The sequence below is a fragment of the Chiloscyllium plagiosum genome, unplaced genomic scaffold, assembly GCF_037043375.1.
Source record: "Chiloscyllium plagiosum isolate Xiang-an unplaced genomic scaffold, Cpla_swu_hap1 HiC_scaffold_51, whole genome shotgun sequence".
Classification (NCBI taxonomy): Eukaryota; Metazoa; Chordata; class Chondrichthyes; order Orectolobiformes; family Hemiscylliidae; genus Chiloscyllium; species Chiloscyllium plagiosum.
Window position 1 is genome coordinate 9,729,483 of NW_028270189.1, and position 72,089 is coordinate 9,801,571.

Consider the following 72,089-nt stretch of genomic DNA (forward strand, 5'->3'; position numbering starts at 1 on the left):
TGGGTTGTGTGTGGAATGAACTTCCGAAGGAAGGGGTGAACATGGGGACAATTACAATGTTTAAAAGACATTTGGAATAGTACAGGAATAGGAAAGGTTTGAAGGGATATGATCGAGGAACAGGCAGGTGGGATGAGATCCGTTTTAGAGTGCGGTTAGCGTTAACCAAACAGTGCGGTATGACTCTCTGACTATGATTATAATGTTGTGTCATTAATTAAGAAAGGCTGCAAGAGAAAACCAGGGAACAACAGACTGATGAGCGAGACATCAGGGTGGGTCAGTTGTTGGAGATCATTCTGAGAGGTAGACCTTACATGCATTTGGAAAGATAAGGCCTGATTACGGACAGCCAGCATGGCTTTGTGCATGGGATAACATGTCCCACAAACTTGACTGGAGTTTGCTCAAGATATGACCAAAAAGATAGACGAAGGCAGGGCAACAGACACTGTTTCTGGCTTCCGCAAACCCTTGTTCAGGGTGTAGCATGATACATTGGTTAGTAACAGTAGATAACAAAGGATCAGGGAGAGCTTGCCAACTGGATACAAAATGGGATGACAGTTGGAGACAGAGGGTGGTGGGAGAGGGTTGTTGTTCAGACTGGAGGCCTCTGACCAGCAGTGTGCTGTAAGGATTGGTGCTGGGACCACTGTTGTGCACCATTTACATAAACAATCTGAGTGAAAAGATAGCAGTCCCTGTTAGTATGTTTGTGGATACCAAGATTAGTGGAAAAATGGGCAGGGAATATAGTTATCGAAGGGGATGTTAATCAACTGGGCCAGTGGGCCAATGAATGAAAGATGGAGATTAATTTAGGTGTTGTATTTAGTTCAGACAAACCAGGGAGGACTAACACAGTTAATGGTTGGGCCCTGGACAGTGTTGTAGAAAAGAGAGACACCAAGGGGTGCAGTTACATTGTTCCTTGGACTGGCATCACAGGGCGACAGGGTGTTGAAAGCGGCAATTGGCACACTTGTCTTCATTGGTCAGAGCATTGAGTATATGAGTTGGAGAAATTGGTAACACTGTTGTCAATATTTCTCCTGGGCAGAGGAGGCCACAGGGTGACGTTATAAAGGTTTATGAAACCATGTAGGGCCGAGGTAAGGTGAATTGCCAAGGGTAGGTGAGTCCAAAGCTAGAGGCATAAATGTGAGGTGTGACAGCAAGGATTTAAAGAGGGAGCTGGGGGGCAATATTATCCACAGAGGATGGTGCATAGACGGAATGGACTGCCAGAGAAAATGGTAAAAACCAAGTACAATTACAACATGGAAAAGACACTCGGGCAGGTACATGGAGAGGAGAAGGTTTGAAGGGATATGGGCCAAACACAGGCAAACGCAACTCATTCCATTTAGGGAACCTTGGCCGAAGAGTCATGCTGCACAGAAACAGAACCCATTACTCCAGTTGTTGGAGGAGGAGACTATCGAGACTAGGCATGTTGTAGAGACTGAAGCAAGTTACAGCGATAAGGATGGTCACTGGAGGTTTCAAATATGTGAAATAATTGGTGAGAGGGGAGGGGATGACAGAGATAGGAACTGTTATAGGAATTAGAATGATTGAAGACACTGGTCCTCAATACAAGCCATTGATACAGTGTTGGAGAGGGAATAGGGAACAGAAAGATCCCAGGCAGCATTACCACCCTCTCGTGGGAGGCCTGCTTTCCCCTCAGTTGTTCTGATGCTCCCTAAGAAAGCACAGGCATGGACTGATAACTGACAACTCCCGACGCTGTCTCATTACAACAAAACTTGCAGCAGGCGTGGTGATTGAGCCTGGGGTGTGTCTGTACTGTGCTCCCCCTCCAGCACTTTCTCTGTGTCATGTCTTGTTAGCTGATGTTTCGATCCCCCCTTATTACTTTCTGCTCTGTGCACTGGAATGATCTTACCTGGGACCAGGATTTATTGAAGACTCCCGACCTCCCTGACTTTGTCTTTCTGGCTGACCAACCATCGTCCCAACCAGCAGTTGGCAAGTCTATTGAGTCAGGAACTCCATGAGTACCTGTAGAAGACACAGAAATAGGCAGAATGGGAAAGTAGACTAATGCTTTGAGGGTTACACATATAGAATGGCACTGAGCCCACAGAGATCTGGAAAATCCCAGTCTCCATTCCTGACCTGTGCTGCCTCATCTCTCTGGAGTGGAGAATTCTGTTGGCTCATGATCTGGAGTAGCTTCAAAAGTGAGACAATTAGACCCATACAGTGAGGGATACCACATGGAGAGGGACTGAGTCACACCACCAGAGTGCCGGGTCAAACGATTGTGCAGGAAGAAAGAGTTTTGATTCATGTTGCACTGGGATACACAAACTGTGAGCAGGCGAAGTGATGGCCTAGTGGCATTATTGTGTGAAAATTTATCCAGAAACTCAGCAAGTGTTCTCTGGACACAGGTTCAGATCCCACCATTGCAGATGATTGAATGTGAAGCAAATGCTTCAAAAAAGATGTAATTAAAAACCTGTAAGTGAGTATTAAACAATTGCTGATGTTAAGAAAAATCGTTCGGGTGCATTCCTGTCTTTAGTGAAGTAATCTAAGATAGGACTGGGATAGCACAGGTATTACAGAAACACAGCTGAGGGAGGGACAGGACAGGCAGCTCAATGTTCCAGGGGACAGATGCTGCAGGAAGGACAGAAGGGGAGCTGAGAGAGGAGGAGAGCTGCTGGTTCTGACTGGGTGAACCATCCCAGCAGGACTGAGAGAGGATATTCCTGAGGGACCGCCCAGTGACGCTGTGTCCGTGGGATTAATCAGTAACAATGGGTCTTCCCTTTCCTCTGATTGTCCTACAGACCCCGAGAGCCCGCCCTCCTGCACCTTGACCTTCTCAAGATGGCGGCCCTGAGCGCTTCCTCTTCCCTCAAACAAATGGCGGCCGTGACCCTGGGCCACTTCCCTGATCAGAGACCGCCGCCTCCTTACCCAGGCCTGGAGGGTCTTTATCGAGTTATTTTTAACCTGTATCCGGGATTTGTGAAATCTCTCCGCTTCTTTCTCCCAGCGAGGCTCCCACACACCGGCTCTGAGCGCCGCTCTCTGAAGCCGATCGCAGCCGCTGCCGGAGAAAGCAGCTCCATGTCGCTCTCTCTCTCTGTGCCCTGATCAATGTGACACTGCGCATGCTCCACATGGAAACTAAACTGCGCGTGCGTCTGAGATTATCAGTGAGTTTATAGAGAATATTCATATCTGCACAGGATCATGGGTGAAATATAAGTCATTAACAATTGCTCTGTCGAGTTACAGTCATTGAGATGATTACTATGCAAATAGATTATTCGGTCCAACTTAACCATATTAGCCAGGTAAGTAAATTACCAATCGTTCTGGGAGTTTGAAAATAAGTTTCTTACTCGAGTTGTATAAACCGACCTGTGAATTATTCACGCCGACCTGTGAATTATTCTCAGCTCGTCCCCTACACTATTGCAAAATCACCCATGTGTTTATCGAAGGATTGTTTAAATCTCCCTAATGTACGTTATCAGATTTACATCTCAACTATTTCTTAAAAATCTCACATTGATTCATGGGAGAGGTTTAATGCTCCACTATGTAGTGAGAATGATCAATCCTGCAAAATAGTTGGCTTTCTGACCAATCCTGAAGCGTTCACTCCCCGAGAATGCGTTGGCCCCGCTCCTCACTCACTCTGGTTGGCGGACCGGCCGCTGCTCAGTCCTCCGGTTCCGCCCCTTCCTCCCAATTGAGGAGTTGATTCAGTCGCGACTCAGCAGGCTAAGGGACAAGGGAAGTTAGAGTCGATGCCTTGTGATGTGGTGAAAATATCCCGAATCTTGGATCGAGATGCCTGAGTTCATTTCACAGCTTTATTAAGAAAAAACAAGGGAAGGCAGGAACAGAGTAAAAACAATAGAATATGCAAACAATGTGGTGGGGCTCTCAATGCTCTGGTCATTTTAGTCTTTACCATGTGTTTCAGGGCCCCAGGGCATCCCAGTACAGACTGTAGCCACTCCTCCTTGTGCACAGCCAGATACCACGATTGTGGGGCAAAGTGATGTGGTGGGGTACAGATTCTGGATTAGTGGTTCTAGAAGAGCACAGCAGTTCAGGCAGCATCCGAAGAGCAGTAAAATGGACGTTTCGAGCAAAAGCCCTTCATCAGAAATAAAGGCAGAGAGCCTGAAGCGTGGAGAGATAAGCTAGAGGAAGGTGGAGGTGGGGAGAAAGTAGCATAGAGTACAATAGGGTGAGTGGGGGAGGGGATGAAGGTGATAGGTCGGAGATGGAGTGGATAGGTGGAAAAGAAGATAGGCAGGTAGGACAAGTCAGGACAAATCAGGGGGACAGTGCTGAGCTGGAAGTTTGGAACTGGGATGAGGTGGGGGAAGGGGAAATGAGGAAACTGTTGAAGTCCACATTGATGCCCTGGGGTTGAAGTGTTGCGAGGCAGAAGATGAGGCATTCTTCCTCCAGGCGTCTGGTGGTGAGGGAGCAGCGGTGAAGGAGGCCCAGGACCTCCATGTCCTCAGCAGAGTGGGAGGGAGAGTTGAAATGTTGGGCCACAGGGCGGTGTGGTTGATTTGTGTGGGTGTCCCGGAGATGTTCCCTAAAGCACTCTGCTCGGAGGTGTTCAGTCTCCCCAATGTAGAGGAGACCGCATCGGGAGCAACGGATACAATAAATGATATTAGTGGATGTGCAGGTAAAATTTTGATGGATGTGGAAGGCTCCTTTCATGCCTTGGATAGAGGTGAGGGAGGAGGTGTGGGTGCAGGTTTTGCAATTCCAGCGGTGGCAGGGGAAGGTGCCAGGATGGGAGGGTGGGTTGTGGGGGGCGTGGACCTGACCAGGTAGTCACGGAGGGAACGGTCTTTGCGGAAGGCGGAGAGGGGTGGGGAGGGAAATATATCCCTGGTGGTGGGGTCTGTTTGGAGGTGGCGGAAATGTAGGCGGATGATTTGGTTTATGCGAAGGTTGGTAGGGTGGAAGGTGAGCACCAGGGGCATTCTGTCCTTGTTACGCTTGGAGGGGTGGGGTCTGATTGCGGAGGTGCGGGATGTGGACGAGATGCATTGGAGGGCATCTTTAACCACGTGGGAAGAGAAATTGCGGTCTCTAATGAAGGAGGCCACCTGGTGTGTTCTGTGGTGGAACTGGTCCTCCTGGGAGCAGATACGGCGGAGGCGGAGGAATTGGGAATACGGGATGGCATTTTTGCAAGAGATAGGGTGGGAAGAGGTGTAATCCAAGTAGCTGTGGGAGTCGGTGGGTTTGTAAAAAATGTCAGTGTCAAGTCGGTCGTCATTAATGGAGATGGAGAGGTCAAGAAAGGGGAGGGTGGTGTCAGAGATGGTCCAGGTAAATTTAAGGTCAGGGTGGAATGTTTTGGTGAAGTTGATGAATTGCTCAACCTCCTCGCGGGAGCACGAGGTGGTGCCAATGCAGTCATCAATGTAGCGGAGGAAGAGGTCGGGAGTGGTGCCGGTGTAATTACGGAAGATCGACTGTCTTACATAGCCAACAAAGAGACAGGCATAGCTGGGGCCCATACCTGTGCCCATGACTACCCCTTTGGTCTGGAGGATGTGCGAGGATTCAAAGGAGAAATTGTTAAGGGTGAGGACCAGTTCGGCCAAATGAATGAGAGTGTCGGTGGAAGGGTACTGTTGGGGACGTCGGGAGAGGAAAAAACGGAGGGCATGGAGGCCCTGGTCATGGCGGATGGAGGTGTAGAGGGATTGGATATCCATGGTGAAGATGAGGCATTGGGGGCCGGAGAAATGGAAGTCTTGGAGGAGGTGGAGGGCATGGGTGGTGTCTCGAACGTATTTGGGGAGCTCCTGGACTGGGGGGATAGGACAGTGTCGTGGTAGGTAGAGATGAGTTCAGTGGGGCAGGGGCATGCTGAGACAATGGGTCGGCCAGAGTGCTTAGGCTTGTGGATCTTGGGAAGGGGGTAGAACAGGGCAGTGTGGGGTTCCCGGACTGTGAGGTTGGAAGCTGTGGGTGGGAGATCTTCTGAGGTGATGAGGTTCTGCATGGTCTGTGAGATGATGGTTTGGTGATGGGGGGTGGGGTCATGGTCAAGGGAGCAGTAGGAAGAGGTGTCTTTCAGTTGGCGTTTGGCTTCAGCGGGGTAGAGGTCAGTGCGCCAGATTACCACTGCACCCCCTTTATCTGCTGGTGAAATGGTGAGGTTGGGATTAGAGCAGAGGGATTGGAGGGCTGCGTGTTGTGACGGTGAGAGGTGGGAGAGGGGTCGACAGGTTGAGGCGGTTAATGTCCCGTCGGCAGTTGGAAATGAAGAGGTCGAGGGCAGGTAATAGGCCAGCACGGGGTGTCCAGGTGGATGCAGTGTGTTGGAGGTGATTCATCCAACGTATTAGAGTTATAGCATTTCCAGTCAGTTTTGGGGAAGTTAAAGTCCCCCATAATGACCATCCTATTACTTTCACTCCTATCCAGAATAATTTTGCTAATCCTCTCTTCCACCTCCCTGGAACTCTGCGGAGGCCTCCTTCATCAGGTGATTGATCAGCGTCACTCCGAAAGCTCGTGCGCTTCCAATTAAACCTGTTGGACTATAACCTGGTGTTGTGTGATTTTTAACTTTGTACACCCCAGTCCAACACCGGCATCTCCGAATCATGAAAAAAATAAACTAGCACATTTTATAAAGACAGATAGCAAAATTTTATATTGAATGAGAAAAGAGTGGCTAAAGTAAATGTTGGTCCTTTGGAAAATGAGAAGGAACATTTAATTATGTGATATCACAGTGGAGGACCCTAATACCTTGCCAATAATTAGCAAAGAGACAAAGATAGGTGAGGATTTGGAAACGATCATTATTACGGAACAGCTCGTGTTGGACTGTTGGAGGTATTTGAGATAACGACAGAAAAGTCTTCTGACCCTTATAGAATGCATCCCATGTTACTAAAGGAGATGCCAGCAGAAATAGCAAATGCACTGGCAGTAATTTTCCAAAATTCACTGGACTCTGTGGCAGTCCCAGCAGATTGGAAAGCAGCAAAAGTGATGCTGCTTTTTAAAAAGGAGGTGGACAAAAGGTGGGGAATTATACACCAGTTAGCTTATTCTCTGTAGTGGGAAAGATGCTTGGGTCTATTATCAAGGAAGAAATAGCAGGGAATCTTAATAGAAATTGTCCTATTGGACAGACAGAGCATGGGTTCATGTAGGGCAGGTCATGCTTCACAAATCTTTTGGAATTCTATGAAGACATTTCGAGCAAGGTGGACAACGGGGACCCAGTGGATGCGGTGTACCTGGATTTCCAAAAGGCCTTCAACAAGGTGATGTGCAAGAGGCTGTTGCATAATATAAATGTGCATGGCGTTAGGAGTAGAGTATTAGCATGGATAAAAGATTGGTTGACTAATAGGAAGCAAAGTGTGGGGATAAATGAGTACTACTCTGGCTGGCAATCAGTGACTAATAGTGTGCCTCAGGGATCAGTGTTTGGACTGCGATTATTTAGAATTGATACAGATGATTTGGAGTTGGCGACCACATGTAGGGTGTCAAAGTTTGCAGATGACACTAAGATGAGTTGCAGAAAACAGTGTGCGGAGGACTGTGAAACTTTGCAGAGGAACATAAACACATTGAGTGAGTGGGCAATGGTCTGGCATTTGGAATAGAATGTTCATAAATGTAAAGTCCTACTGTTTGGTTGGAGTAACATTAAAAAAGAGATTATTACTTGAATTTTAAAAAGTTGCAGGGGCTCCTGAGTAACCTTCTGCATGAAGGTTGGTCACCAGGTAAAACAATCAATTCAGAAAGCAAATGGAATTTTGGCCTTCATTGCTGAAGGATTGTGTTTAAAAGCAGAGGCTATATTCCAGCTGTATTAGGTGCTGGTGAGGCCACACCTGGAGTACTGCATGCAGTTTCTGTCTCCTCACTTGCTCAAGGATGTACCGGCACTAGAGGGAGTGCAGAGGAGGTTAACGAGGTTGATTCTGGAGTTGAGGGGTTGGCTTAACAGAGACTGATTGGATTGGGATTATATTCATTGGAAATCAGAAGAATGGGAAACATATAAAATAATGAATGAAATGGATAAAACAGAAGTAGAGAGAATGTTTCCACTGGCAGATGAAGCCAGGACAAAAAGGCATCACCTTAAGATTAGAGGCAGCAAATTTAGGACTGAATTGAGAAGGAACTTCTTGATCTCTATGGAATTCATTGCCCAGGGAAGTAGTTGATGCTAGTTCAGTAAACGTTTTTAAAGCTAAGGTATTTAAAAGAATTAATTAATTAATTAATTAAGAGATTATGGTGAGAACGTTGGTAAATGGTTATGCGTCCACGAAATGATCAGCCATGATCTTAATGAATGGCAGAGCAAGCTCAAAGGGCAGGACGGCCTTCTCCTGTTCCTAGTTCTTTTGTTGTTATATTTTGCATTCCTCCCGCACTCTTGACTTTCAGGTGCTGGTGTTGGATTAGGATGAACAAAATTAAAATTCACAGAACACCAGGTTATAGTCCAACAGGTTTATTTGGAAACACTCGCTTTGCAGCTTCTTCATCAGGTGGTTGTGTGATTTTTAACTTTGTGTCTCACTCTTGTAACTGATAAACAGCAACAATAGCCATGAAGCAGTGCGCATGCTCCAGGCAACAATGGGCCCCTGGTGGTTGATGTCAGCGGAAGACTAATGGAAAGGCAGGGGCACGGCTGGAGGACCTGGCGGGGCATTTGGTCCTCCGACCAATCAGAGTAAATGAGGGACGGGACTAGACTATACCACGTGATCAACCTCACGGTGGGCGCGGGTGTGCGGGACGTGTGGATGGAGAGCTGTTGGTCAGGAAAGAAATAAACAGCAGGAAGTGGGAGGGAAATGCTGTTGGTATGGGCTGAGAGGTTTTACAAACATTTGGTGCACGTCGGAAAATACAAATTTGAAACTTCCAGTCCCGTTTTTGCAGTAAACTGGAAAATAACCTCATCGTGTGATCGCCGCCATCTTTATTCGGGGCAAAGATTCATTGGACACGTGTGTGGCCGCCAGCTTTGTCGGGGGCAAAGTTGAGCGTTGTGTATGTGCAGCCCTCCCTGGTAGAGAGTCATAGGCAGAATTTACACAGAGCACATTCAAACCCAGAGAAATTGATGTTTTTTTTCTGGATTTGTTTCTTCATCCATTTAAATGATTTGGATGTGAATACAGCCGGTACGGTTCGTAAGTTTGCAGATGACACCAAAATTGGAGGTATTGTGGACAGTCATAAAGGTTGTCTCAGAATACAATGGGATATTGATCAGATGGGCCAATGGGCTGCGGAGTGGCAGATAGGGTTTAATTTAGATAAATGTGAGGTGCTGCATTTTAGAAAAGCAAATCAGAGCAGAACTCACACTGAATTGTAAGGTCTTGGAGTGTATTGCTGAACAAAGAGACCTTGGAATGCATGTTCACAGTTCCTTGAAAGTAGAGTCACAGGTAGATAGGATAGTGAAGAAATTGTTTTGGATTCTTCCCTTTGTTGGTCAGAGCATTGAATAAAGGAGCTGTACAGGACATTGGTTAGGCCACTTTTGGGATATTGTGTGCAATTCTGGTCTCCCTCTTATCAGCAAGAGGCACTGAAACGTGAAAGGTTTGAGAATTGATTTTTTAAGGATGTTGCCACGGTTGGAATATTTGAGTTGCAGGGAGAGGCATAATAGGCTGGGGCCATTTTCCCTGGAGTGTCATAGGCTGAGGTGTGATGTTGAAGAGGTTTATAAAATCGTGAGGGGCATGGATAGCGTAAATAGACAAGGTGTTTACCCTGGGTGGTGGAGCCCAGAAATAGAGAATATAGGTTTAGGGTGAGAGGGGAAAATTCAAAAGGAGCCTAAAGGGCAACCAAAATTGTAACATTTAAAAGGCATTTAATAGGAAGGATTCAGAGGGATGTCGGTCAAGTGCTGACAAATGGGAATAGTTTAGGTTAGAATATCTGGTTTGCATAGATGGGTTGGACTGAAGAGTCTGTTTTTGTGCTAGACATCTCTGACTGTGGGATCATAAAAGTGAACACTGCTCTGATTCACCTCTGGGCTCCTTGATGTCCACTTGTTCATTATCTAGCTTCCTCAGTCTGACATGTGTATTTTTGCCATGTTTAGTATTTTACTCCTACGTTCACAGATCTTTTTGTAAATGGATTGTCCACTGCTGCCCAACTCCTGACCGTATGCTGCTCCATTATCAGGTTATTTTTTCCACAATATCTTTGACTGTCAAGAATTTTTGCCAATAGTGAGTGGATTTTTCTTCCATTTCTGAGAGTCAAATTCTGCACCGTTTTCATTCCCTATAATTCATATTGCACTCCCAGAAACATGATGTGTATTTCTCCTTCCACAGATACCAGTGATCATTGCCAAAGCCGTGTTGCTTGTGGAGAGGGTGATGTTTGACTTCCTTGTACAGCTGCAGTTTGAATAGTGAAGGCGCTCCCACAACGTGGTTGGGTAAGAGACATTACAGATTATTCACTCAGCGATAGTGAAAAGTAGAAAATATCTGTACAAATCAACATGTTTTTAATTTCACAAAAACATTGAGAACTTTTGACATAAGGCCACAGCTGGAGAATATTGTGTCCAGTGACCAAAACCATTGCCAAATAAGCAATTTTTCAGGAATGCCTTAAAGGAAGAAAGCAGATCTTAGAGGGTGGGAATTCCAGACCGTGTTGCCTTGGAATCTATAGAAACAGTCACACAGCTGAACTCAAAAATAAACACATCATTGGGAGTCTAAACTAAAATGAGTTATTGAGATATGAAAGGGTGTGTGTTGCAGGAATATAGGAATGATTACAGCCAGGAATTAAGTCAAGGATGTGAAAGTAAATTGTTGTTGCTTATAAATGGGAGCCTTTTGATGGATCAGCAAGTTCTGGTACAAGTGAGCACTTGGGCGGTAGAGTTTTAAATATTCTGGAGATTATAGGGAGGGTGATTGTGGGATGCTGGCCAGGAGTGGGTTTAGATAATGAAATCTAGAGTTAACAAAATGAATGAATGAGAGTTTCAGTAAATGAGCTGAGACTGTGGTGAGGTCAGGTAATATCACTGAAGTCGAAATAGTGGTCTTGGAGTGGGACTGGGCTATCACCCTCACCTCACCTGTGGAATTCAGCTGTTTGTCAGTTTGTGAATCAAGTCTGCAACAAGATCAGGAACTGAGTGGCCATGGCAAAACCCAAACTGGGTGTCACAGAAGGTTATTGCTGAGCAGCTGCGTGACAGTACTGTTGATGACACCTTCCATCACTTCACTGCTGAGCGAGTGTCGACTGATGGAGGGAAATTGGCTGGGTTGGCTCTGTCCTGCGTTTTTGTGTTGAACATCCCTGGGAAATGTTCCACAATGTCAGTAGGTGCCAGAGCTGGAGCAGTACTTGTCTTGGTGGGCAGCAATTTCTGGAGCACAGCCATCAGTATTATTGCCACAATGTTAGTATGGCTGACAGTCTTTACACTACTTCTCCATTTCTTGATCTGATTTGAAATACGTTCTCAACCAATTTGATTCACATCTGTGATGTCAGGGACCAATGTAGAAGGCTCATCCACTTGGCACTGCTGGCTGAAGATTGCTGTAAATGCTGTTGTCTTGTCTGTTGCATGGATTTGTGAGACCCCTCCATCAGTAAGGGTGGGGATATCTGTGATGCTTCCTGCAGTGAGTTGTTTAATTGCCCATCACCATTCTTGACTAGGTGTGGCAGAACTGCAGAGCTCAGATCTGATCCATTGGTTGTTGGATCACATAGTTCTATTTGGTGTTGCTTACACTGTTTGGCGTGCAGGTTGGGTAGCTTCACCAGGTTAGCACCACATTTTTAGGTATGCCTGGTATTGCTCCTGGCATGCCCTGTGGAACTCTCAATTGAACTAGGGTTGATCCCCTGGCTTGATGTTAATGGTTGAGTGGGGGTTATACCAGGCCATGAGATTTCAGATTGGGCTGGAGTACAGTTCTGCTGCTGTTTAGGCCCACAGTGAGGCGGAAGTTGCAGGGTCAAGAGGGCTGATTGTGTTGTTGTATTTTCCAGTGCATTGGTAGATGTAATGTGGTCCATCAAGTTTAATTCCTTTTTTGAGACTGTGCAGTGATTAATACAATGAGTGATTTGGTGGGAGTGTTGAGTGTTGTCAGGAATGCTGAGTGTTGTCAGGAATGCAACTTTTAAAATAAGGTTTTGTGATTTACGCATGAAAGAAATGAAACTATCATGGTATTCAAACAGATGAAAGACTCAACAGGTAATCAAGGTATTTTTCAATGGATAATTTCAGTTACATCACACTATAAATTTTTGCTATACATTCTGTGCCGTAGAACTGTGCCCTCCACAATCACCTGATGAAGGAGCGGCGCTCCGATAGCTAGTGTACTTCCAATTACACCTGGTGGACTATAACCTGATGTTGTCTGATTCTTAACTTAGAATATTACAGCACGACGAACAGGGCTGCATGTAAACAGGCTCAGTCCAGTTAATCAATACATTCGGAAGGATTTCCTCCAAGTTTGATGACACAATATTAGTCAAAACCGTCAACTTCAACCTGCAATGTTGTTATTAACAAAATCTTCAGGCTGACACAAAGCTACCCACCCCACTACAATGTGGTAACTGGGGCCGGCCCAGGAACTGGAACTGGGACATTTGTGGACTGTGATCTCAAAGGAAGCAAGCAAACACAATTCTGACAGATTCGTCCTCAAGGATGAGTAGCAAGTTTGAGACAAGGCAGGTGGGATGCCATCTTGCACTTAGCTTAATTGCATTTCTTATTTACAGTCGTGTTTTGCAAAGTATAAAGAACTGTGTTTTTTTTCATGGTTGGGGAGTTTTATCCTCCTTGATCACAGTTGCTGCCTCTCGCTCCTCAGGTCAAATCATAGGATGTATAATAAAACAATAAACTGCAGGTGCTGGAGATCTAAACCCCAGAAACAAAGTGCTGGAGAAACTTAGCAGTTCTGAGGGCATCGGTGAAGAGGAAAAAATGTTACATTTCAACTTCACTGACTCTTCATCTGAAAGGACAAAAGGTCATGAGACTTTGAACTTACAATGTTTTATTCCCCTCAGATATGCTGCTGGACCTGCGGTTCTCCAACATTGTGCTTTTTATGCTGAACTTTATTTACAAAACAGATTGGAAAATACTAATCTGCAAAAGTGAAAAGTTCATTGTAAACTTGAGCATAGTGTCTACACTTGAGTTACAGAAGCACAGCTCAGTTTAAAAACAAGATTTAACTCAAAATAACATTCCATCTCAAAATTAGCCAAGTTACACCAGTAATAAAGCTCATCAACCCAATGAGGCACTTCAGCACAACATCCTGCAGTGTTGCACACAGCCACCTTTACCAAAGAATGATCATATGTCACAACATTGAAGGCCAAGAGCATGTCTCTTTAAAGGAGCTGAAGTCAAACTCTCAATTTTTGGAAAGATTTTTATTAAACCTGATTGAACATTTAAATCTCAGAGCATAATCTTTGCTTTTTTTAAGCAAAGTTTGTGGGAAAGATCCCACATCTTACTAAAGGTTCAGTTCAGTCTGATACATAGAGCCAAAGGTCAAACAAACATCACACTTTCCATTCACTTCTACAAATTGTTTGTAAAATCATGTCACGTTAAAGAACGGGACAATAAATGTCATTGTATGCAATAAGAGTGAAGCCTGTGACAGCAGATTTAGCTTTGGAAGGCAGTGTGTGTGCTTTCTAAATTCTGGGAGCACTTTGGGAGACTGCTCCCAGATGGTGATAGTGAGCATATCTGGAATGCACCGTTTAGATTTGAGAATCCTTGGGAGACAATCTGTGGTTTCAGTCGTACTTGGCTTGTGTTGGTGTACAGTAAGCAATTTAAAAAGTTACTTATGCATTGTTGGTGACTACCCGAATGGTATTTAAATCTGCCAGGTTTCCTTTAATAGTGTGAATGCATCTATTGTAAATATTTGGAATATTTCAGAACTGCCCAGTGCTTGGCAAATTTAAGGGGGACAAAAAATCACATTTGAGTAATTTGAAATTAAGAATCCAAGAGGACTTAACCACTGAAGTATTCAATTCAAACAGTTAAATGGAATGCTCACATTTAAAATACCTCTTATCCATAGGAATGGATGGACTGACAGAATTGGGATCAAATTCCTGGCTGGGGAGTGTGAAATGTGCTTTGATAACATCACCTGCGTTTACCAACAATAATTTGGCAAGCTCGGAAATTTAAAAAACAATACGAGCTTCATTGCTGCCCCAGTCGGGTCCCAAGCTCTGTGAAAAAAATAACAATGTTCAGGTTTATTGCATACACTCTGAAACACATGTTCCTTCTACAGATCCTGCAAGTTTCCCCAATGAGCATAGTCCATCCAAACGATGTTGCTAACTTTGTCCAACTCATTTCTTTCTGAGGCTCTATAACCTGAAGAGTGACCAGAAGCAATTACTCCACATATGTGGGAACATTACTGACGAGGATTTTTTCCTTCAGCATTGACTTCCATGTATTCAGTGTCCAGAAAAGATAAAAAGCTTGTTACTTTTTATAGAGCAATGATTCAATGGAAGTAAAACGCTAACCCTTTCTTGCTTAATAATCAAGCTGCCTAAATTGTAAAAATGAACACTTCTTAATAGTTCACTAGATCATAACGAAATATTTTGTGCAAAACAAATCACATGATACATAGTTATTCAGATAACAAAACAAGTTTGTTCATTGAAGAACCCAGAGGAAAAGGTCATGAAACAATGTGAGTTTGATATACCTCAATCATCATTTCAAGTGCATTCTCTGCATAAATTCTCCTTTTCTCCTTGAAGTATTTAACGTCTTGAATAATTGAGAGAATGAAGTCACAGTTGTACAACACACAATCAGACAATCAGACCCTTCAGTCCAACTTGCCCATGCTGATCAGATATCCAAAATTAATCTAGTCCTATTTGCCAGCATTTGTTCCATATCCATCTTAAACCCTTTCAACTGATTATCAGTTTATTTTTCTTTATCAGCACTTGAAATACTGACATTTTTTTCTCCCAACATTGGTTAAAGAAATCATTCATTCAAGTTAGTTTTGTAATCTTTCACAAAGAAACAAGTGAGAACAACATATAGCTGAGTGCAAAACAAAATACTGCAGCTGCGTGATATCTGGGAACACGCTAAAGGTGAGGCACTCATACTGCACAACCTTGTCAGCACGGTTTCAATTACTGACAATAATTTAGTAATGTCTTAGCCTTCACATAGTTAAGGTAAATGTGAGATATCTTAATTTCATGAATTGGTTCCTATTGCACTTTGATCAACAAAAAATATTCTTGGTTTAATCTACTCAAAGAAGAAAGTGACAACCAAAGAAGCTGGACATCAGAATCGAAAAGTGTCATGCTGGAAAAGCACAGCAAGTCAGACAGCATCATAGAAGCAGGAGAGTTAATGTTTCGGGCATAAGCCTTTCATCAGGAAACACAGGCTTCAGAAAAATAACTGGCATAGACTTATGCCAATACATACGTAGAAGGGTCAGAACATGTTACTATCAGATTAGAGACTAATTTCAGATTTGGTACCATTCAGTGCAACATTTCAGTTTGATATTTATATATGTACCTAAAAGAGAAGTTGTCGAAAATTACAAGCTCTAGAATGATTATAGGATTAAACCTGGAAATAAAGCTGGTGAACAAGAATGGCAAAGTAAAGTCCCATTAGTATCGCCTTGGGCAGTGTCAAGTAAGAAGTTGAGAGCAGAGTTGCCACTTTGGTGTAATCTTCAGTCTGGCCAAATTGCAGCAAAAAGCTGTTCAATTTTATCTGCAAATTATTGAATGCAAAATCCTCCTTGCACAATAATGAGGCAGCATTTTGGGATGTCATTTTTAAAATATATTATTTTCAAAGTTACTCACAATTAAGAGTGATCATTCGGTGCTGTCTGCATAACACAGTATGAAAAGGAATTAACAGAAAAAAACATTATAACCCAAATTCAGAGTCACAAATTCATTGATTATTGCATGGGTCCAGCATTTATAAGTAATCTATTTTTAAAAATAAATACAGATACATTTACTAACTATATTGGAATACAATCAAGTTTCTTACTGAACAGTGACAGGATTGGACAGAGTCCGCATGGATTTAAGAGAGGGGAATCATACTTAGCAAATCTACTGAAAGAACCTACAGAGTCGAATATTAAAGTAAGAAATTGCAGGACATTTAGAAAAGTTTATCATTAAACATAGTAGACTGGGGTTTGTGAAAGAGAAACTATATTTGACAAATTTGCGACAGTTCATTGAGGAGATAACAGGCAGGGCTGATAAAGGGTAATCCAATGATGTTCTGTGTTTGGATTTTAAAAATGCAAATGATAAGGTGCTACATAAAAGTTAATTGCACAATTTAGGAGCTCATGGTATTGGCGTAATGTATTAGCATGGATTGGGGATTGGTTAAGCACACTGGCTGTTGCTGAGTCCTCACTTGCAGTGCTGTATACAATGATAGCTCCCATATTCAATAAAGGATAAACCACATCGGAGACCATTCAAAAAAGTTTCACTTAGCTGCTTCGAGGACGAAAGGGTTGACCTATCAAGAATAGGTAAGCAGGGGTGATCTTAAGGAAACAGGATTCTGAGGAGGTTGAAAGGGTAGATGTTGACTAGATCTAGCACTAGGGAAGTCTCAAACCAGGGGACATTACATAAGGGAACATTCATTTTAGAAAAAGTAAAGATTTTTTTCTCTCAGTGAATGGCTAGAATTTTCTCACCCAAACAATTGTGAAAGTTAAATGTGGGAGGGGAATGGTTGGGTTACTCTTCAGAGGGTTGTTCTGGCTTGTTGGGCTGAAGGGACTGTTTCCACACATTAGGGAATCTATGATTCTATCTCAAATTATTTTAAAAGAGGGCAGATAGATTTTTGAAATATTGAGCAGTTGAAGGCTATGTGGATCAAGCATAAAAGAGGTGTTGAGGTCTCGGTTGGCCAAGCCATGATCTGATAGAATGAGGGAACAAGCTGAAGGCGATGAATGCATTACTCCTGCTCCGATTCCTTGAGGCTCCATTTCATGTTTTTTTATTCCAAAGAAGACCGTGATACAATGTGCTAAAGATCTCAGATGTTGTGAAAAAGTGGTGTTTATGTACTGATTCAGATGGCATTGATTCATCAATCACAGCTATTCAGTCATGAGTAGGAAGGCAATTCCCTCCATGAATAAAGGAAATCTACTGCAGAGCTCACACAAAGGGAATTCTTACCCTCAGCAAACTCTCCCATCACATTACCCAACATATCAGCAAAAGCAGGACACACTGCGCATGCTGTAGCCAACTCAGGGACTCCGGGTGATTGATGTCAGCACCGGGCCAATGAAAGGACGGTGGGCGGAGCTAAACTAAACCATGTGATCACCTTCGATCGCGGCGCAGAGTCGCCGTAATGAATGTTCGGGAAGTTATGGAGAGAAAGGATACGGTAAGGAAAGAAATAAACAGGGAAACGGGAGAAAAAATGTGTTGCTATGAGCGGAGAGGTTTTACAAACAAATTGTGCATGTCGGAAAACACAACTTTGAACGTCCCAGTCCCGTGTTTGCAGTAAATGAGGAATGGCCTCAGCGCGGCTGCAGGCCTGAGTGAGCGCCGCCATCTTTATTCGGGACAACGATTCACTGGGCACGTGCACCGCCGCCATCTTTGTAGGGGGCAAGGTCCGGCCGGGCGCATGTGCAGCCTTTCTCTGGTAGAGAGTCATTGTGATCATAGCAGCCCATACTGCTCTGATTCACCTCTGGGCTCCCTCATCACCACTTTGTCAATATCTAGCTTCCTCAGTCTCGGACCATGGGTGCATTTTTGGTCTGTTTACTACTGTATTATTACTTTTATTGACCCTTTGCAAATGAGTTTTTCATTGCGGCCCAGCCCCTGACCATGTGCTGCTCGATTATCAGATTACTTTTTTCTTGAATATTTTTGACAGTCAAGAATTCTTTTTTCCAACAAGCAAGTGTATTTTCCTTCCATTTCTGACTATCAAATTCTGCACGATTTTCATTCCCTGTAATCCATTTTGTAGTCCCTGAAACATCAACTGTGTTTCTCCTTTCACAGATACCAGTGATTAATGCCAAAGCTCTGTTGCTTGTGGAGAGGGTGATGTTTGACTTTCTTGTACAGCTGCAGTTTGTGTGGTGAAGACACTCTCACAATGTGGTTGGGTAAGAGACATTACAGAGTATTCATTACAGCAACAGTGATGATTTGAAAATAATGTCAAATCAACAACAGTTTGTATTTTTATTATCATGCTTATAATTTCACAAAAATACTATTGAGAACTTTAGACATAAGGCCAGAGATGGAGATATTAGGTCAGGTGACCAAAAGCAGGTTTTGAGGGATGTCTTAAAGGTGGAAAGCAGACCTGTGAGATTTTGGTTGCGAATTTCAGACAATGCTGCTTCAGCAACTGTAGAAACAGTCACACAGATGAAGTAATGAGTCTCAAAGAAAATGGGTTGTCGAGGTCTCAAAGTGTGTGTGGTGCAGGGAGCTAGGGATTATCACAGCCAGGAATTAAATCAAGTGTGAGAAATTTAAATTGAGGGATATTGGCCACATGCTGGCAGGTGAGACTAGATTGGGTTGGGATATCTGGTTGGCATGGACGGATTGGAACGAAGGGTCTGTTTCCATGCTGTACATCTCTATGACTCTGTGTTGTTGCTTATGAATAGGAGACTTTTGATGAATCAACAAGCAGATATTTAGATGTTCTTGAGATTACAGGGAGGTTGAATGTGGGAAGCTGGCCAGGGAGTGAATTTGGATAATGAAGTCTAGAGATAACACAATGTGGATGAAAGTATATGAGCTGAGACAAGGGTGAAATCAGCTAGAAATAGTGATCTTGGAGTGGGACTGAGCTATCACCCTCACCTCACCTCTGGGATTCAGCTGGTTGTCAGGTTGTGAATCAGGCGGTGACACAATCGGGAGCTGAGTGGCCCTGGTGGAACCTAAAGTGAGTGTCGCTCAGCTGGCTGTTGCTGAGCAGCTGCTGCTTGGTAGCCCTGGTGATGGCATCTTCCATCACTTTACAGCTGATCGAGTGTGGACTGATAGATGGAAATTGCCTGGGTTGGATTGCCCTGTGTTTTTGTGTTGAACATCCCTGGGCAATGTTCCACATTGTCGGTAGATGCCAGTGCTGGAGCGGTACGTGACTTGGTGGGTGGCAAGTTCTAGAGCACAAGCCATCAGTATGATTGCCAGAATATTGACAGGGCCCGTAGCCTTTGCACTACTTAACCATTTCTTGATGTTATTCAAACTGAATCGAACTGGCTTAAAACTCACATCTGTGATGTTAGAAACCACTGGAGAAGGCTGAGATGGATCATCCCACTTTGCACTTCTGGCTGAAGATTGCTGCAAATGCTGTCATCTTATCTGGTGCATGGATGTGTGAGGCCCCTCCATCAGTAAGGGTGGGGATATCTGTGATGCTTCCTCCAGTGAGTTGTTTAATTGTCCATCACCGTTCACAACTGGTTGTGGGAGAACTGCAGAGCTCCGATCTGTTCCATTGGATGTTGGATCACTTAGCTCTGTTGCTTGCTGCTGATGCTGTTTGATATGCAGGTAATTCTGTTTGATAGCTTCACCAGATTAGCACTTCATTTTTAGGACTGCCTGGTGCTGCTCATGGCATGCCCTCCTTTACTGTCCATTGTGATGGGTGAGTGCAGGATGTACAAACCCATGAGATTACAGATTGTGCTGGAGTACAGTTCTGCTGCTGTTGATGTCCCACAGTACCTCCATAGATACCCTGTTTGAGATCCTACATCTCTTTGAAGTCTGTCCCATTTAGAACGGTGATAGTGCCACTCAACACAGTGGAGGTTTTCTCAACTTTAAGGCAAGGCATTGTCTCCAAAAGGAACATGTGATGGTCGTTCTTACCGATACTGTCATGCCCAGACGTATCTGCAGCTGGTCAATTCATAACAATGAGATCAAGTATGTTTTTTTTTCCCTCTTGTTGGTTCCCTCACTACCCGCTGCAGACTCAGTTGAGCAGCTATGTCCTTGAGGACCTGGCCAGCTCAGTCAGTAATTCTGTTGCAGAGCTAGTCTCGATTGTGGACATTGAAATCCTGTACCCAGAGTACGTTTGACACCATTTTGTTGCCTCAGTGCCTCCTCCAAATGTTGTTCAACATGAAGGAGAAGTGATTAATCAGCCAAGGGAGGACGGGACGTGTAATCAGCAGGAGCCATGAGACTCCCAGGGCAAATCCTCCCTGTCTGTACACCACTGTGCCACCACCTCTGTCTGGTCTGGTGGGACAGGACATATCCAGAGATTTTAGGAGAAATTGAAGACTGCAGATGCTGGAGGTCAGAGTCGAGAGTGTGGTGCTGGAAAAGCACACCAGATCAGACTGATGAAGGGCTGAGGATCAAAACATCGATTCTCCTGCTCCTCTGATGCTGCCTGACTGTTGTGCTTTTCCAGCACCACACTCTCGATATCTAGGATGGTGAAAGTGGTGTCTGGTCATTGTCTGTAAGGGATGATTCCGTGAATATGACTATGTCAGGCTGTTTCTTGACTAGTCTGAGGTACAGCTCTCCACATTTTGGCATCAAAAATTAGATGTTAGTGAGGAGGACGTTGCACCATCGAGAGGGCTGATTCTGTGGTTGTAATTTCTAGTGCCTTGTTAGATGCCACATGGTCCATCCAGTTTCATTCCTGTGTTGAGACTTTGCAGTGGTTAGTACAGTGAGTAGCTGGCTGGGCTGCTGTCAGGTTGGCAGGATTTTTTTTACCATTGACAATGGTTTCATGGAAATCAGGAGATTCCTAATTCCAGTTATTTTTTCGTGAATTCAGATTCCACCATCTGCCAAGATGGGATTCGAACCAGGACTTCAGTCGTTTGTTTTAATATTCTGGATAAAAGCTAAACACATCAGGTTTGTTCACTCATTTTAAATATCACTAACCCTGGATTTGTGTCTTTGTAAAACACTGTCCATCATCCTGTCTCCTCTATCCTCACCTCCAATAACATGAGTGAGGAGCACATGGAGTTTCTCTGTCACCATGACTGAGATAATCCGATCTGCTGCTTCCCTCCCTCCCACTAGCCCACTGAGCCAAACTGCCTCACGTGGTGTTCCTGGTTTTTGTACTAAACCTACATCGTTCTCCAGTCTCTTGTTAAGCCTTATCAGAGCTCATCTTTACAATTTACCCAAAGCTTGCTAAACCACAGACTTTCCAACACTCTGTCTCCTCCTCCTCCTCACCGATTCACAGATATTGTTCCTTGTTCTGGCTGTCTGTCTTTTCTGGTTATGCCCTTCTCTCCCCTTCTTTGAAAAACTTCCTTTTGACCTCACGGTTTTTGGAAAATTCTGCTCCATTTCCACTCTCTCTTTCCTTTCTGAATTCCTTGCATTTGGTGTCCCTCCAGTATCTATCCTTGCTCTCTCCTGTATCTCACCTACATACTGCCAGGAGTTGACATTGTGAAAAAGCACCATGTTAGGTTTCACATGTACATTGACACTGCCCAGCTCTCCCTCCCCACCATCCCTCTCCATTGTTCCACTGTTACTCAGTTACCAAACTGCTTACCACGCTCCTACTACTTGATTAGCTGCAGTTTCCTCCAATGAAACATTGTAACGGTTAAACCCATTGCCTTCAGTTGTTATTCCAAACTCCTTTCTCTTACTGCTGAGCCTCTCCCTCTCCCTGGTAACTGTCTGAGGCAGAAATACGTTCTTCACAATATTGCTGTTATATTTGACCCCAAGGTGACCTTCTGATCAGACATCTGCACAATCCCAAACACCAGGAATTCCAATCTCTTAAACATTGTTTGTCTCCTCCTCACCCCAGCTCCATTGCTACTGAAACCCCTTACCCGCCTCTGTGTCGCCTTAAACTTGACGAATCTGAAGCAGAACCCTTGATTCCGCGACTGACCCAGAATCTGGTTCCAGACTCCCTTTTCAGTATTAACACTCGGAAACATCCACTCAGTATTTATCCTGTCAAACCCCTGAAGAATACCATCTGTCTCAATGAGATCACCTCTCTTTCTCCAAAATTCAGTGAGTAGAGTCCCAACCTGTTCAGCCTTTATTTAAAAGATAATCTCTCCAAACCAGGGATCATCCCAGTGAATCTTCCCTGCTGAAAAATGTGTTGCTGGAAAAGCACAGCAGGTCAGGCAGCATCCAAGGAGCAGGAGAATCAATGTTTCGGGCATACGCCCTTCTTCAGCTTATGCCCAAAACGTTGATTCTCCTTCTGCTTGGATGCTGCCTGACCTGCTGCGCTTTTCCAGCAACATATTTTTCAGCTCTGATCTCCAGCATCTGCAGTCCGCACTTTCTACTAGTGAATCTTCCCTGAAATGCCTCCAACAAAGTGACACATTTCCTTATCTAAAGGGACCAAAACTGCTCACATTACTCCAGATATGGTGGTCTCACCACCACTTCCTCACGTTACTCTCAGGTATATACTCCAAACTCTCATACTGAAAACCCTCTAAACAAAACATTCCATTCCCCTTCCTGATGACCTGTTGTAACTATGTACAGTAATCCTGCGCCAGGAGGAGGGGATGGTGTGGGTTTCTAACTTGAACTGAGAGTGACAGATTTTATAAACTTGTATTACAGGAGATTACAGGTGGACATTCAGATGGTAATCTCAGTAAATGTTCTGCCAAACTCTGAATTACTCAGTACATCAGGACCTGGATATTCGCATTGTGAGTATTGCGTTCCAGATCAATCCCATTTGCTGCTTAAAAATTCTCCTTTGAATCATCACATTCTCTCAAAAGGTCTCCCCAAACCATCATGTGTTATGTAATCCTTTTATAATGATGTGATGAGTGTAAGGTTTATTATTCGAATGTGTAATTTTTGTACAAGGATGCCTCAGAGAGGGAGCAGAATATTCTTAAAGGGGAGAGTAACCATTTTGAGGGGAGGCTGTTGTTTATTGGTATCAATGACATAGGAATAGAAGAGTTCATATTGTTGGATCATTCGAATCTCTTGTGGGATAGAATTGACCTTCATCAGAAGGATGGATTGTACCTGCACTGAAAGGGAAGAGTTGCTAGTGCTATTCAGGAGGCATTAAACCAGTGAAGGAATGGAGGTAAACTCAAAAGAGTGAGGACAGAGCCAAGTCTGAGGCTGGGACAGTTCAGGCGTCAAACAGTCAAGGCAGACAAGGGCAAGGCACAGAATGAGGTAGGACTGAGCAGTTACACTGCATTTATTTCAATGCAGGAGGCCCGATAGGTCAGGCAGAGGAGCTCCGGGTATGGTTTTGAACATGGCACTGGAATATTACAGCAATTACAGAGGTATGACTTAGGAATGGTTAGGACCAGCAGCTTCATGTTCCAAGGTATAGATGCTAAAGCAAGGATAGAAAGGGGGCAACAGAACAGGGGGGTGAGGTGGTTTTGATGAGGGATAACATTATGGCTGGGCTTCAGGAGGATAATCCTGGAAGTACATCCAGGCAAGTTGTACAGGTGGAACTGAGAAATGAATAGTCAGCCGGGAATTGAGAAGCAAATTTACTGACAGATCACTTATCTGTAAGAATAGTATGATTGTATACAAGACTTGACCTTTTTTAATTCATTCACAGGATGAGGGTGTCACTGGCTGGGCCTCAAGGGCAGTTAAGATTCAACCACGTTGCTGTGGGTCTGGAGTCACATGTAGGCCAGACCAGGTAAGGATGGCAGATTCCTTCCCTGAAGGATATTAGTGAATCTCATGGTTTTTTTTTGCAACAATCAACAATGGATTCATGGTCTTTAATAGATTCTTACTTCCAAATTTTTATTGAATTCACATTCCACTGTCTGCTGTGACGGGATCCAAACTCTAGGCCCCAGAACGTTATCTGGTTGTCTGGATTATCCATCTAGTGATAGTATCACTAGACCATTGGGCAGGGCGAGTGACTGAGGTATCAGTGGGGCAGCACATCAGCACCAAATATCCCATGGTCTCTGTGGAACATAGAAAGGGCTGGGGAGGGAAATATATGCCTGGTGGTGGGGTCTGACTGTAGGTAGCGGAAATTGCAGAGGTTAATGCGCTGTATCTGGAGATTCGTGGGGTGGCAGGTGAGGACCGGTGGATTATATTCTTATTGTGGTTGGAGGGGTGGGGGGAAGGTGGAGGTACGGGAAGTGGAGGATATGCATTGGAGGGAATTTTTGATCACGTGAGAGGGAAATGCAGTCCTTGAAATAGGAATCCTTTCTGGGATGTCCTGGAGTGGAATTGCTTCTCCTGGAAGCAGATATGGCAGAGGCGGAGGAATTGGGAGTACAGGTTCATGTTTTTACAGGAATATACTCAAGGGAAATCAGATGAGCAAAAAGAGAACATGAAATATCTCTAGGAAATGGTTTAAGTAGAATCCAAAGCGATTCTACAAATATATCAAGGATAAAAGAAAAAACAGACAAAGAATACAACTTCTTAAAAACCAAGAAGGCCATCTATGGAACAACAGGAGGTGGGAGAGATACTATGCTACTCTTTTCTGGAGAGTTTGGAGAACTTAATAGTTAACAACAGTGATAACTTGAAAAGTGTCCATGTTACAGAGGAGGTGGTACTGGATGTCTTAAATGGCATCAAGGTGGATAAATTACTGGGTCCTGATCAGGTGTATCCCAGAAATTTGTGGAAAGCTAGGAAAGCAGTGCCCCTCCCTGAGGTATTTATATCATCGTTTGTGACAGGTGAGGTGCTGGAAGACAGGTGTCGTTATTTTAAAAAGGTGGTAAGGAAAGGCCAGGGAACAAGAGAACAGGCAGCCTGAAGTCAGTGGTAGGCAAGTTGTTGGAAGGGATTCTGAGGGATAGGATTTACATGTATTTGGAAAGACCAGGAAAGATTAAGGATAGTCAACATGACTTTGTGTGAGTAATTCTCTCTTTCTAACTTGATTGAGTTTTTTTGAAAATGTGACAAAGATGATTGATGAAGACAGACTGTGGACGCTGTCTATATGGACACTGAACGATGTTCCACAAAGCAGACTGATTAGCAAGGTTAGATAACATGGAATGTTGGGAGAACTAGCCATTTGGATACAAAACTGGCTTGAAGGTAGGAGGCAGAGGGTGGTGATGGAGGGTTGCTTTGCGGACTGGAGGCCTGTGAGCAGCAGTGTGCTGCAGGAATGGATATTCGGTCCTCAAATAAATGACTTGGATGTGAATATAGGAGATATAGTCAGTGGGTTTACAGAAGACACCAAAATTGGAGGTGTCGTGGACAGCGAAGAAGGTTAGTTCAGAATACAACAGGATCTTGATCAGATGGGCCATTGGAGCAAAGAATGGCAGACGGAGTTCAATTTAGACAAATGCGAGGTGCTGCAATTTGGAAAGGCAAATCAGGGCAGGATTTATACACTTAATGGTAAAGTCCTTCGCAGTATTGCTGAACAAACAGACCATGGAGTTCAGATTCATTGTTCGTTGAAAGTAGAGTCGCAGATAGGCAGACTAGTGAAGGTGGTGTATAGTATGCTTATATTTATTGGTCGATGCATTGAATACAGAAGCTGGGACATCATATTGTGGCTGGACAGGACATTGATTAAGCCATTTCAGGAATTCTGTTTTAAGTTCAAAATCCCCTGTTCTGGGAAGGATGTTCTGAATCTTGAAAGAGTTCAGACAAGATTGACAAAGACTTTGCCAGGGCTACAAGGAGAGGCCGGGGTAATTTCCCTGGAGAGTCAAAGACTGAGAGGTGACTTCATGTAGATTTGTAAAATCATGAGGGGCATGGATAAGGTGAACAGCCAGGGTCTTTCCCCCCCCCCCCCCCCCCCCCAGGTTAGGTGGTTCCAAAACAAGATCACATGGGCTTAAGTCAAGAGAGCAAAGATTTAAAAGGGATCTGAGGAGCAAAGTTTTCAAGCTGGGTGTGGTGTGTGTATTGGATGAGCTGCCAGATGAAGTAGTGGAGGCTGATACAATTACAACATTTGAAAGGCATCTGATTGGGTAATGAATAGGAAGGGTTTCGAGGGATAGGGATCAATAGCTGGGAATAGGATTCCATTAGTTTAGGATTCCTAGTTGGCATGGACAAATTGGACCAAAGGTCTGTTTCTGTGCTGTACTTCTCTATGACACGAATAAATGAAAATAAGATGTGTTCCTCTTTTGTAGAGAGCTAGCAGAAGCACAGATAATTGTATTTGGAGCTGAGAAGGTTAAGCAGTGAGTTTGACCAGCTGCAAATTTGTGTCTAGGATATCTAATTTGCAGAGAGAAGGGAATTGTTAACAATGTCACAATTTTTGTAACTATTTTCAGGTAATTGGCAAATAATATGTGAACATTATTTAATTCAGTAAGGTCTGAGCATCTGGAACAGTCTGATTGGCAGCTGGACACAGACTCAGCAGTTATTCATAAACAGATTTGGAATTTTACTTTTTAGGGCAAGATTTGGGGGGCTCTGGGCAAATGGGAAGGGAATTGGGACAGATGTGCAGCATCTCCAGAGGGAGAGAGTACAGTCCCAACGGGCTGAATAGCCCCCAGCCCCTGTGCTCCGTGATACTGCACCATTCACTGAATGATGAACCTCATCTCATGGCAGATAGAGGGAGGATCCCACTACTCACCTCACAATGGGTCTCGTGTGATTGATGTCAGCGCAGGCCAATAGGGGGCATAGGGCCGTACTGGAGGACCAGGTCGTACCAGTTTGTCTTCCAACCAATCGGAGTGAATGAGGGCATCCTCAAGGCTGGAACTCAAGAAAGGCACATATCGCAGAGATTTGAGAAACTGGAGGACATGAGATAGGGAGCATTCTGTGGCTGGTGAGGAATTATATAAATAAGGAAGAGTTGTGAGGCTGGATGAGGTGACAGTGATCGGGAGAGTTGAGGATGGAGGAATTTAGAGTTAGTAAGGGTTAGAGTCATCATGTTATACAGCAAGGAAACAGGCCCATGGTCCAACCAGTCCATGCCAACCATAATTCCAAACTGAACGAATTGTATCTGCCTCCGCTTGGTCCACATCCATCCAAATATTTCCTATTTATGTACTTATCTGAATGAATTTTAAATATTGTAATTGTATTCACAGCTACCACTTCCTCTGAAAATTCATTCCACACGTATATATTTTTTTAAAACCCTCATGTCTTTTCTCAAACCTTTCTCATTTCTTCTCAAAATGGATGCACCCGAGTTTTGAATCCCCCTCTCCCACCTTATCTACACTCTTTTTTCTGATTTTATAAACCTCTAATAAGGTCACCCCTCAACCTCATGCACTGCAGTGGAAAACATTCCCAGCCTCTCCTGAGAACACAATCCCTCCATTCATGGCAACATGCAGGTAAATCTCTTCTGAGCCTGCTCCAATTTAATAATATCCTTCCTATAACAGCACAACCAGAACTGGACAGAGTATTCCAGAAGAGGCCTCCCCAACGTTCTGTACATCCTCAACATAATGTCCCAACTCCTGTACTCAAAGGTCTGAACAATGAAGGTAAGTGTGCTAAGCACCTTCTTAACCACCCTGTCTACATGTGACACAAACTTCCAAGACGTGAAGCCCTCGGTCTCTTCGTTCCCATATCACTACTCAAGGCCCTACTTTTATTGAGTGTAAGTCCTACCCTCGTTTGTTTTGTCAGGATGTAATATTTTGCATTTATTCCAATCCAAAAGTCCTTCAAGTATAAAGGCAGTAGGAGTATAATTAAGAGGGAAATCAGGAGGCAAAAAGGGGACGTGAGATAGCTTTGGCGAATAGGGCTAAGGATAATCCAAAGGGCTTTTATAAATACATTAAGAACAAAAGGCTAACTAGGAGAAAATAGAGATCAGCAAGGCAGTCTTTGTGTGGGGCTTCAGGCGATGGGCGAGATAGGGAAACAAGTACTTTGCATCAGTGTTTACTGTGAAGAAGTACATGGGCAATATAGAATGTGGGGAAATAAATGGTGACATCTTGAAAAATGTCCATATTACAGAGGAGGAGGTGCTGGATGAGTTGCTAAGGAGCTGGTGCAGGGGAAAATGATTCACATTTTTGGATCATTGTGATCTCCTCTGGAGTAGAGTTGACCTGCATAAGAAGGATGGATTGTACCTGATTTGGAAGGTGTCTAATATCTGGGCAGGGAGATTTGTTAATGCTACTCAGGAGGCATTAAACCAGTGAGGGAGTGGGTGTGATTGCAAATAGATAGTGAGAAAAGAGGTATGTCTGAGGCTGGTACAGTTCTGAGGTCAAATAGTCAAGGCAGGCAAGGGCAAAGCAGAGAATGAGGTCAGACTGAGCAGTTACACTGCATTTATTTCAATGCAAGAGGCCTGACAGGGAAGGCAGATGGGCTTAGGGTATGGTTTTGAACATGGCACTGGGATATTATGGGTATTACAGAAACGTGGCTCAGGGATGGATAGGACTGGCAGCTTAATGTTTCAGAGTATAGATGCTATAGGAAGAATAGAAACGGGGCCAAGAGAGGAGGGGGAGTAGTGTTTTTTATTAGGGATAGCATTATGTTTGTGCTTAGGGAATATATTCATGGGAGTATGCCCAGTGAAGTTATTTGGGTGGAACTGGGAAATAAGAAAGGGATGATCACCTTATTGGGGTTGTCTGCGTGGATTTCATCCGGGTTCTCTGGTTTCCTCCCACAGTGCAACGATGTGCAGAGTAGATTGGATTATCCAGGCTGAATTTCCCGTAGTGTTCGGGGATGTGTAGGTTGGGTGGCCCTGGAAAATGCAACGTTACAGGGGGAGGTTAGGAGGCTCTGAGCGTCAGTATCGATGTGATGGGCTGAATGGTCTCATTCAACACTGTTGGGATTCTGGGATTCTCTGATAATTCTACTAGTTTTAAAATAGTTACAGAAAATAATAGACCAGATTGTCCAATTTAGAAACTTTACTTTTCAAAGGTCAATTTTGATGGCACAAGGCAAAAACTTTCATCTGACCCCTCAAACCTGCTCTGCCATTCAATAAGATCAGGGTTGATCTTTTCATGGCCTCAGCTCCACATTCCTGCTCTCTCACCATAACCCTTAATTCCTTTCCTGTTCACAAATCTACCTTTTGCCTTAAAGGCAAATCAAATTGATAGCTCAGCTGCTTCACTCAGCAGGGAATTCCACAGATTCACAACCCTTTAGCTGAAGAAGTTACTCCTGAACTCAGTCCTAAATCTGCTCCACCTTATTTTGATGCTATGTTCTCTAGTTTCACCCATCCCTGGTGAAAATAAACTCCCTGCTTCTATCTTACTTACACCCTTCATAATTTTGTTTTTTTCCCCATCCAACCTCCCATTCTTCTAAATTACAATGAGTACAGAACCAGTTTTCTCAATCTCTCCACATACACCAACCCTCTCAACTCCAGGCCCAAACTAGTGACCCTCCTCTGCACCCCCTCCAGTGCCAGTACATCTTTGCTGAAGTAAGGAGACCAAACCTATACACAGGACTCCAGGTGTGGCCTCCCCAGCACCCTGTACAGCTGCAGCATAACCAAATAGTTCAAGTAAATGCATTAAACATGAGCTGCCTTTCATGAATCCATGCTGTGTCTGCTCAATGGGATAGTTTCTACCCAGATAACTCACTACTACTTCCTTGAGAGGTTCAAGCATTTTCTCCACTACAGAAGTTAAACTAATGGGTGTTTTTTTTTTTAAATAGTGGCATCACATTTGCAGCTTTCCAATCTGTCAGATACGTCCCAGAGTCCAGCAAATTTTAGCGAATTATCATGAACACATTTGCTATTTTCCCAGCCATCTCTTTTTGCCCCTGGGATGCATTCCATCACGGCCAGGCACCCCTTTTACCTTTAGGCTGTTACCTTTCCCAACACTTCCTCTTTACTGAGAATGATTGATTCTCTGTCCATATCTGCCATTGCCTCCATAGGCCTGTAAAAATGAGACAATGAGAGTACACAGACAGTATGTTCCTGTTAAGGGCAACGCTGGGAGGCGTAGAGAATGCTGCCTGTCGAGAGAAATTGACGCTCTGGTCAAGAAAATGGAGGAGGGATATGGCAGGTACAGAAAGCTGGGTTTGAGTGGATCCCTGGAGGAGTATAGAGACAGTAGGAGAATACTTGAGGGAAACCAGGTGGGCAAAAAGGGGACAAGCGATGGCTTTGGGAAATAGGTTTAAGGAGAATCCAAATAGATTCTAGAAATACACTAAGGACAAAGAGTGACCAGGCAGAGAATAGGGACCCTCAAGGAACAACAAGACTGACTATGGAACCGCAGGAGTTTGGAAAGATTCTATATGAATATTACACATTGGTTTTTACTGAAAAACGATATGGAAGCTAGAGAATTTGCACAGATAAATAGTGATAACTTGGCAAGTGTCCATGTTACAGAGGAGGATACCCTGAATGTCTTAAAATGGATAAAGGTGGATAAATCCCTGGGACCTGATCAGATGTATCCCAGAAATTTGTGGGAAGCTAGGGAAGTGATTGTTGGGCCCCTCCCTGAGATATGTGTGTCATCAATAACCACAGGTGAGGTGCTGGAAGATGTGTGCCATTATTTGAGAAAGGTGGTAAGGAAAAGCCAGGGAACTATAGACCGGTGAGCCTGAAGTCAGTGGCAGGCAAGTTGTTGGAAGGGATTCTAAGGGACAGGATTTGTATGTAATTGGAAAGGCAAATAATTGGGGAGAATCAGCATGGCTTTGTGCATGGACATCGTTAACATGGACAATAGCCCCTTTTTCCCAGGTTCTGTGGTTTCAGAACAAGAGGACACAGGCTTAAGATGAGAGGGAAAAGATTTAAAAGGGATCATTTTTCTCAATGAACAGAGTTATCAGAATCTGGAACATTCCACCTGAAAAGGTGCTAGGATTTGAGTCCATAAGGAGTTTACAGGTTAACATTATGAATTGGGTGATTGGGACTAAATCTGACAGTTCCTACAAAGAAATGAAGTGCAATTTGGATCAATCTGTGTCCCTCTCAGGCCAAAAAGGACCCTGAGCTCCCGGTTGCCTGCCACTTTAACACACGAGCGTGTTCCCTGGCCAACATCTGGCTCATGCTTAGGTGCAGTGTTCCAGTGAAGCTTGATGCAAGCTGGCAGAACACTCCAGAACATACCAAATGGACCATATTTCAAGGACTGCAATTTCCCCTCTCATGTGGTCAACCCCAATGCCCTCCAGTGTATCTCCTCCACTTCCGACACCACTGCCCTTGAACTCCAACCCTTAACTCACACACATTGTTATCACATTGCCTGCCATTACACACTACCCACGATTAACCACTAACTGTCTCCGTTGACAGCTATTCCCCACCTACATCACTCCACGATTGGAGCTGCCAAGGACACAAACCTCTAGAATATCCTCCCTAACCCCCTCTGTCCTCCATTAAGATTGTTGGGCCTCTCCTGAGATATTTGTATCATTGATAGCGACAGGTGAGGTGCCATTATTTTTAAAAAGGTGGTAAGGAGAGGCCATGGAACAAGAGAAAAGTGAGCCTGAAGTCAGTGGCAGGCAAGTTGTTGGAAGGGATTCTAAAGGACAGGATATACGTGTATTTGGAAATGATGAGGGAGAGTTAAAGTGGCTTTGTTTGTGCAAAATCGTGTCTCACTAACTTGAGTGTGTTTTTTTCTTGAAGGTGTGACAAAGATGATTGATGATGGCAGCCTGTGAACGTTGTCTCCATGGGAATTGAACAAGGTTCCACAAAGCAGACTGGTTAGCAAGGTTAGATAACATGGAATGCTGGGAGAACGAGACATTTACATACAAAACTGGCTTGAAGGTAGGACACAGAGAGTGGTGATGTAGGGTTGTTTTGTGGACTGGAGGCCTGTGAGCAGCAGTGTGCTGCAGCAATGGATATTGGGGCCTTCAATAAATGACTTGGATGTGAATATATGAGATATAGTCAGAAGGCACTAAAATTAGTGGTGTAGTGGGCAGTGTAGAAAGTTAGTTCAGAATACAACAGATCTTGTTCAGATGGGCCATTGGAACGAAAAATGGCAGACTGAGTTCAATTTAGATAAATGTGAGCTATTGTATTTTGGAAAGGCAAATCAGGGCAGGACTTCTACACTTAATGGTAAAGTCCTTCGCAGTGTTGCTGAACAAAGAGACCATGGAGTTCAGATTCATTGTTCATTGAAAGTAGAGTCGCAGATAGGCAGACTAGTGAAGGTGGGGTTTGGTATGCTTATATTTATTGGTGGATGCATTGAATACAGAAGCTGGGACATCATATTGTGGCTGGACAGGACATTGATTAAGCCATTTCAGGAATTCTGTTTTAAGTTCAAAATCCCCTGTTCTGGGAAGGATGTTCTGAATCTTGAAAGAGTTCAGACCAAGATTGACAAAGACTTTGCCAGGGTTGGAGGATTTGGGCTACAGGGAGAGGCTGGGGGTAATTTCCCTGGAGAGTCAAAGACAGAGGTGACTTTATGGAGATTTATAAATCATGAGGGGCATGGATACGGTGAACAGCCAGGGTCTTTTCTCCCCCCCCCCCCCCACCAGGTGAGGTGGGTCCAAAACAAGAGCACATGGGCTTAAGTTGAGAGGGCAAAGATTTAAAAGGGATCTAAGGGGCAACGTTTTCAAGCTGAGTGTGGTGTGTGTGTGGAATGAGCTGCCAGATGAAGTAGTGGAGGCTGATACAATTACAACATTTGAAAGGCATCCATGAATGGGATGGGTTTTGAGGGATAGGGCCCAAGAGCTGGCAAATGGGACTCCAGTAGTTTAGGATTCCGAGTCGGCATGAACGAATTGGACCGAAGGTCTGTTTCTGTGCTGTCCATCTCTATGACACTAATAAATTAAGATGCGTTCCTCTTTTGTGGAGAGCGAGCAGAAGCACAGATAATTGTCCTTGGAGCTGAGACGGTTAAGCGGTGATTTGGACCAGGTGCAGATTTGTTTCCAAACAATTAATTTGCAGAGAGAGAGGAATTGTTAGCACGATCACAATTTTTCGTAACTACTTTCAGGTAACTGGCAAATAATGCAGAGTGAAAATGGGAACATTATTTCACTCAGTAAGTTCTGCGCACCTGGAATAGGCTGAACAGCAGCTGGACACAGATTCAGCAGGTGTTCTCAAACAGATTTATAATTTTACTTTTTAAGGAAAGACTTAGTGGGCTTTGAGCAAGTGAGAGGGGAGTTGGGACAGATTTGCAGCATCTCCAGAGGGAGAGAGTACAGCCCCAATGGGCTGAATAGCCCCCAGCCCCATGCTCTGTGATACTGCCCCATTCACTGTGAATGATGAAGCTCATCCCAGGGCAGAGAGAGAGAGGATCCCACCACTTACCTCACAATGGGGCCCGGCTGATTGATCTCAAACAAGTACACTGTTTCGGAAAGCGTCGAAGGTCACCCTCTCAGGGGCATATCGCACTGACAAGCAAGGTACTGGTACAGAGACTGGCTCCAATGTAATGTGAGGTATATGAGGTTCCTGGTGATCGATGGTGATAGGAGATTCTCTGGTATAGGGCACAGACTGCCGTTTCTGCAGCTGACAGTGAGACATCAGAATGGGTGGTACCTCCCTGGTGCCAGGGACAAGGATGTCTCTGAGAGGGAGCAGAGTATTCTCAAAAGGGAGTATGATCAGTGGGAGCTCATTGTACATTAGTACCAATGACATCGGAAGAGGAAAGGATGAGGTCCTGACGAGAGAATATAGCAAATTATCCTGGAGGATTAAAAAGTAGGTCTTCGTGGGTAGTAATATCTGGATTACTCTTTGTGCCGCATGCTAGTGAGAGTAGGAACAGCAGGATAGAGCAGATGAATGTGTGGCTAAGGATCTGGTGCAGGGAGAAGGATTGCTATGTTTGGCTCATTGGAATCTCTGCTGGGGTAGAATTGACGTGCATAAGAAGGATGGATTGTACTTGAATTGGAAGGTGTCTAATATCCAGGCAGGGAGATTTGCTAGTGCTACTCAGGAGGCATTAAACCAGTGAGGGAGTGGGGGGTAAACCTAAAGAGATAGTGAGAGAAGAGGTATGTCTGAGGCTGGTACAGTTGAGAAGTTAGACAGTCAAGGCAGGCAAGGGCAAGGCACAGAACGAGGAAGGACCGAGCAGTTTCACTGCATTTATTTCAGTGCAAGAGGCCCGACAGGGAAGGCAGATGAGCTGAGGATTTGGTTTTGAACATTGGACTGGGATATCATGAATATTACAGAAACGTGGCTCAGTGATGGATGGGTATAGATGCAATGGGAAGGATAGAAAGAGGGACGAGAGGAGGCAGAATGGCATTTTGGATTAGGGATACCTTTATGGTTGTGCTCAGGGAGGATATTATTGGGAGTATTTCCAGTGAAGTTATTTGGATGGACTGGGAAATAAGAAAGGGATGATCACCTTGTTGTGGTTGTCTGCTTGGGTTTCGTCTGGTTGCTCTGGTTTCCTCCCACAGTCCAAAGATGTGTAGGATGGGTGGGCTATCCAGGCTGAATTGCCCATAGTGTTCAGGGATGTGCTGGCCAGGTGGACTGCTCATTGGAATTGCAACGTTATAGGGGTAGGGTAGAAGGCTCTGTTGTTCAGTGTGGATGTGATGGGCTGAATGGCCCGCTTCCACGCTGTCTGGATTCTCTGATAATTCTACTAGCTTTAAAATAGTTACAGAAAATAATAGACCAGATCTAATAGGTAGCCTTCTAAATTGGACAATTTCGATGGCACAAGGTAAGAACTTGCAAAATTTGTTTGCGGGAAGTTATTTCCAGCGAAAGGGATGGCTGGAAAGGGGGAACATAAGAACATAAGGAAGAGGAGCAGGAGTAAGCAATCTGGCCCCTCAAGCCTGCTCTGCCATTCAGTAAGACCAGGGCTGATCTTTTCATGGCCTCAGCTCCACTTTCCTGCTCTTACTTGTAACCCTTAATTGCTTTCCTGTTCAGAAATCTACCTTTTGCCTTAAAGACATTCAAGATGAAAGCCTCAGCTGCTTTACTCAGCAGCAAATTCCACAGATTCACAACCCTTTAGCTGCAGAAGTTCCTCCTGAACTCAGTCCTAAATCTCTCCACATACACCAACCCTCTCAACTCCAGGCCCAAACTAGTGACCCTCATCTGCACTCCCTCCAGTGCCAGTACATCCTTGCAGAAGTAAGGAGACCAACCCTGTACACAGTACTCCAGGTGTGGCCTCACCAGCACCCTATGCATTTTTTTAGAATAAGTGGCATCACGTTTGCAGCTTGCCAATCTGTCGGAACTGTCCCAGAGTCAATCAAATTTTAGTGAATAATCACATGAGCATTTGCTATTTTCCCCCGCCATCTCTGGGATGCATTCTATCAGGGCCAGGAGACCCATCTACCTTTGGGCTCTTAGCTTTTTCAACAGTACCTCTTTACTGAGAATGATTGATTGTTTTGATGTCCACATCTGCCAATGCCTCCATAGCCCTGTGATAATGTGAGTACAGACACAGTATTTTCCTGTTAAGGCCAAGGCTGGTAGGTGTAGAGAATGCTGCATGACTAGAGAAATTGAGGCTCTGGTCAAGAAAATGAAGGAGGGATATGGCAGGTATTGAGAGCTGTGTTTGTGTGACTCCTAGAGGAGGAAAACTCTCGGGAAACCAGGAGAGCAAAAAGAGGACGTGAGATAGCTTGGGAAATTGGTTTCAGGAGAATCCAAAGAGATTCGACAAATACACTATGGACAAAAGAGTAACCAGGCAGAGAATAGCAACCCTCAAAAATCAGTTAGGCTGTCTATGGAACCGCAGGCGGTGGGAGAGATTCTGTCAGTATTTCACATCATTTTTCAGTAAAAACTGATATGGAAGCTAGAGAGTTTGGAGAAATAAATAGTGATAACTTGGCAATTGTTCATATTACAGTTGAGGAGGTACTGGATGTCTTAAAAAGCAGAAAGGTGGATAAATCCCAGGAATCTGAGCAGGTGTATCCCAGAACTTTGTGGGAAGCCAGGGAAGTGATTGCTGGGCCCCTCGCTGAGATATTTGTATCATCGATTGCCACAGACAGGGTGCTGGAAGATGGGTGCCATTATTTGAGAAAGTTAAAAATCACACACCAGGTTATAGTCAAACAGGTTTAATTGGAAGTGTGCTTCCAATTAAACCGGTTGGACTATAACCTGGTGTTGTGTGATTTCTAACTTTGTACACCCCAGTCCAACACTGGCATCTCCAAATCATTATTTGAGAAAGGTAGTAAGGAAAAGCCAGGGAACTATAGACCAGTGAGCCTGAAGTCAGTGGCAGGCAAGTTGTTGGAAGGGATTCTCAGGGACAGAATTTACATGTCATTGGAAAGGCAAGAAAAGATTAGGGATAGTCAGCATGGCTTTGTGCATGGAAGTCATTAACTTGGACTTGAGAAAGACACAAGGTTCCACATAACAGACTGGTTAGCAAGTTCAACACCATAGAATACAGGCGGAACTAGCTATTTGGATACAAAATTGACTGGAACATCAAAGAGTCATAGATGTACAACACAGAAGCAGAGACCCTTCGGTCCAACCAGTACATGCTGACCAGATATCCCAACGCAATGTAGTCCCACCTGCTTGCACCCGGCCCATATCCTTCCTATTCATATACCCATCAAGATGCCTTATAAATGTTGCATTCGTCCAACCTCCACCACTTCCTCTGGCAGCTCATTCCATACACATACCACCCTCTGTGAAAACGTTGCCCTACAAGTCTCTTTAAAGTCTTTCCCCTCTCACCCTAAACCTATGCCCTCTAGTGCTGGGATCCACCACCCCAGGGAAGAGACTTTGTCTATTTATCCTATCCATGCCCCTCATGATTTTATATACCTCTATAAGCTCACCTCTCAGCTTCGGACGCTCCAGGGAAAATAGCCCAAGTCTATTCAAAATCTATTCAACCCCCAGCTGAGATCAAATCCTCCAATCCTGGTAACGTTCTTGTAAATCTTTTCTGAACCCTTTCAAGTTTCACAACATCCTTCCAATAGGAAGGAGACCAGGTTTGTACGCAATATTCCAATAGTGACCTCACCAATGCCCTGTACAGCCACAACATGACCTCCCAACTCCTGTACTTAATGTTCTAACCATATGCCGCCTTCACTATCCTATCTACCTGCGGCTCCACTTTCAAGGAGCTATGAACCTGCACTCCAAGGTCTCTTTGTTCAGTAACACTCCTCAGGACCTTACCATTAAGTGTATAAGTCCTGCTAAGATTTGATTTCCCCAAATGCCACTCCTCAGCCCATTCACTCATCTGATCAAGATCCCGTTGTACTCTGAGGTAATTGTTTTCACTGTCCACTACACCTCCAACTTTGGTGTCATCTCACTAACTATGCCTGCTATGTTCACATCCAAGTCATTCATATAAATGACGAAAAGTAGTGGATCCAGCACCGACCCTTGTGGCACTCCACTGGTCACAGGCCTCCAGTCTGAAAATCAACCCTCCACCACCACCCTCTGTCTTCTGCCTTTGAGCGAGTTCTGGATCCCAATTGGCTAGTTCTCCCTGTATTCCATGAGCTCTAACCTTGCTGAGCAGTCAGTGTCTTGGTGAAGGGTGCTTTTAGGACTGGAAGCCTGTGGTGAGCAAAATGCTGTCAGGCTGGGTGCTGGGTCCACTGCTTTTTGTCATTTATATCAATGATTTCCATGTGAATATAGGAGCTATGGTTAGTAGGTTTACAATAGACACCAAAATTTGAGGTGCAGTGGACAGTAAAGTTACCTCAGAGTACAATGAGACTCCGATCAAATGGGCTGAGGAGTGGCAGATGAAGTTTAATTTTGATAAATGTGAGGTTCTGCATTTTGGAAAAGCAAATCAGAGCCGGACTTCTACACTTAATGGGAAGGTCCTGGGCAGTGTTGCTGAACTAAGAGATCTTGGAGTGCAGGTTCATCGTTCCTTGAAAGTGGAATCATAGATAGGCAGGGTAGTGAAGAAGGTGTTTAGTATTCTTGCCTTTATCGGTCAGTGCATTGAGTACAGGAGTTGTGACGTCATTTTGCGGCTGTACAGGACATAGAATTCCAGAAGTGACTGAATCAGCTTTCAGTCCTGGTCTCCCCACTATCGGAATGATATTGTGAAACTTGAAAGGATTCAGAAAATATGTTTCCAGGGTTGAGGGATTGAGCTATAGGGAGAGGCTGAATAGGCTGAGGCTGTTTTCACTGGAGAATCGGATGCTGAGGGGTGACCATAGAGGTTGATAAAATCGTGAGGGGCATGGATAGGGTAAACAGCCAGGGTCTTATTCCTGTTTAGGTGAGTCCAAAACTAAAAAGCACAGGTGTGAGGGAAAAGATTGAAAAGGGATATTAGGGGCAAAGTTTCAAGCTGAACGTGATACGTGTATGGAATAAGCTGCCAGAGAAAGTGTGGAGGCTGGTATAGTTACAACATTTAAAACACATCTCATTGGATATGTGATTGGGAAAGGTTTAGAAGGTTATGGGCCAAGTGCTGGCATATGGGACGAGATTAATTTAGGATATCTGGTTGGCCTGGACAAGTTGGACTGAAGGGTCTGTTTCTGTGCTGTACATCTCTATGGCACTAATAAATTAAAATTAAGATAGGTTTCTCTTTTATGGAGAGTTAGCAGAAGGTCAGACAATTCTCCTTGGAGCTGAGAAGGTTAAGCTGTGATTTCGACCAGGAGTTGATTTGTTTCCAGGGCATTTCATTTATAGAGAGACAGAGTGAGAAATTTTTAACGTCACAATTTTTAGTAACTACTTTCAGGTAACTGGCAAATAATGCAGATTAAAAATGTGAAGATTATTTTACTCACTAAATTCTGAGCATCTGGAACAGTTTGAAAGACAGCTGGATGCAGATTCAGTAGCTATTGTCAAAACAAATTTGAAATTTAACTTTTTTAAGGAGGGATTTGGAGGGCTATGTCCAAATGGAAGTTGAGTTGGGACTGACTGGCACTATCTCCAGAGGGAGAGAGTACAGCCCCAATGGGCGGAATAGCCTCCAGCTCCTGTGCTCTGTGATACTGCCCAATTCACTGTGAATGATGAAGCTCATCACAGGGCACAGCCGTAGAGATGTACAGCATGAAAATAAACCCTTTGGTTAAACCAGTCCATGCCAACCAGATATCCCAACCTAATCTAGACCCATTTGCCAACACTTGGCACATATCACTCTATCCTATTCATATACCCATCCAGATGCCAAATTTGTATAATTGTAGCAACATCCTCCACTTCCCGACAGAAGATTCCATACACGCACCAAACTCAGTGGGAAAAACAATTGCCCCTCTTATCCATTTTAAATTCTCCCCCTCTCATGTTAAACCTATGCCCTCTCATTCTGGACTCCCCCACCCCAGGGAAACGACCTTGTCTATTTATCCTACCCATGCCCCTCCTGATTTTATAAACCTCTATGAGATCACCCCTCAGCCTCTGATGCACCTGGGAGGATCCCACCACTCAGGTCACAATGGGGCCTGGCTGATTGACACAGCTTCAGACCAATAGGAGAGTTGGCGTGATCCTCCAGCCAATGGGAGTGAATGAGGGGTGGGTCCAGCAGGCCAACACATGACCATCAGCTTTGCAGGCGCAGTGTCACTGTGAGGGGGGACTGAATGTGAAGGAGTGGGAGAGACAGCAGATACTGGGAGAGAGATGGAGTTAGTGTGGACTGGGAGGGTTGATAAACACTGTTTCAGTCTGCTGGACCTGAATTAGATACTCCGGGGAAATTAGAACCAAAAGAACTGCGGAGGCTGTAAATCACACACAACAACTGAAAGTACTGGAAAAGCTCAGCAGATCTGGCAGCATCTGTGAAGAGAAATCGGTTCGCATTTTGGATTCGGTGATCCATCCTCAGGAACTAGTGCTACTCGGAAAAAATGTTGGTTTTTATGCAGAAGGTAGTGGTTAAGGAGTAAATGATAGGGGGGGATAGAGTCCAAAGAGAGAGATAGGAGCAGTTGGACAAAGGAGTGGATAACGATTTGGCTTGGGGGGGGGGAGGGGAGGGTGAATAGCTGTTTATGGGGACTGTTAGTGGCTAAACATTGGTAGTGTGTAATGGCAGGCTATGTAATAACAAGGCCTGGTATGTGGGGTAGGGGGCAAAGACACTAGGACGTGGGAGAGTTCAGACCTAAAATTATTGAATTTGATGTTGAAGCCAGAGGATTGCAGGGTCCCCGACTGGGAGATGAGGTGTTGTTCTTCCAGCTTGCGTTAAAGTGTGGCCTTTTTGCAGCCACAATGTAACTCATCAGTCACCATTTCCACCACTGCCACTCAGATGCTACCAGGTTCCTGTCTCCTCCACTAACAGCTTTCCACCGTCCCACCAGATCGTTATTCACTCCTTTGTCTTTACAAATGTTCCTGTCTCTCTTTGCACTCTGTCCCCACCTATTATTTACTCTTTACCCCTATCTCCTGTAGTCCAAAGATGTGCAGGTTCAGTGAATTGGCCCAGCTAAATTTCCCGTAGTGTTCGTGGATGTGCATTAGTCCGGGGAAATGGAGAGTAATAGGGAGGGGAATGGATCTGGGTGAAATGAACTTCGGAGGGTGGATGTGTAATTGTTGGGCCGAAGAGCCTGTTTCCACGCTATAGGGATTCTACTTTTCCCAGCTGTTTTCGGTTCTGATGAAGGGTCACAGAACCCGTGATGATCCTTGGTGTTTGCAGGAGGTGGAAAGGGGAGAGTGGCAGCAGAAACCGGATGAGATGTATCAGTGTAGACTGGGAGGGTTTAGTCATACTCTGTGCAGGTTGTTAATCTGAATTAGAAAATCTTGGTCCCACATTTGCAGCAAAGAGGAAAACAGCTGTGGGCCTCAGGCAGTGAGAGGTCCTGGGTTATGGCCGCCATCTTTATTTGGGGTAAGGTACAGCAAGGCGCATGCACATGTCCTCTTTTTTGGGGGGGTGGGGTGATTTCAAGAGGAGTGTTTACACATCAAACACATACCAAGAGAAGTGTTCGCCTTCACTATTCATCTTGCACTGATTGTGAGCTTTGTTTTGCGAATTCATTTTATAGGATATTAATTGAGAATAATTGAGACTGGGATCTCAAAAACAAGTTTCTACAGTCCACGGAATAATCACGATCTGAATATCATTGGCATTTAACTGTGGAACGAGAAAGGTTTGTTCAGTCTGAGAAAATATCACCAATAGTTTTGTCAAGCAAAAAGCAGAAAGATGTTCAAGTTCATGGTCAGATCACCCTTTGGGTATGTGTTCAATTCTTGGTCCTGCAGCTGTGGAAGGAGGTATTGGCCTGAGAGAGAGCACAGATTTATCCAAATGCCAGATTTAGTCCCAGTCACCCATTTCATGATGTTAACCTGTAAACCCTCTACTTCCAATTCCCTGCAAGCATCTCATTGAATTTCCTTGTGGACTCAAATTCCAGCACCATTTCAGGTGGAACATTCCAGATTCTGACAACTGTCTGTTCATCCAGAAACTGCTGAAGTCCATGTTGACTCTGGGGTTGCAAAGGGCTGAACTGAAAGATGAGATGCTGTTCCTGAGCTCCCATTGAGATGCATTAGAACAGTACAGGAGGCTGAGGGCAGTGTCGGTGTGAGCAGACATTGAAAATGACAAGGCTGCACTGAGAGTGCTGCTTGGCTCAATGAGAGTGTTTTGGAGTTGGGTGTAAACAGAGTGAGGTGAGACTGGGAGAAGGTGAAGCTGAAACTCAAGTTTAGTTCAGGCCATTCAGTAATTCGCGTGGTCCCAATGGGAACAGCCAATTTCTCAGTGATACCTGCGGAGTATTTAAGTTTTTAAAGTATGACATATCTGCTGAAGTAAAGTTTTTTTTAAATTATAATGTGCATGTTTGAAGTGAAGGAAGGTTGCGCACTCATTTAAATTTTCTTAATGGGAGTAACGAGATAAATGTAGAGAGATGTTGTGATATGGCACCTCAGACCCGTGGTGTGGTCCTCTTGTACAGTGTGGGAAATAAGGGACGCTTCCAGTGTGCCTGACGGCTATGTGTGCTGCAAGTGTGTTCATCTGCAGTTACTGGGCAACTGCTTTTCAGACCTGGAGCTGTGAGTGGACTCACTGTGGAGAATCTGAGAATGTTATGGACAGCATGTTTAGTGAGTTAGTCACACTGCAGGTGAGGGCTACACAGGCAGAAAGGGAATGGGTGACCATCAGATCAAGGAAAAGGCTCAGGAATGGGGTGCAGGGGTCCCCAGTGGTCATCCCCTTCTCATACAGATACTGTATCCCGCTTGGGATTCTGTAAGGGTGGGAATGGGTGGGGTGGCTTCTCGGGAAATCAGCACCAGCTAGGGTCATGCCACCACAGAGAGCTCCGCTGCAAAGAGCGGGAGGAAAGAGAGGAAACACGGCTATAGTGACAGGGGATTCAATGCTCAGGGTTAGGGCGGGCACTGCTGTGACCATAGACATGAATCCAGGATGGTATGTTACCTCCATAAAGCTAGGATCCGCAATATCATGGAGCGGCTGCAGGACTTTCTGGAGCTGGAAGTTAAACAGCCCATGGTGGTGGAACACACAGATACCAACGACATTGCTAAACAGAGGGATGGAAGAGCTGGAAGTTAAACAGCCCATGGTGGTGGAACACACAGATACCAACGACATTGCTAAACAGATCTAGCCTGAAAGCTAGATATAGGGAGAGCAGAGATGCATTAAAATGTAGATCCTGAAATGTAATAAGGTCAGACTTACTCCCAGTGCCATGTGCTAGTGAGAGCAGGAATAAGAGGGTAGATCAGCTGGATGTGTGGCTGGGGAAATGGTGTACCAGAGAAAGGTTCAGATTCTTCAGGCACTGGGACTGTTTCTGGGTGGGTCCTATACCAGCCTGACCGGTTACCCCTGGGCAGAGCTGAGACAAATCTGATGGGGGCTTTTGCAGTTCCATTGGTGAGGTTTTAACTAGTCTTGGCAGGGGGTTGGGAACTAAAGTGTCGGCTTAGATGGGTCAGATTCAGGTCAGGGAATGGGAGGTAGAATATTAGTGATGTAGTCAGCAGCTCAGAAAGCCAAAGAAAAGGAGGATTAAACAAGGATTGAGTCCCTCTTCAGCCATCAGTCCTGCCATCTCAGAAATGTGAGTCAACAAAATATGGAGCTGCATACATGTCTATGTGCTTCAGCAAAATGGTGGAAATCTGCAATAAGAACATAAATTGCTGGACATCCTCAGCAAGTCTGTCAGCATCTGAAATGATGACAGATGCAGGAAACATTGCAGCCTGGAAGAAGTGTTTAGATGATCACACCAAGATGTTACATGGAGTGCCAGAACGTGGGACTAGAATAAATAGGCGTTTGATGACCAGCATGGATACGATGGGGCAGGAAAATTGATGTTTCGGGTCAGGACTATTCATTCGGACTGACAAACTGTCCTGACCCAAAACATCAACTTTCCTGCCCCTCTGATGCTGCCTGACCTGCTGCACTTCCCCAGATCAACATTGTATAAACTCTGACTTCCAGCATCTGCAGCCCTTAATTATCTACACATCCCAGGACCCAGGCTGGTGCCCCTCCTTTACTCTCTCTCAGTAACCAGGAGAGTCTTCCTTGGGAAAGGGGAACAAAGGTACACGCAGTACTCCAGGTGTGGTCTCGCCAAGGCCCTTCCAGAAAGGGATCCCTGCTCCGGTACTCGAATCCTCTCACTAGGAAGATCACACATCATTTACATTCTCCACTGCTTCCCACTCCTGCCTGCTTCTGAAAAGAGGGAATCTCAGAGAAACACGGAATAAAATGGGGTCAGAGTCTCTGGTATAAAACTGTTGAACACAATGCCCCCATCTTCTCCATATTGGTCATCAAGCGCACGTTCCTGGTGTAATCATCTGAACACTTCTTCCAGGCTGCAATGTTTCCTGCATCTGTCACCATTTCAGATGCTGCCAGACCTGCTGAGGATCTCCAGCACTTTGTTTTCTCTGTTGTAGAGTACTGAAAGGGGGAATTTGTAGTTGAGAAATTCACATTGAATTTCATGTTCAGTTTTGATAGTTACTTGATCCGTGCCGATCTGGATATCATTGGCCTTTTCATCTGGAACGAAAGATGTGCATTCTGCCTGTGGACGAATATCTCAAATGTCAGCGTGACTGGAAAAAGTACTGAGACAGCGAAGTCCATGTTAGCGTGGGGACTGTGGAGAGAGATTTCATTTGGTTTTTGAAAGTCTAAAACATCATGGCACATTTCCCAGGAACAGTTAAGCCCCAGATTGGTTTTGTATGAGGACAATTTACCATGAAACCAGAAAGACAAAAGGATTCTTGCATCATGGAAAAAGCTGTGAAAATGGAATTGTTGTAACGGAGTGAATTATCGATCATGGATTGTAATCCATTGGTGTTGTCACGTCGGTTCCAGCGCCGTGGGGAAACACTGGAAGTGTGATGAGTGCAGTGTAGGTTTCAGTTATGAAACTGGAAAGGTGCAGAAGAAATTTACAAGGATGATGCAAGATCTCAGGGGTCTGAGTTACAGGGAGAGGTTAGACAAGCGAGGACTTTTTTGTTTATAGCAGAGGAAACCGAGGGGGAATATATTAAAGAAGTGTATAAGATCATGAGAGGCATGGGTAAGGTGAATGCACTCAGCCTTTTTCCCAGGGAATAAGGACTGGAGGGTATCAGTTTAAGGTTAGAGGAGAAAGACTAAAAGGGAACCCTGAGAGGCAACTGTTCTACACAGAGGGTGGTATGTATATGGAATGAACTGCCAGTGGAAGTGGTTGAGGCGGGTCTGTTAACAACATCTAAAGGGCATTTGGACAAATACATGGATAGGAACGTTTCAGAAGCAGATGAGCCAAGTTCATGGAAATAGGGTTAGCGTGGATGGACATTATGATTGGCATGGGCCAGTTTGGGCCAAAGTGCCTGTCTCTGCTGTAGGATTCTATGACTTAAGTGCATTTGCTATTTCTCCCCCTAACTCTGTTGGTATCTTGGGATGTATTCCATCAGAGCAAAGAGACTTGTCTACCTTTAGCTCCATTAGGTTGCCCAGCTCTAACTCTTTCATGATAACGGTTATTTATAGGTCCTCACCTTCCTCAGTCTCCTTATCAATTCCTGGCATGTTCTTCATATCCTCCACTGTGAATTCTGACTGCTGTGTCCTCATATTCCTGAACCCTGCTGAGTAGGAATAAATAGGCACAGAACTCTGAGAGGTCTTCTTTGAGTCTTTATTGATGAGACATGGTAGTTACCTGGATATTTTACGTGCAAAATGCCTCCAGGCAGCATCAGGTAACTCCCCGCCTGTCCGGTGTACGGCTCCCATTCTTCTACCTTTGTGGTTTGTGACTTTGAATAGAGACTATCTCTCAGGATTATCTCAATGGCAACAGCAGTTAAAAAGTCTAGTTCTGTTCAGCACTTTGTGGTTAAACCACGCACCCCTCCCCCCACGCCCCTTTGGCTCCCTCAAGTGCCTGACAGGCGCTTCAGTTTCAGTGGGGCTGTCTATCAGGATTCTGATGTGGAGGAGCCGGGGTTGAGGTGGGATCAACAAAGTTAAAAACCACACATCACCAGGTTATAGTCCAACAGGTTTATTTGGACATACAAGTTTTTGGGGTGTGCTGTGAGTTTTAACGTGATCAGGATTATCTCTATGGTAACAGTTAAGTGCTTCAACAATTACAGAGGCCATATGTTCTCCAAACAATAGGTTCCCCTCCAATAGTGTAAACTGCTATTCTGTCCCTGCAGATAGCTACTCATTACATTTTATCCCGAATCCCATCAAGCTTTCTGTTGATCTTTGAAGTTTTTCTAATCTCCTGGTTTCTCCTTGGTTTTTACCAATTTGTATGTTTTCTATTTCAATTTGACAGACTCCATTATTTCCTTACCCACCCACGGCAGATTACTCCTTTTCCTACAGTCCTTCCTTTTCACTGATATATGTTTTTGCTGAGCAGTTTGAAAAATTCTTTGATATTCCTCCACTGTCTGTCAACTGTCCCACCCTAAAGTCTTTGCTTCCAGTCTATATTAGCCAACTCCTGCCTCATCCTATTGTCGTCTCCTTTGTTTAAGCACAGGATCTTGGGATTGGATTTAATCTTCCCGTTTTCCATCTGTGTTCTAAATTCAACCAGACTTCTCAAGTCTTTTATCAGATTACGTGGGGAGGCGGTGTTTTGGGTTTCATTGTCAGAGACCTTGGCTTTGTAGTAAAGTACAGGATAGATATTCCCAACAGAGTATTCTGGACGGTGTGAATGTCCTACACAGTCGAAAACCATAAATCACTGTGTCCCCTCAGTGTAAAATTGCAAAATCATTAACTCCTACTCGCTTCCTCACTATCTAAGTTTGGAATGCTAATCCATCTGAGTATCCTGCATTTTCTGAAGGTGGTGATTTTTGGATTCAGCTTTCCAATTATTACCGTAAGAAGATAAGCACTGCGCACAGGAGAGTCAATGCAGCCCTTCGAACCATCTCCACCATTTAATACGCTGATGATTGAGCTCACCTTGCTCTCAGCTGGATTTTCCCGCCTGCTCTCTCTCACCCTTCAACTCATTGCAAATTAAACATCTGTATCTTTTCATTAAGGTTGCTCATTGCCCTGGCATCCACTGCATTTTGAATAGGGAATTCCACAAATTCAGAACACATTGAGATAGGTACATTCTTCCTCATGAGAATAGAATAGAGTCCCTATAGTGCAGAAACAGGGTATTCATCGATCGAGTCCACGCCAACCCTATGGTGAGCATCCCATTCGGACCCATCCATTCCCTGTAACCCTGCATTTCCTGTTGTTAATTGTCTAACTGGCACATCGTGGACCCTGTAGGCAATTTAGCATGGCCAATCCATCAAACTTGTGCATCTTTGGACTGTGGAAAGAAACCGGAACACCCAGCGGGAACCCACGCAGACATAGGGAGAATGTGTAAACTCCACACAGTCGCCTAAGGCTGGAATCAAACCCGGGTCTCTGACGCTGTGAGGCAGCAGTGCTAGCCACTGAGCCACCTCTCTTAAAATTTGCTGCCCCTTATTAACCTCCCCACCCCACAATTGGCTGAATGTATATTCCTTACATCAGAAATCGAGTTTTCTAAGCGGATGTCTCAGTAAAACGCAGTGACAACCCACATGTCCTGTGTGTCTGAATGGGGATCGGATACACAACACCCTCCACCCCACACTTTTCATTCACTTTCCAGAAACAGGTCTCCAGAGGCTTCATGGGGACTATAACTCCCACAATCCCTGAGGCAGGGATCACATGTGTGCAGGGAAACCTGGTACTGTACATGTACAGAATGTGAATGGGTTTTGGAGCATGTGTTTTGGGTAACCAGCAGAAAGCATTCACACTGTGATTGGGTGGAGAAGGGGCACATCTGCTTATAGTATTGATCAGTTGGGGGGGGGGGGTCAAAGTGCCATCACACTCACGTGGAACCAAGTTCCATTCCCAACTTGTTGCAATGCTGGGAATCGACCTCTGAGAAACAAAGAAGGATCTGACCCATTCTCCCAGCCTGAAGGTTCCTCTTCTGTCCAGGATCTGCCACCTCCCTGTCTGTTTCCTTTTGTTTCATTCTGCTGTTACATTATTCACTTGCAGCAACTGAAGGGAAAGGAAGTGAACCCAGAAAGGGTGCAGAGTCTAACCAGGGACGGAAAGTGGTAGCATGGATCTGTTTATCAGTTACTCCATGAGAATGGGGAGGGTGTACATTAGGGGACAGCAGAGTCAGAATGGTGGGAGAGAGTAAGTGGGCTGGACGGTTGCAGCTTTGGGGAAACAAAGGGGAAAAATATTCCAGAGAAATTAGAATTATCTGTTCTGAATTTCTAATCTGGACATATTCCTTTATACAGGGTGTGAGATGGTGAAGATTTGCAGACTGGTGATTAAGTTTAACAATATTTGAAGAGCCAAAGATAGAGAATCACTGGGCCAAAATCCTGCAACACTCTCCCTCCCAGCATTGTCGGTCTATCTGCACCAAATGGACTGCGAGTGGTTCAAGACAGCAGCTCACTACCGTGTTCTCAAGGGTAACTAGAGATGAGGAATAAATGCTGGCTGAGTCAGTGATGCCCATATCCTGGAAATGGTATCTATCTCTAGTTGCTGAAACCCGGTTGATGTTACTGCAGGATGATGAGGGATGCTGAGTACATCCTCCAGTAGGCAGCACCATCACATTACCCCTGCCTACACCTACATAGTAACACCGCAACGCCACTGGAACAAAAGGCAGTGAAGCCAAAGGAGGACTTCGATATAGTTCTTCGAGGTAAAGTCATGAAAGGGGATTGGAACACAGCAGGGACAGGAGACTGAGCTGGATGGTCAGCTGTTTCCCATTGAATGGTGGAGCAGGATTGAAAGGCTGAATGGCCTCCTCCTGCTGCTATCTCCCAGGTATGTATATCGTCATGGAGCCCGGGTCGGAAGGAGTAGGCAGGGCAGGGATTCTCCAGGAGATTGCACTTGCACAACAGTTTTCAGTGAGGGATGGTTTGATGGATTTTATGTAACATTTATCTTTAACACAAGGTTTGTACATTTTGGCTTTAAAATGTTGTAAAAGTTTTTTGCACAGCAAATAAAATTAAAGAAAATTAATTGAACTGTCTGAATATAACAGTTTTAAAGCTTTCAACCTCCTGTAAAACAAAATCCTGTCTATTCCCGGACACCATCACTTTCCAGTTACTCAAACCTCAGGGAAATATTGCCTCCCTGTCTGAGGTTTGATTTAACAGCTTTTCAGTTCTCGTTCAATGAGCTGTGAAGCGTTCTTTTTCCCCATTTCTCCGACCCAGAAATGTTATCACAGCAACCTTTCCACCATCAAAATCATCATTACGCCATTTTGCTTTTGGCTAACATATAATCACCAGCAGTGCAAAAGTGAGGACTGCAGATGCTGGAAACCAGAGCCTAGATCAGAGTGGTGCTGGAAAAGGGCTTTTGCCAAGACATTGATTTTCTGGCTCCTCGGATCATGCCTGACCTGCTTTGGTTTTCCAGCACCACTCTAATCTAGACATATAATCACCAGCAGTAAACCATTTGTGTTACCAATTGAATATTTATAAACAAAGCCCATTACTGGCCAAGCAAACCATTACAAGTGACAGAATGAGAAGGGACAAAATCGAGGTAGAGTTGTGGGGAGGGGGGCAATGGTGGAGATAAAGCACTGTATCCCCTGAGATGCCCACCTCTATCTGAAGGCATCGAGAGCACTGATGCATACCACATGTTCCTTCTCCAAGGACACCCTGCTGTGTAGCCTTTATCCTCAATCATAGAATAGAATCACGACAGTGTGGAAGGAGAGCATTGGCCCATCAAACCCCACCGACCAACTGAAGAACATCACGCCGAGAGCACTCTTACTGTAACACTGCATTTCCCATGGCTGATCTACCTAGTCTGCACAATCCTGGATCCTGTGGTCAATTTAGGACTGATCCACCTGACCTGCACATCTTTGGACTGTGGGAGGAAACCAGAGCAGCTGGAGGGGACCCACACTATCATGGGGAGAATGTGGGAACTCCACACAGGCTGTTGGCCAAGGCTGGACTCCAAGGCTGTGAAGCAGCCGTGCTGCAATCACAATTTAAATCAAAACAGATGATCCCTGCTCCTTGTCACATTGCTGTTTGTGGACACTTACTGCCCAGAGAGGCATCCTGAGGTTCAGAAAGTGGCAATGTAAGTTCAGTCAACTCCAGCCCAGTTAATGTGGTTAACAACAACAACATCAATACTCCAACAGTGTCATCATGTACAAGGTCCACTCCTGACTCTGATGGATAGTAACATCAGAATGAGAATCCTGCAGTCCACACGGTGTAGGTGTATGACCACTTCCCTGTGAGCACTCACTGGTCTCTCAATCATGTTGAAGATGCAGCAAATCCCTTGTCACACAGAGGGGTGAACAGCTCCTACCCAGAGTAAACCCGCTGGAGTCTCTGGGGCAGGAATAATCACTGAATCCCTTCTCTCACACTAAGCATCTGAACGGTCTCTCCTCAGTGTGGGCTCCTTGGAGTCTCAGCAGGAGCGATGAATCACTGAATCCCTTCTCCCACACTGAGCATCTGAATGAGCTCTCCCGCGGTTTGGGCTCACTGGGTTCTCAGTGGGGCAGGATGAATTACTGAATCCCCTCTCACACACTGACCATCTGAATGGCCTCTCCCCTGTGTGGGCTCACTGGAGACTCCGCAGGTGCTGCATTTGAGTGAATCTCCCCCCACATAGGGAACAAGTGAATGACATTTCCCCAGAGTGAGCTCACTGGTGTTTAAGCAGGTCAGAGGACTGAGTGAATGCTTTCCCACACACTGAGCAGGTGAATGGCCTCTCTCCAGTGGGAATGCACTAATGTCTCCGCTGGTGAGAGATTTGAATGAATCCTTTCTCTCACATGGAGCAGGTGAAGGGTCGAAATCCACTGTGCCATCTCTGGTGCCTCAGCAGATTGTAAGATGGAGTAAATCCCTTCCCATACGTGGGGCAGGTGAACGGCCTCTCCGCAGTGTGACTTTGTCGGTGTGTGTCCCACTGGGAGGGGTAAGTGAATTCCTAATTCTGATTGAGTACATCCTCCTATTTTGTCAGTTGTTATTGACAATCTCATTCCCCCGCACCAGAACCTGTTCCAGTGTGACAGAAACAGCAGAATGGACAGCTGCAGCTGGTCACTGGACACGAACAGTTCACTCTCCACCGATGCTGCCAGAACTACTGAATTTTTCCAGCAATTTCTGATTTTGTTTCTGATGTCCCAGCATTTGCAGATGTTTAGTTTTACAATACTCATCTTGTGTGTTGCAGAGGAGTTTATTGATGAAATTAGAGGGTTTTGAAAGTTGTACGTTAGGTCACACATCAGCTATGATCATCATTAATGGCAGAGTAGGGTTGAGGGGCTGATGGCCTCCTCCTGTTCCAATGCAAGTTACCCATCGGCAGCTTGTGGTAACATTTCCCCTCACTGTTCACTTCACCTCCATGTCGAACACACTGTTACTGACTGAACAAACCTCCTGTGTTTGAACTCAACCTGCCCATGTTCAGTGGCTCCCTGCCTTGCCACCCGGGTTAACTCATCATGGAATGCTGTCTTGTATTACTACAGGAATTCCCACAAGGACTAATCCTGGAGTCTGTATCTCCTGGGATCCACAATCACCGTTTATTTTCTTCTTTCTATTTCATTCTGGCTATTGAACTCTCGGTTTCAATCCATTCTCCTGTCATGCTCTTCAACATGTCCATGTGGGTGGGCTAGAGGCAGCTGGGATTTAATGAAGGGAAGTCGGGGTTAGGCGGAAGCACGAGGAGTGGTGACAGCAAAAACAGTTCTCATTGTAACGGCAGAGTTTCCACATGACCCAGTGAGTGGTGAGGCACCTGAGTTTGGAGGGGGAGACATTCAATCAGGGATTTAGTAAGACACTCAGACATTGACCTGTCCATCTGATTGTTAACTCAGACAGATAGAAAGAAAGATGCACATTTAGATAGCACCTTTGATGATCTGGGGCAATGAAACATGCTTCCAACCCAATGATTTCAACCACAAATCTCTGAAAACACAGACACAAAGCTTTCTACTTGTACCAGGCTGTCTCTGAGCCTCCTCTTGAGAAAAGCGTTTTCAGCTGTTCAGCCTTTCCTGGTAATTATAACCGCTATGTTCCTGTAAGATTTGTGACTGAACCTTTATTTTCCTGTTCCTTGTGAGTGATGAAAGTAGCAGAAACATGTCCTGACCTGTGAGGGGTTTCGGTTGGAGTATTTATATTTACACACCCATTCCCACCTTCACATACAGTGTGAAACTGATGTAAAACTGAAGGGAAGGAGTGAGCGAGCACCCACAGAATCATATGTATCTGAGTTAAATGAACCTGGCATGAGGAAAATGTGACAACAATCACAACTAGTTAGAATCACAGAATCCAGTGGGTGCAGAAAGAGTCTATTTGGCTCATCGAGTCCACAATGAGCTGCTCACCCACCATATCCCCATAAACCCACATTACCCATGGCTAGCCCAACCCACCTGTATTGCACACTGCGGCCATGTTAGCATAGCCAATCCAGTAACGTTACACATCTGTGAGAGGGTCACAAATTACATCCAAATGCTGGGAATTGTGGATGAAGGCTCACAAAAACTTGACTCTGACACAAATGCTTTGCTTTTCAAAATAAAGTTTGGGGGAAACTGCAACCGGAAAGATTTCTGATTATCTCAGGAGGAAGAGAATTCAAAACTCGCGCCATTGACCCAGGGGGCGCAGTGATAGTTACAGAGGTCTGGGAACCATCAGAAATGTCACAAGTTGTGAGCAAGGTGGGAGTGAGACAAGGACAAAAAGGCAGTCTGTCACACGGGGGAATGCAGGAGAGATTAAACAGCAGAAATGGTCGTCCCGCAAGGCCAAGGGAATGGAGTGAGGGCTGGGAAAGAAACAAGGAAACAAGGTGTGCAGCTGTCAAAGAAATACATTTATAAAACAGATTATAAAAGCATATTTGGCAGAGTTCACAGTCTGAAATTGTTGCTTTCAATGGTGAGTACAAAAAGCTGTAAAGCCTAGGGAGTTCTATTACAGTCAACACATATGGGATGGGCCAAGTGGCCTCGATCTGTGCTTTAACTTCCTGATAATTTTTTTCTGACATTTGTAGTTCAAGTCTGATGACGCTAATAACTTTTCAAATTGTACTGGAGTTTAATATTCTGGAGAAATGTTAAATAAATCACACTGATCACATTCTGCCAATCTTAGTCCATAACCCTGCATGTCCCAGCATTTCAGTGACATCCATGTCCTGCCGGTGGGACAGGACATACAGGGATGGTGACGGTGGTGTCTAGGACATTGTAAGCTAAAATTCTGAGCGTATGACTGTGTCAGGTTGTTCCTTGACTAGTCTGCATTCCAGCTCACCCAATAAGATGTTGGTAGGGTGAGACACTACAGTTGGAGCTCCTCTGCACGCCAGTTCCTTTCCTTTCTGCTTTTTTAAAATTTCTTTCTCTCTCACTCTCCCCTTTGCAGACTCTGACACAAGTGTCTCAACATTGAATCATGACAATTAAAAAAAACCATGTCTCTACAAGAAAACCAATGGAGGAAAATATATTATTCTTGCATCAACTGCATTTTTAAACAAAAACAATCCTTTTCAATAAACACTGTCTCATTTTTTCCCTCAATTCTATCAAGTGAGCTATTATATTTTGTCCCTCAGTTTACGGATCTTAATAAATATCCAATCAATTTCAGAGCAACAGGCTGACAAATTATTGAACCAATGTATCTGTTTAGGATTTAGCATTAGTTATTAAGTCATTACCATTACAATAATTTGCATAATAATTGGTCTGGGTAACAAGTATACTGAGGTTCACAATTTAATTTATTGACTGTTTGAAAAATGGTGCAATATATCTTTTTTTCCAGAATTCTAACAGTAATTATTAAGGCATTTGCATGATAATAATTATTATATGCTTTAGTTTAGTCTTGCTAACACAGCAGTGAAGTTTATATCTGAATTTAATCCAATATTCCCCAGTACCTATACAGTAATATAAAAATCAATTTTATTTCCAATCAATGCACCTACAAAAGAATCCATTATTTCTGCTGCAACTCGCACTGTTATAAATATGACTTTTGCTCATTTGAATGATCTGTGTAATCCCAGCCTTATAAATTTAGAAAAGCCTAATTACTTTTCCCTACAATAATTTCTGGTCATTTTTGCAGATAGCACAGTCAAATAGCAAGATGAAATTTATCATTATTCTTAAGTATGCTAATAGAGTTTTGAAAATCTATATGTTGCTAATATGTAATAATTGTTCATTTCAGTCCATAGAATATAGAACAGTACAGCACAGTACAGGCCCTTTGGCCACGATGTTGTTCCGATCCTTTATCCTACTCTAAGATCAAACGAACCAACATGCCCTTCAGTTACTATCATCCATGTGCCTATCCAAGAGTCGCTTAGATGTCCCTGATGGATCTGAATCTACTACCACCACTGGCAGTGCATTCCACGCACCCACCACTATCTATAAAGAAACTATCTCTGACATCTCCACACAACTTTCCCAATTCACCTTAAAATTATGCCACTTTGTGGGGAAAAGTCTTTCATCATCCACTCTATCTATGCCTCTCATCATCTTACACAAAGCTATCAAGTAAGCTCTCACCCTCTTTCACTGCAATGAGCAAAGCCCCAGCTCCCTCAATATTTCTTCAGAAGACATGCCTTCCAGTCCAGGCAACATCTTGATAAATCTCATCTGCACCTTCTCTAAGGCTTCCGCATCCTATATATAATGAGGTGATCAGAACCGAACACAATATTCTAAGTGTAGTCTCACCACTGATCCATAGAGCTGCAGCATAAACACGTGGCTCTTAGACTCAATATCCCTGCTAATGAAAGCCAACACACCATACACTGTCTTAATAACCCTATCACCTCGGATGTCAGCTATGAGGGATATATGGACGTGCACCCCACAATCCCTCTTTTCCACCACATTGTCAAGAATCTTGCATTTAATCTGAAAATATGCACTCAAATTTGAAATTCCAAAATGAATAACTTCACATTTTTCCCAGGTAGAATTCCATCTGCCACTTCTCAGCCCAGCTCTGCATTATGTCAATGTCCTCTAGCAGCCCACACTATCCACAACTCCACCAACTCTCGTGTCATTGGAAGCTTTCTAACCCACCCTTCCACTTCCTCATCCAAGTCATTTATAAAAGATCACAAAGAGCAGAGGCCCCAGAACTAATCCCTTCAGAACACCATTGGTCACCGTGCTCCAAGCTGAAAACTATCCATTTAATCTCACCCTGTCTTCTATGGGCCAGCCAATTTATTATTTAACCAGGCAGGTTTCCCTGTATCCCAGACCTCATTACTTTCTAAATGAGTCTACCATGTGGAACCTAATCAAACACCTTGCTAAAGTCCAGACATACCACATCCACTACTCTGTCCTCACCAATGTGTTTGTCACATCCTCAAATAATTCAATAAGGTTTGTGAGACATAACCTGCCGCTCACAAAGCCATGCTGACCATCTCTAATCAATCTATCCTTTTCCAAATAATCATAAATCCTGTCTCTCAGAATCCTCTCCAATAATTTGCCCACAACTGATGTAAAACTGACTCATCGATGATTCCCAGGAATATTTCAGTTGCCTTTCTTGAATAAGGGAATGACGTTTGCCACCCTCCAATCATCTGGTATGACTCCAGTGGACAGTGAGGATGCAAAGATCATCGCCAAAACACAGTAATCCCTTGACTCCCTTCCCATAACAACCTAAGTTATATCCTTTCTGGCCCAGGGGACTTATCTATCCCCATGATTTTTCAATATTCTCAGCACATTCTCCATCTTAATATCGACCTGTTCGACCATATCAGCCTGTTTCACATTGTTCTCACAAAGAACAAGGTCCCACTCACTCGTGAATACTTAAGCAAAGTACTCATTCAGGACCTCCCCTACCCCCTCTGACTCCTGGCACAAGTTTGCTTCACTCTAAGGGGTATAAATATGGAATTATATCTCAGCACTGAATTAAAGATATTGCAGTGTACAATCACTCGATTACTTTGAATATTGAACTGTATTTTAACTGAGAAAACACAGTTAAATTTATTTGATTATATTTCACTTCATGCTCACATTTATTGTATTTCGAACCACAATAAGTTTCCTTTTTACGTATATAAAACTTACTTAAAATTAATCGCATGTTTATGTAAAGAAAATCGAATTACCATCTGCTTGTTCCTTCCTTTTTCAATGCCTGTTCAGTTTGAATTTGTGAAAGTTGTACGTTGTTGAAAGGAAGGGAAATTGTCTTCAGCTGAATATTCACATTGAGTGACTGATGCATATTAGAAATCAAAGTACAATGATCACACAGTTTTGTCAATTTGTCTTTCAAAGAATTGTCATGAGATTCCTGTTTATTTAAGTTTACCATTCCTTTATTCCATTGTTATTGTAAAATATTGTTTAATTTCCAGTCCATTACACTCAGAAACTACCTGATTAATTCCCATTCAAATTACTGCAATAAACAGCTGATGAGTTTTGATTTGAGTTACCACATTAAACATAATATTGCAGTCCTGCCGTCCTGAGTGGGAACATTATGAAAGGAGCTTGTGGAGCTGTGGCAGGGTCTCTATTACTAGACCCGAGTGAAGGTTTCAAATCACAACTTCAACAGAAATATATCAAGAGCTGCTCTGAATGGTGATTAGAGAGTACACAAGCACAGATTGAATTGCTTTTCAATCCAACATTAGATCTGCTTTTATCTATTATAAGAATAATCACAAAATGTGATACTTATTTGAGTCAGGTTACCAAGAAATATGTGTACACGTATCCCCTACTTTTGGAAAGTTTGCTTTAGCCACTTTGCTTTTACAAAAGACTTACATCTGTCCCTGCTTTCTCTAACTGGAAGAAATCTGAAGAGGATTTTCACTTTTACGAAAAAAAAGGAAAAAGATTCAAGCTTCTTCGATTTACGCCTTTTCAGCTTATGTAAGGTTTCATAATAACGCTGTACTTTCAGATAGTGGGGATACCTGTATCTAATTCTATTGCTTATAAGTTCCTGGAGAATATTTGAAAATGTTGCAGAATTAAAGATTACGATGAGATTGATCCTTTATTTTGTTGCAAAGGGGCAAGTTCAAACAATTGATACACATTAAACATTATTCTGTCGTGCTATAAATTGGAAATAAAGTTGATATCTTCTTCAGGAAACTAACAAATGCTCCCACCTATTACTTGTCAGTCAGCTGGTTACCTACTATGTAACTAAATGTTGTGATTCATCTAAATATTCCTCTGTCCTTTGATCAAAGTGAATATGTAATTGTTGTTCAGTTTATGAATTGTCAGAAGCTTGTTTTTATTTTTCCATTCACCTGTTCATTTTGACCGTAAGATTGAAATGCTTTGAAAATATTCGAGTTTGTTAATTTAAAAATAAGGTTTGCACATCTCTCACATATCTCACTTCTTGTATTATGATTCAAGAATGTTTTCTGGTGGGATTCTAGTAAATACCAAACATTTGTTGGCTTCAAATAAGGTCTTTAACACCCAGTTATCAATCTGTTGTTAATGTTTCAGCTGTTACATTGACATTGATTAGCTACTCATTCAGAGAGATCAACTGACAATTATAAACTACTTGCAGGATTATTGAATTGAGAAAACGATACAGACGTGGAAACATTTTTTTTAGAAGGAATTGCTTTTTCATTCATATGTGTAGGCTGTTCAAGAATTCTATATCGCCTTCCATTGGTTTTCTTGCCCAGAATGTAAATTTATAATTCATGTGAATTTTATTGTGTTCTGTATTTTGAAATTTGTATCAGATTTAAGAAGAAAAAGAGGAGCAATTAACATGAAAACTTCAGTGAATAGAAAGCGCAGTAAAGTAAATTGACAGAGGTAAATTTTAGTATTGTCTCTGAATGTTCAGTCAAATATTTCTAATAGCAAGAGCGTTGTGCCTGTAAAGCACAGCAGGTCAGATAGCATTCAAGAGAAGCAGAATCAACGTTTTGGGCATAAGCCCTTCAGGAATCTTTTCGATACACCGGGTTTGGAGTAGTGAATCCTCTATAAGATATGTATTTGCTAAACTCTGTGTGCCTTATTCCAGGCACCACGCTTGCAAGCGTCTAATAAACAAACTGATTGCTTCAGATCTTGTCTTGGGCTGAAATTATTGAAGTGAGTGAGCATTGTTTCTCACAGTCTGTAATTTAAATTTACTGTGCTTTCTATTCTCTCAACTTCTCATATTAATTGCTCCTCGTTTTCTTCTTAACTTTGAGACAAATCTCAAAATTCCGGGCACAATTAAAGCGATATCAATTATAAATTCGTATCTGGACAAGAGAACCAATGAACAGCTACATAGACCTCTTGAACATGGGGGCTGGGCATTGAGAATAGAGGATCAGTGGTTAACACTCCTGTCTTACAGTGTTAAGCACTTGGGTTTGATTCCATCCTCGGCCATATGTTTGTGTGGAGTTTGCATGTTCTGGTTTTCTCCTACAATCCAAAGATATGCAGGTTAGGTAAATTGGCCATGCTAAACTGCACGTTCTGTTCAGGGATGTGTAGGTTATGTGCATTAGTCAGGGGTAAATGTCCAGTAATCTGAGAGCAGAATGGTGCCGAGTGGATTATTCTTTGGAACGTCAGTGTAGACTTGTTGGGCCAAATGGCCTGTTTCCACACAGTAGAGATTTCATAAACTTAGAATTGTGTTTCGCTAAACAAAACTGACAATTTTTTTAAATGTTGCATTTAAACCTTATCTTTAACTGTCAATTGTCAATCTTGTAAAATATCTCAATGCTACAGAAATCAATGTTCAAACAAAACACTGCACATAAAGCCACACAAAGATCTTCATGACCACCTAATCACTGTTCAGTGGAATAATCACAGTAAATATCTTATTGTTCCTGAGATCAATCACCACTATCACAGTAAGGATCTGGTTATCATTCCCTTCAATAAATGCAATCGTTATCCTCTGGTATTTCAGTTCAGTCGTTATACACCATACTGGTTGATCAAAGCATGGTTATTCTTTATTATGAAGGGCCAAGGGTTCTAACGGCAAGAGATGTTGTTCGATCTGATTTGTTGTATGTTCTCAAACAAGTTTTCACTATAGATATTTCAAAAAAAATGTGTTTATTTGGTCTTGTTCAACTGCTGATGCTAACATTTTCAGTTCATGTTCATTAAGCATATTTGGAGAAAGTGAGGAAAGCTGTGGTGATGGAAAAGTGCAGGCACATTCAAATTTGTCTGTCACATCTACCATTGTCTGCAGGCACGTTTCATTCTTGTATGCACATTTTAGCTAATACAAAACAATTATATATTTCCTTCACATAGTTTTCATTCTTGATGAGTAGTGCTGGAAGAGCACAGCAGTTCAGGCAGCATCCAAGTAGCTTCGAAATCGACGTTTCGGGCAAATGCCCGAAACGTCGATTTCGAAGCTGCTTGGATGCTGCCTAAAATGCTGTGCTCTTCCAGAAACACTAATCCAGAATCTGGTTTCCAGCATCTGCAGTCATTGTTTTTACATAGTTTTCATTCTTGTTGACTCAGCTCTTGGTTGAAACCATTATACACTGGTGTGAGTGCATAAACCTTGCATAAATAATTATCTTGCAGAAGTGACACTACTTTACCTATATCCCAAAATTTCCCCCTTTTTCTTTAATTACCATTTGTTATCTTCTGCATTTTTCTTTTAAGCATTGCCCCCAAAATTCAGAAGCATCATTCTGGAGATTTCATCCATCTTGGACTCACTCATCCCCTCATTATTTAATCGACAAAGTTCATCTGCCTGATTCCATTTTAGGGGTATCTGTTTCATTAAGGCTGTCTGAATCAGTCTTTGGGTGAGTCCTCGTATACAGGGCATGATGCAACAACCAATGGCTACCAATACCCCGGCTACTACTATCAGGGAAGTAAGGATGGAAACGACCACCCCCTTCCATTTTCCAAACCATGATTCACGCCATCCCGTGAGAGATGTGTCTACTCCTGAATTCTCAGCCAGTTCCTCTGCTAAGGTAGTCAATCCCCTTAGCACCCGAGTAATTGGACCATCAGGTGCAGTGTTATTAGGAATAAAGGTGCAACAGCTTCCTCCTAACATCACACATACACACCCTTTTTCTGCTAAAATCATATCGAGGGCCATTCTGTTTTCCCATGCCATCCTATTTGTCGCATCAAGCTGTTCTGATATTCCTTTAACCACATCTATTGTATAATTTATAAATCGCTGTTGATTATAGAAAATGTAATTTATCCAATCTACATTTTTATTAATTGTTACCCACCAAAAGAGAGCTGACTCATAGGCTGCTGCAATATGATTACGAGCCTTGAACTCATCAGATACCCTCCTAGGGACTCCTACAGAATCGAGATAAATCCTGTCATCGAAAGAAGTGTCTAACAGTGATCTCTTACTCCTCCCCTTTTTCCCCACTATCTTTTCCTCCTCAAATGCCAGGATAAATGGAATTACCAATTGTACAATTGCACATATCCCTCTCCAATCCGGTGGTAGGGTGGGTCTCAATATTTCGCCTCCACAGTACCACCACAGATCCGCTCGGGGAGCCTTTGGTGCTGAGTAGTTCCCTCCCTTGTCCGTTTCGGTGACATTCTTAATCTCTGGACATACTTTCAGCTCCCCCAAATCTCTAGACCGATTTGTACCTCCTCTACCCACACACGACGTGTGATTTCCAACTGCGGTTGAAAACATAGCGGGGCTTTTGAATCTTTCTTCAAGGGAGCGAAAATAAGAAATAGGGAGGTACAATTCCTATCATTCCATGCAGTCTTATCCTGATACAGGGCTATCATACATTTCATGTCCTTCCTGTCTCACTTCCACTCAAGCGGAAAGGGAACCACCTGGGCCACTGGACTACTGGAGGCACATGCATAGCAATTGCTCTTGTTCAGACTTTTTACACTATACTTTAACCATTCAACCCAGGCATTTGCATCCCCGTATCCAGTTTCTATTTTGATGGTCTGTTTCAAGTCCTTCATCTCTATAATTTTTACTACTTTAGGATCATCGGGAGGGGTGAAAGGTTGTACCTTATTATCCAATAGTTTTGCCCGTTTTCCCTGTCCTACGCTAATTTGAAAACAACAGCCCGAGAAATCCTTCCCGTTTGCTTACATTTCTATCCCAAATGTTTTATCTAATTGTATTTCATAGGTGCCCACACCCTCCCCCCACCTCCCAGAATTGCTTTGAGCCATGTGGTTTTCTTTATCATTAGGTCTATTGGGTTACACTTTTTATCGGGACAATCGCAAACTGGTCGGAAGGAGGGCCCAGTGTACTGTGACGAGACCATTATACCAAGTACCATACCCAATGGACTTAAGATGTATCTCTGAGCTGCGGTACTGTCTCTGATTATCTACATCCCCACAATTTACTAAGTTACATGCATCAGATCTATTGCTTGCTGATTATCAGACTCAGGGACCGTTAATAACACATATGAAAATTATATTTGACAAAATCCCAATACTAAGAGAGCTAGCATCCTAATTCTAAGCATCCCCAGCATTCTAAAAATTGTGCTGAAGCACAAAAAAACCTTAATACACAATCCTACATAAATAATCCCGCACTCGTATCGCCACTGTATAATCAGTGACTGTAAGTCTCTTCAGCCTGAGTTTCAGCGGGTCTTGCGTTGATTCGGCTGTCCAGACTTCTTCCTCAACTGGACATTTTACTAGCCCTTTGATCCGTGTGTAGTGAGTCCAGCCTTTCTCCGCTGTCCTTATTGCCGTTTCGGTCAAAGGATCCTGATATGGCCCTTCCCAGTCCGGCTGCAATTTAGTCTCTGTCCATGATTTTACTAAGCCCAAATCTCCCGGCCGGATGGGATGGGCGGTGAATTCAAGGGGCGGAGTCTGTGCCAATAAACCCTGTTTCCTGAGGAAAGACAAAGCGGCGGACAAGCCCAGTATATACTTCTTTAGAACAAGTCTTCAGTTTCGGGAATTGTCAATTCTCCGTTCTTTCCCAGATAAGGTAATGCAAATATGATTTCATCGGGGTTAGTCCCAAATCTTTCCTTGGGGCTGTTCGTACTTGCAAGAGAGCTATAGGTAAACATTTGTTCCAAGGGAGTCTGGTTTCTATTATCAATTTTGAGAGCTGTCGTTTGAGTGTTTGGTTCATTCTCTCAAGCCTTCCTGATGATGGTGGGTGCCATGGAGCATGGAACTCCCAGAAAATTCCCAAACCTTCCATTACCCCCTGCAACACTTCAGAGGTAAAATGAGTTCCTTGGTCGGAATCTATATGGTTCACGAGCCCATATCGGGAAATTATGTGCTCTAATATTGTTTTAGACATCACACTTGCAGTGGCAGTAGCTAGAGGGTATGCCTCAACCGAACCAGGTAGATGATCTACTATGACCAGCATATATTTTAGTCTTCCTACTCTGGGTAGTTCAGTATAAACTTCTTATACACTCTGAAGGGTCTCAATCCTGGGTCTCTTCCTCCCGGGATCTGTTTTCTCAGGACTTTCTTATTTACCTTTGTGCATATTATACATCCCTCACATATTTGTTTAGCAATTGTATATATTCCTTTACATACATATTCCCTAAGAACTAAATCACACATTGCTTGTACTCCCCAATGGCTGCCTTGGTGTAGGACGGCCATAATCTCCCGCATCATCATTTTGTTTAACATTTCCCTTCCATCAGGTAACTTCCAATGCCCGTCAGCTGTCTTTGTAGCACCTAAATCTCTCACTTCTCTTTCTTCTCTTTCAGTAAGTATAGAAGCTTCCGGGGATCAGGGACAGTAGGTATTAGGGAATGAATCAGCACTCCTTGTGGGTCCAGGCCTGCTTCCTTACACACTTCATCGGCTAATCTATTCCCCCTAACTTCTGGTCCATTTCCTTTCTGATGACTATTTACATGCACTACCACTATTTCTCGGGGGAGTAATAGGGACTCCAAGACCCATTTAATCAGCTCCTCATGTGCTAATTCCTTCCCCCGGCTATTGATCAGTCCTCTTTCCTGCCAATTCTTTCCAAAAGTGTGCACAACACCAAATGCATATTTGAGTCACTGTATGCTGCTCCCTCTTTATTTTCTAAAGCCCTAAGGGCTCTTTCCAATGCATAGAGTTCGCAGGTCTGAGCTGACCACCTATTTGGCAACCTTGCTGTCTCTACCACACTACCTTTCGTCCCGTCTACGACTGCATACTCATTATTTCTTTTCCCTTCAGTCTCCCGGGATGATCCGTCTATAAAAAGTCAGGCTCCTGCATGAAGTGGAACATCTCTCAGGTCCATGCGGACCTTAGTTTGGTATTCTATAACGTCAAGACAGTTGTGTTCTGGATTCAGAGGAGATTCTCCTTCCCCTTTCCAAAGAAAGGCAGCTGGATTTAAACAATTGTCCGTGACCAACACTAGATCATCCTTTTGTATTAATATTGCCTCATACTTCAGAATCCGCGAGTCTGTCAACCATCGCCCAACGTTTTGGTTTAGGATCATTCTCACTTGGTGTGGGGTACTTACTATTAGGGCTCCCCCAAATGTAAGCTTTCTGCTTTCCTCCACCAACAATGCAGTGGCAGCCAGGGCCTGCACACACTCAGGCCACCCCCAGGATACTGGATCCAAGAGCTTCGAAAGATATGCTACTGGCTGTTTCATTCCTCTCCACCTCTGGGTTAATACACCCAAAGCCGCTCCCTTATCTACGGTAGCAAAGAGCTGGAAAGGTTTATCTAGAGAAGGTAAGGCTAACATGGGGGCATGGATCAGATCTGTTTTGAATTACTTAAATTGTTATTTTTCCTCTTCTTCCCAACTCAGACACTTTGGTTCCTCCTCTAATGGTTTGAGATCTAATTTATTCGTCTTTTGAGCATAAGAATCAATCCACAATCTGCAGTATCCAGTTAAACGCAAACAATTAAGATATTTCCGTTTATTCCTGGGCAACGGAATCCCCACTATTCCCTTTAACCGTTCCGGGCTTACCTTTCTCTTTCCCTCACTAACTAAATGCCCCAAGTATTTCACTTCTCGCTCCACATATTGTGTTTTGTTTTTAGATACTCGCAGTCCCTGCTGACCCAGGAAATTCAACATTTTTTTTAGTGGCTTCTACTACTCTTTCTCTTCTCTTTCCTGTTACTAAGAGGTCGTCTAAATACTGCAACAGGGTAGTTCCTTTGGGGCTGCTAAATTTCTCCAAAATTTGTTCTGACATCTGTCCAAATAAATTCGGGGATTGCGTAAACCCCTGGGGGAGCGCGGTCCACCGGTATTGCTGTTTCCGTCCTGTCTTGGGATCTTCCCATTCAAAGGCGAACAAATTCCTACTTTCCTCCGCCAAGGGACAAGCCTAAAAGGCATCCTTTAAATCTATCACACTAAACCATTTGTGGTCATGAGGGATCTTACTTTATAACGTACAGGGATTTGGCACCACTGGGTGCCTGATCTGTACTATTCGATTCAATGTTGTCAAATCCTGCACCAATCGATAAATTCCATCAGATTTCCGCACTGGTAGAATTAGGATATTATAAGGAGACATACATGGCTCCAACAGTCCATCTCTAGCCCCTCAATTACTGGCTGCAGTCCTCGTTTACCTTCTATGGAAATGGGATAATGTCGCTCATAAACAACGTCCCCTTTCCATTTTAAAGTTATTTCTAGGGGACGGATCTGTATTTTTCCACAATTCCCTTCTCTAGCCCATATAATAGGGTCTATCTCTCTCTCCACATCTTCTGTCAACATTGCCATTTGTACAACTAATTCTTTTTCCTGAATTCAAATCTCCAGTCCTGAGAGGATAATTAAATCTATCCCTAGTAAGTTACTTCCTATATCAGGGATATACAACAGTTCCCCTGTGACTGTACCCGTCGGAACTTCTATCATCATAGGTTCAAATACTGGAACAGTAAATCCTTCCCCTTTTACCCCGGAAACAGTAATTGACCGTGTTGACATTCCTACTTTCTTTGGTTTAAAATTTAGTGATGACCGTGCTACCCCCGTATCTACTAGGAAGACTACCTCTTCCCCACAGGGTCCCACCTTCAAATTTATCCTGGTGGCTCCCCGGGGGCAGGCACCCCTAAATCCCCTAATCTTCATCAAAATTCATGAGCGGAATTGCCCTTTCTTCTCTGTGTAGATCAGGGCACTCCCGCTTAAAATACCCGAGTTTCTGCAATAAAAGCATCCTGCCTGTGGAGACTTCCATCTCTGTCCCTGTCACCAGAACCCTCTATCAAATGCTCCCCCTTTTCCTCTCCCTCTCCCTCTTTCTCTCTGTCCTACATGCTGCCACCCACCGCTCCGGTTGCTCATTATTAGTTCCATTCTTTTCTTAACTACTTCATCAATCGTAGCTACCATCATTTTTGCATTCTGGTTTTGTCTCTCAACCTCTCTCTTTGCAAACACCTTCTGTGCCTCTCTTAATAATTCATCTAATGGTTTTTCACTCCTCCCTTCTATCTTCTGTATCTTTCTCTGTATGTCTGGCCATGCCTTTGTCACAAAATATACTTTCAAAAGACCCTGTGCCACTGGGTCCTCAGGGTTCATTCCAGAATATTTCCGCATTGAGTCTCTTAATCTTTGCAAGAAAGCTGAGGGTGTCTCATCTTTCTCCTCTTCAACTTCAAAGGCTTTAGTCAAATTCTGCGACTTCGGAACTGCCTCTCTTCTTCCTTTTAGAATCAGGTCTTTCAATTCCCTCATTTCTTCCCTATGCTCCGGGTTTTGATTTTCCCGCTGGGTGTCTCTGAGAGGAAACTCCGTCTCTCCCTGTTCAGTATCCCCATCTCCAATGGGAAGTTCCCTGTCCCATATTTCAATGGCTGCTCCTGGCCCCCTTTCTTCCCCAGTAAATAGTACATTCAAAATAGACTTTAACTCTGTCCACGCATACAGACTGGGCCCCAAGAATTGATCAATTTGTTCAGACAGCCCTACCGGATCCTCAACCAGGACCTTCATCTTCTTTTTAAATGTTCTGACCTCCCCACTGGAGAGGGGGCACTTAAAAACCCAATCCCTTTATCCCCTACTGGTACCTCCGAAACGGGATAAGTCTTTATATTCTTCCCCTTTTTTGTTTTTGTTTTTCCCCCTTAGGCTCCAGAGGCCTCCTCTACGTCTACTTTATCTTCCCTTCCTTTTGTTGTGGATTGAGGGTCGGGAACAACAACATCCCTGTCCATCGCCCCTTCCTTCTCCTCTTGTGGGTCATCCGTTCCCTGTCCCTGTCTGTCTGTCTCTCCTCCTCCCCCATTTTCACCTTATCTGATTTTATGGTACGGGGTGGGGGGGGGGGGGGGGGGCGGGAGTGCAAACAGGAAAACTATCCCAGGAACTGGGTGGGGCAGAGGGGGAATCCTTTGGCTTTACTACCATCATTCCCAAACTTCCCTTCCAACAGGACGCATAGTCCGCCGCTTCTTGACTAAAAGTTTGTTTTTTATTCACATACAAATCTAAATACTGACATACTCAATCCTCATCCGAATCATACTTTGGCCAGAAGACAGCTGGATGGAGGATTGGTTCTTTGGTCCATACTAAACAACAATATTCAATCATTTTCTTTTTATCTTTTTCCCTTACTTGTCCATTCCCTCAACATCCTCCCCAACGGACTTTCAGGAGGAAAGTTACCAGGGACTTTTTCTTCCTTTACTCCGTGACAGTTCGACTTACTCTGCCTACCCCCCATTTCTCGGGCCGCTCACCAGTCTCTCAGCGATTAAATACCCCTTTTCCCGGCCACCAAGTTAATACTTAAAATTCAGTTTTCTGACGTTGGTCTGTGCACAGTTGCCTGGCCCCTTTTTTTCCATATTTTTTATCGACCTTCTTTCACTGTCTGATTCAGATGACTCTCTTGTGGGATACGTACCACCCCCCCCCCCCCCCCCCCCCCCCAAGGGAGCGGACAAAACCGGGACAAGAAACCGCTCCTCAATTGTGAATGGGAGGACTCTTCCCAGTGTCCAGGGCCAACCACTCCTCCCGGCGATGGAAGAAAAACCCGGACAATCCCCCAATTGTTAGAAACTAAGCCCACTCACTTCAATAATTTCATGCGAAACAAGATTATGAAGCAATCAGTATGTTTATTATACACTTGCAAGCGTGGTCCCTGAAATAGACTCGCAGAGTTTAGCAAGTACATAGGATTCACTACTCCAAACCCGGTGCCCATTACTATTGTTTCTCTCTTGCCTTATCCGGCCTTGTGCATAACAAAGTACAGGTTTTACTTGGCCTTTTCACCACATCGTGGCTGTGGTTAACTGTTAGGTATATCCTCCTTCACTGCGATCTATTTCCCCCACTTGTGACATTTCCTCCCTTACCCCAACAATATTGAACCTTAAAACCTTTCAATTGGGTTTCTTTTTTGTTTTTTTTTTGCAGAAATGGGAAACAAATGCTTATAACTACTGCTTGTACAAGCATATCTGGCTTAACCTACACCCTCACAGCACCTTATCTGTTTGTCTGTACGATCTACCATTGTTTGCAGTCACCTTTCATTCTTGTATGCACATTTTAGCTAATATGAAAACAATTATATATTTCCTTCACATAGGTTTCATTTTTGTTGACTCAGCTCTTGCTTGAAACAATTGTGCACTGGTGTGAGTTCATTTACCTTGCATAAGTAATTATGATTGCAGAAGTAACACTACTTCACCTGTAACCCACAGCTGGTAGTGTAGTGAACAAAGAAGAACAAAGAATACAGAAAATGTGCAGCCCAGGAACAGGCCCTTTGGACGGCCAAGCCTCAGCCGGTCCAAATCAACTATCTAAACATGTCGCCCAATTTCTAAGCATCCGTATCCCTCTGCTTCTCACTTACTCATGCATCTGTCCAGGCGCACCTGAAATGAATCTACCATGCCTGCCTCTACTACCTCTGCTGGCAACGCATTCCAGCACCTACCACCCTCTGTGTAAAATACTTTCCATGTCTATCTCCCTTAAACATTTCACCTCTCTCATTGAACGTGTGACCTCTCATTATTGAATTACTCATCTTGGAAAAAAGCTTATCTTTAGCCACCCTGTCTGTACCCTTCATGATATTGTAGACCTCAATCAGGTCCCAGCAATCTCGTTTATTCTAATGAAAGCAGAAGTAACCTACTCAACCTCTCTTCAGAGCTTGCATCTTCCATACCAGGCAACATCTGCGTAAACCTTCTCCGCATTCTCTCCTAAACGTCCACATAATTTTGATAATTTGGATACCAGAACTGTGCAGAGTATTCTAAACGCGGCCGAATCAAACTCCTGTACAATTTTAGCAGGACTTGCCTGCTCTTATACTCAATGCCCTATCCGGTGAAGGCAAGCATGCCATATGCCTTCTTGACCACTCTATCCACCTGTGCAGACACCTTCAGGGTACAAAAAACCTGAACTCCCAGATCTTTCTTCTCATCAAGTTTACCCAAGGCTGTTCCGTTTACTGTATACTTGGCTCTGGAATTAGACTTCCCAAAATCATCACTTCACGTTTGCTTGAATGGAACACCATTTGCCAATTCTCCGCTCAACCCTTCTGTCTATCTATGTTCCCCTTCATTCTTTGACAGTCCCCTATGATTTCTGGCTTCTCCACCAATCTTTGTGTCATCTGCAAATGTAGTGGCGAGATACTGGGCTAGCAACCCTTGGAGATTGGAACATGGCAGTTGTTCATCCCATGCAGCAAGGAACCATGTTTGGAAGATTTTTCCCAGTGAAGTACCACTGTTTCCTGATGTAGATCAATAAATCAAACTTTTTTATTAGGAGTCATGATTTAGAAGTTTACTGACGATACACAGTTGACTATAATGAATATTGTCAGTGACCGCGGGGATGTAGCCATCAGGTGGAAAGGAAAAAATGGTGAATCGAATTGAATCCAGACCAATGAGTGGTAGTGAATTTGGGGAGTTGGAACAATAACAGTGAGCATTCTGAGTGGTGTATAGGAACAAAGAGGTCTTGGAGTGGACATTCACAGATCCATGAAGATTGTTGGACAGGGAGATCAGTTGTTCGAGAGGTTTTTGGGTATTTTCTATTGTTGACCACAGACTGTGGATGATATTCGATCTTTAGCAACCGCCAGTTTAGGAAACAACGAAAGGAATGAGCACAAGTCTGGTCCATGCAATAATCTACATTTTTAAAAAATTGAAAGTTGAAAGCTAGAGGGCTGAAGTATAAATCTTTGCCCATCAAACTACTTCACCACTCAATGAATTTACCACTGATTCCTCTCCAGGTCATGCTGGTATGTGCCTCAGAGGGTAATTTGCAAATGGTGGAGGTTCAGTGCATCTTCAAACTTGTCCTTATAGTCAGTACAATTTTTGAGCTTTGAAGGTTCTGTCAACAAAGCCTGGATGACTTACTCCAGTGAATCTTCTATGTGGTGCACTCTGCTGCAATTGTGCCTTAGCAGTTAAGGGAATAAATATTCAGGTGTTGAACAATATACAGTTAAGTGACTGCATTGTGGTGGAGGGTGTCCAGTTCCTTCAGTGGCATTGAAGCTGCACCCACCTCGGCAAATGGAGAGAGTTCTGTTAAACATCTAAATTGTGAGTTGCGGACGATGTAGGCTTCACGGAGACAAGATTTGAGCTAATAATCAAACAAAGTCGACCGGCGGACAGGTGTTTGTCGTCAACTTATCTTTATGGGCGGTCAGGTTCCATTTTTCCTAAATATTAGCTCCCAGGACGATTACACGGAGGAATTCAGTTACATTGAAGCCATTGAATGTCAATCGAATATGATTAGATTCTCATTTGTCAGAGTTATCTTCGCTGTATTTGGTCCTTCTGTGGGTCAATCCGATTCTAATCGCTTTCTGATTTCAAGTTCCAATTCCCGTCTGCGCCTGAAATTTCAACCCGTTTCCTCACCGAAATTTCTCCATCTGTCTTAATAATATATAAGGACGCTGTAAGGGACAGCGCAGACTTACTAACATGTTGCTAACTCTGTATACAGTAGAACTTCGTGGAATGATTGGTTAGGCTGGGATTATTCTCCTTGAAACAAAGGAGGATGAGGGGAACTTTATAATCACATAATAACATTTATAAACGTTCAATATTCGTGGGATCTTGACAGGGTAGATACGGGCAGGTGGCTTGCCCTATGCTCTGAGGAGAGCACCAGAGGACATAATCTCAGAATTAGATATTGCCCATTTAATTCAGAATTGAGGAGTAATTTCTTTGCTCAGGGGTCAAAGAATCTGTGGCATTTTCCAGTACCCGCTGTTGAGACTGTGTGGTTGGGTATTTTCAAACTGTGCCAGATAGTTAATCAGAAAGATGATGAAACTTTGTCGAGCTAAGTGAGCTGAAAGGAATTCAAGATTATCAGATCGACTATGTTAAAAATCACACAACACCAGGTTATAGACCAACAGGTTTAATTGGAAGCACACTAGCTTTCGGAGCATCACTCCTTCATCAGGTAATAGTCAGGTGACTATCAGGTGTTGTGTAATTTTTAACTTTGAACACCCCAGTCCAACACCGGCATCTCCAAAACAGATCAACCATGAGTTCGTTGAATAGTTGAGCAGACTCCTTGGGCTGAATAGCATACTTCCATTTGGTATAACATTTCGTCTAACGCTTTATTTTATTCATGAGTTCAGAATTATGAGGGAATGTGATGAAGTGACAGAAAAGGTTTATTAAACAGATCAGACAGATCAGGAACAAGGCTCATAAACTCAGGAAGAAGAAATATGCTGTGTCCTGGGGGCAACAACTGACACTGGGCACAGCACAGGTGGCTGTGTACAGAAGCTGCGATTGCTGAAGGAAGTTGCTAGATCTTATACAGTTGGAAAGTCAGTGATCACGCTGTATGATGGATTGTTGTATGATTCACACACAGCAGAAATTTGTGAAAGAAAGAATTTTTTTCCATTGGAGAAATTTTCTGCGGTTCCAATTCCGAGTGCTGTTTGAAATAATGATAGATCTTTGTGAGAAGTGTTAGGTTAAAATACTCGTGAACAACCCCAATGGATAAACTTGTGCTCCCAATCTCTTGGTTTTTTTTTTCTCTTTCTTTCGATGTAAATTCATAGAAAGCCAAGATGGAATGTAGGGCGGAAAGAAAAATGCGTTCCTTCTCATTCCACCAATTTCATCTCCAATTGAATAGAATGACTGCTCTCACTCTTCATTTCGACTTTAATGTGGTGTCGATTATTTGTGAGTCTCACGTGCAGTGAAGGGCAAGAACAAGATTCTAGATCCAGTGTATACCAGAGGTGTGAGGTGCAAAGAAAAACTGCCAGAGCGGTGTATAAAATTAACAACCAGAGTGTGACTCGAACCAGTGAATGTGGAGCACAGCGATATAATAACCCACCACCATCATTTCTCGGTCTCCTCAGCACATTTTGTAGAGGGATGACATGTGACCTCATCAGGTTACATGTGGTGAACGTCATGGATGAGAAAGTTCCAGAGCGGAATCGAATCCATACCATTGTGTTTCTGCTTTCACTTGAATTATAATTAGAGGAAATTCCAATAAATAGCCATGCTGGTCAGAATGAATAGCTGTCAGTGATACATTCTGAGTCATAACTGAGTCAGAATGAAACAGGACAAAATTTACCGTCATATTTACACCTACATTTGACACATAATTTCTTCAGTCACTTTCTCTCTCACGTGAAGAAGCCATGGTGAGGGAAATAAAGGCGACGTTGTCGCTCAATGGCTTTTCTCATATGGCTAAACCTGAATTGGATTAAATCGCAAGAAATGCTGATTTGTTCGTTTCATTTTAATTTTGCTGAAACCTCACAATGTTCATTGTAATAATCAGAAGTGAATTAGATATATCTCATTGGAACGATTAATGTTGTATTCAAATTTGCTCTGACTTTATTTCAGCTTAAGGAAAATACTGCTTAGAAAAACAGAGGGTTAAAGTGCAAAATAAAACCCACCAGTTTCGTTGCTCGTTGTTTTGG

At 43.7% G+C, this 72,089-nt stretch overlaps 1 long non-coding RNA gene across 2 annotated transcripts; it reads left to right on the plus strand.

Annotated features, from left to right (window-relative positions):
• The first annotated feature begins 21,018 nt into the window (after positions 1-21,018).
• Positions 21,019-48,925, plus strand: LOC148134958 (uncharacterized). 2 transcript variants are annotated; one of them, XR_015755473.1, is made up of 4 exons: positions 21,019-21,102; positions 22,828-22,919; positions 23,822-23,908; positions 48,167-48,925. It is a non-coding gene; the product is annotated as an uncharacterized LOC148134958 (long non-coding RNA). The 2 variants fall into 2 exon arrangements; XR_015755474.1 differs by lacking the exon at positions 48,167-48,925 and adding an exon at positions 27,621-27,661.
• Positions 48,926-72,089: the final 23,164 nt, after the last annotated feature.